The sequence below is a fragment of the Oryx dammah genome, unplaced genomic scaffold, assembly GCF_014754425.2.
Source record: "Oryx dammah isolate SB20612 unplaced genomic scaffold, SCBI_Odam_1.1 HiC_scaffold_3, whole genome shotgun sequence".
Lineage (NCBI taxonomy): Eukaryota > Metazoa > Chordata > Mammalia > Artiodactyla > Bovidae > Oryx > Oryx dammah.
Window position 1 is genome coordinate 8,604,791 of NW_024070187.1, and position 72,089 is coordinate 8,676,879.

The following is a 72,089-nucleotide window of genomic DNA, read 5'->3' on the forward strand; positions in this document are numbered from 1 at the left end:
TGCCTCTACCCAACACAACAGGAGGCCAGAGCACTTCACAATGCATTCATCCCTACACATCCAAAGGTGGGAGGACTGAAACCCATAGACGAGCTGGAACCAAGGGAACACCAGAGTCAGTGTTGTGGAGACCCAGCCCTCTGATTGTGGCAGCTGAGTCCACAGCCTCAGAGTGTTACAACCTCACCAGAGCCATGACAGGCTCACAGAGGTGCACTAGGCCAAAAATAATCCCTGAGTCATGCTTCCGGGGCTTCAGAGAGATGATAACTCTGGCCAATCAGAAGGATGATAAGTGGCCAATCAGTAAATACCAGGAAACCCCTGCAGCCAATCAACCCTTGCCAACTCCCTGTCTTTGTTCTAAACTTATAAATACTGCTAAAAATCTGGGCTCGGGGCTCTTGTTCTACTCCACTGTGTTGGATGTGACAGGAGCCCTGGCTCGAGCTAGCAATAAACCCCTTTATGCTTTTGCATTGCTGTGGATGTCTTATTCTCTCAGTTTTGGGGACTCAGACTCTGGGCAAAACACAGAGAACCAGGAGCAACAGGGCAGGTGGCACACACGGCTCCAGCATCCATTCCACAGCCACACCCTGGCCACAGGCAATGGGGCAGTGGGGCCTGGATCCAGTCCCTCCATGCCGAGATGCGCGTGACTCTAGCCCCTGCCCCTCCACTTGTGATGGCAGACCCTGTGCCATCACACCAGACACAGAGAGGAGGCAGCTGTACAATCAGGATTCCCCCCGGCCACCCTCCTCCTGTTTCAGTAGCCAAGCCTGTGACTTAGGGGATCCTGGACATGAGGCAAGAGCCCACCATCCCAGTGACAACAGCAGCTATGGCAGAAGCAAGGCAGCAATGACCCCAGATGCAAAAGAAGCTGCAAGGAAGGCCCAGAGCCACAGTTCTTATCGAGACTGTGGAGGCTGGAACATGCGAGCTCTCAAATATAACCAGAGGCACTCAGTAAGAGAAAACAAAAATCTGTGTTATAGTGCCACCTACCCAAAAAAAGAAAAGAAAGAACTGTAACATCTAACATTTCATTTCAAATGCAGAGACAGGACAATTCATTAACTATCATGAGGAAGCAGTCACACTGTACCACAGAAAATAAATGACAATTCTCCAGAAACCAACAAAGCTGACAGAGAATTCAAAATAGCTGTCAGGAAGAAACTCAGGGAGCAACAAGAAAAACTCAGAAAGGCAGTTTAAAGAGGTTGGGAATAAAAATAATAAACAGAGGAACACTTTACCAAAGAGACTGAAACTCTAAAAAAATAACCAAACAGAAATTCAAAACCAAAAAGTTCTTCAGGAGCTGAAGAACTCAAGAAATAAGATGAAAAATATTTTAGAAAGCAGTGGAAATTAAGAAGACCACACTGAAGAGAGAATCTGCAAGCTCTAAGACAAAAAATCTCCCTGGTTTCTCAGATGGCAAATCTGAATTGGCTTGCAATGCAGGAGACCTGGGTTCAATCCCTGGGTTAGGAAGATCCCCTGGAGGAGGGCATGGCAACCCTCCCCAGTATTCTTGCCTGGAGAATCCCATGGACAGATGAGCCTGGCAGGCTACAGACCATGGGACTGCAAAGAGTTGGGAACAACTGAGTGACTAACACTTTCACAAGACAGAAATCTAGAAATGATACAAGTTAGAAGAGGAAAGAGAAATAAGACATAGAAAACAAAATTCTATGAGAGCTATCTGACTCTCAGGAAGGGCTATATTAGGGTAATGGATAAACCAAAAGAAGAGAAAAAGAAGGAAGCAGAGAGTTTAAAGAAATGAAACCTGCGAAATGGGGAAGGAACTGGATGTACAAATCTATGAAGATGAGTGAACATCTAATTATCACTTTGTCAACAAAGGTCTGTCTAGTCAAGGCTATGGTTTTTCTTGGACTATAAAGAGAGCTGAATGCTGAAGAACTGATGCTTTTGCACTGTGGTGTTGGAGAAGACTCTTGAGAGTCGCTTGGACTGCAAGGAGATCCAACCAGTTCATCCTAAAGGAGATCAGTCCTGGGTGTTCATTGGAAGGACTGATGCTGAAGCTGAAACTCCAATACTTTGGCCACCTCATGCAAAGAGTTGACTCATTGGAAAAGACTTTGATGCTGGGAGGGATTGGGTGCAGGAGGAGAAGGGGACGACCGAGGAGGAGATGGCTGGATGGCATCACCGACTCGATGAATAAGAGTTTGGGTGAACTCCAGAAGTTGGCAATGGACAGGGAGGCCTAGCATGCTGTGATTCAAGGGGTCGCAAAGAGTTGGACATGGCTGAGCAACTGAACTGAACTGAATTACCTCAATGCAAAAATACCCTCTCCAAAAACCTTTATATTAATACTGTCGAAAGTCAATAACAAAGAAAAAAGTATAAAGCCCTCCAGGGAAAAGAAGGACAATAACCTACAAAGGAACCCCCATTAGGCTCTCAACAGATTTCTTATCAGAAAGCCTACAGACCAGGAGAGAATGGGATGACATTCTAGAAATTATAAAAGATAAAATCTGTTACCAGAGAATACTCTACCCTGGAAAGTTGTCATTTAGATAAGAAGGAGAAACAAAGACTTTGCCAGACAAACAAAAGCTGAGGGGATTTATCAATACTAGGCTTCCCTTACAAGAAATGTTGAAAATAATTCTTCTATCTGAAACAAAAAAAAGTGCATAAAACTTTGAGTAAAGTGATAAACAGAACCAAAAAAACTGTAACTCTTTATAAGAAGAGCTTTTCAAACATGTTATTATACCATAAAGGTTAAAGAGACAAATAAAGCGGAAAAGTAACTATAGCCACCTCAATTTGTTAATAAACTCACAATATAAAAAAGAAAAATTGGAGACAACAAAAAGATAAAATTGGAAGAGGAAAAGGGAAAAGGGTACACTGAGGGTCAACAGCCCCAGCACCCCAGTTCTAACAATTTCACACAGAGCGTCAGCACAGTTAAGTGGGCGTCAGTGCCCTTTACAATATTCCGATCAGCCAGAATCAACGAACAATAAAACCCTGAACATCAGCTGTACAACCAGGCAATCAGACAGAAAAATGAAGCACTGCAGCTATTTCCACGGAACAGGGCTAAAACTCTGTATTTTTTTTAAAGTAAAATGTATTAAATGCAGATGTGTAAAGAAACAGTTCATTTTGGAATTTGAGTAATTAATTTAGGGAAGAGCATATGTATCATGGAGATATCTCCAATTAATATTCTTTACAAAGAATCAAGCTGAGCTGAGCAGACATCAAATCAGTCATTTTTATAAGAAACAGTAACAGGGTTACTGTGAAAACATAAATCTAAAATAAACCATTTTCTGTCTACCAAGGAAATTTTCATATTTAGTTTTCCTAAGTCAGATCCAAATCAATCAGCAGAAGATATTTTAATTTATTTAGTCCTGGACTAAATCTACAGGATTTGCCTGGAAAATATAACTTGTCCATTTTGGACTTACTAAAATTCCTCAAAAAAACACTATATAAAATAAATAAACCATGCTACAGCATAGTAATTGTAGTTAATAATACTGAATTATATATTTAAATCACTAAGTGAGTAGCTCTTAAAACAAAAATTCTCACTGCAAAAAAAGAAAATTCTAACTGTGTGTGGTGATGGATGTTAACTAAACTTTTTCTGGTGATAATTTCACAATATATTATATAAGGAATCATTACATTTGGACACCTGAAGCTAATATAATGTTATGTGTCAGTTATATTCCAACAAAAAAAAAATCATTTCAAAAAGGAATATTATAAAAGGCATCTTCAACATGGCTTCTCTAGTGGCTCAGCAGTGACAAATCTGCCTGCCGATGTAGGAGAGGTGAGTTTGATCCCTGGAGAAGGAAATGGCAACCCACTCCTTGCCTGGGAAATCCCATGGACAGAGAAGTCTGGCAGGCTAGAGTCCACGAGCAAATAAACAACCACCTTCAAAATAATGCATTTTCCACTCTGCTTTTCCTTCTACATCAGATGCTATAGGTACCACAGTGCAGTGAAAAAATATAGCCTGTGAAATTGAAAAATGGTAGCTCATTTGTAGATTCCACAACTCTTGTTTCTTCAGGTCTCTTTCATATCTCCTTGTGTTTTAGTCACTACCTCTGTCCCTCAGGGTGAGAGGGTATTACCTGGTAGAGGGGACAATGAATTTACTGATTGACCAAACCATTAAGATGACCTCTGTTGGGGGCCAGCGTGAGGAACTCCGCCCATGGCAAGGGTCATGAGGAAGGAAGCTTGGCATATGCAAAGGCGTGATCAAGCCTCAGGAAACCCCCTGTTCCCGAGCATCTACCCCCAAAACCAGAGTCTGTTTTATGCTCTCACCTACACCTCTGACTTTACGGGGGGCTCTCCCCCATCACCATTTCTCTTGGAGAAGGAGTAAGCATGCAGCTCCAAGGCAATAAAAATTCCTGGGCGTGACAAGAGTGTTTCAGCTTACGGACTCCTCTGAAGGTTATCTAGCCCGCCTGTCTAGGTTCGTCCAGCCACATGCGATTGTTTACAGCCTCCCAACCTGAGAGGCACGAGATGTTTTAGACTTACTAAAGGCAAATTCTTTTGGGGAGTTAGAAATTATTAGTATAGTGGGTTGGTTAGGAATTATATTGATGAGGGGTTTTTCATTTGTTGTGCCAACAATTGCTGCTAATTCCCTACCCTGGGTGTGACAAGGGTGTTTCAGGTCAGACCTCTCTGCTGACAGACTAGCTTGTGTGACAGGATTATCCACACTCCTGCCACTACACACATGATTGTTTACTACCTCTCAACCATAAACAGCACAGAGAGTTTTGGAGTATTTTGAAAGTCTTAAGTAGCATAGGGCTTTTCTCATTGTTGAGTCAGTGATTGCTGCCAGGCCTCCATATCCTTAGGCACCTGGGAATATATTAATCAATGTATTTGGAATATAGAAAAGGAAATATAGTAGTTTTTGATGTTAGCAATACTAGACTTTTTGAGTTAATGGATTTTCTCTTTTGTAATAGATCACTGTGCTTTGTTATAAATCACTGTGTCCTTGTTATGTAAAAATGTAACTTTATCACTATCTTAAGACTAAATAGATCTTAAGGGGAGCATTGGTGAAAGGATTTTCATTTGTTGGGCTGATGTTTGCTGCTAAATCTCCATGTTCCCTGCCCTTATAATGAATATAACTAACATATAGGAGAAATAAGTATTAACCTTTAAGCATAGAAGAGAAATAAGTATTAACCTTTAAGATTAATCATGTTAACCTTGGGTTAAATAAATTCCTTTCTTGATTGTAACTCACTATACTTTCACTCTATAGGAATGCAACTTTATTTGGACGGTGGTGCCTGGTTTAAGAAAAAACACCCTTGGAAGAAATAAGTTTTTTTGGTTATCAGAAAGAAAGGATCATAAAATGTTAGCAGGTCTCACTCATGGCCAGAAGATGATGTAATATCCCTGAGACCTTTTTTTTTTTAATACATTTATGTGAAGCACCTGATTTTGATAAAGGTCAGGACTGCTGACCCCCGCGTGACTCTGTATTCATCCCTATATGTAACAAAAGGTATATAAGCAAACCGAAAAATAAAGAAATCGGATCAGTTTCCAGAAAGACTGATTCCATGTCGCTTCTTTCTTGCTCCCCGTTTCTCTGGCTGAATTCAGCCTCTTTTCTCCACTAATTCTCCTACTACACTATCCGTTTCTAATCTTTCTATATATCTGTAATTAAATATGTATTTTTCCAAAGATGCTGACGCCGTCCCCCCACCTTCGAATCACCCTGGATCCAACGGGGCTGGACCCTGGCAGACCTCAATGATATAATCAATGAAACTCACTCTCACATTCCTGGGTCTTACCTGTGTTTATTTTACAGCTCAGAAAAGCCACCCATTATGAAATGGCAAGTCCAAGGAAAATGCAAAAGAGTGTCTACAGTATCTTTGCAAAGCGCAATCCAGAAAGGGCTTTAGTTTTTGCTACCTTTGAGAGATAAAGGAAGAAGGGTCTAGTAAGTATGTGTTTTGCAGATGTGCTTGATCATGTTTAAAGACATGGTAACAGGAGGGTAGTGTTTAATTTCCTCCTAAATGAATATCTCTTTATTGATCCATGCTATTTTCCTGTTGCTAGACATTTTTTTTTTTTTTAGTTTCTTCAGAACACCAACAGATAGCATGAAAATGGGTTACCTCCCTATTTTTCTTACAAATAGCTGTGAAAAGAAGTGAAAAGCAAAGGAGAAAAGGAAAGATATACCCTTTTGAATGCAGGGTTCAAAGAATAGCAAGCAGAGATAAGAAAGCCTTTCTCAGCGATCAGTGCAAAGAAATAGAGGAAAATAACAGAATGGGAAAGACTAGAGAATCTCTTCAAGAAAATTAGAGATACCAAGGGAACATTTCATGTAACAATGGGCTCAATAAAGGACAGAAATGGTATGGACCTAACAGAAGCAGAAGATATTAAGAAGAGGTGGCAAGAATACACAGAAACTGTACAAAAAAGATCTTCATGACCCAGTTAACTATGATGGTGTGATCACTCACCTAGAGCCAGACACCCTGGAATGTGAAGTCAAGGGGGCCTTAGGAAGCATCACTATGAACAAAGCTAGTGGAGGTGATGCTGAGCTATTTCAAATCCTAAACGATGATGCTGTGAATGAGCTGCACTCAATAAGTCAGCAAATTTGGAAAACTCAGCAGTGGCCACAGGACTGGAAAAGGTCAGTTTTCATTCCAATCCCAAAGAAAGGCAATGACAAAGAATGCTCAAACTACCACACAATTGCACTCATCTCACATGCTACTAAAGTAATGCTCAAAATTCTCCAAGCCAGGCTTCAGCAATACGTGAACCATGAACTTCCAGATGTTCAAGCTGGTTTTAGAAAAGGCAGAGGAACCAGAGATCAAATTGCCAACATCTGCTGGATCATGGAAAAGGAAGAGAGTTCCATAAAAACATTTCTGCTTTATTGACGATGCCAAAGCCTTTGACTGTGTGGATCACAATAAACTGTGGAAAGTTCTGAAAGAGATGGGAATACCAGCCCACCTGACCTACCTCTTGAGAAAACTGTATGCAGGTCAGGAAGCAACAGCTAGAACTGGACATGGAACAACAGACTGGTTCCAAATAGGAAAAGGAGCATGTCAAGGCTGTATATTGTCACCCTGCTTATTTAACTTCTTTGCAGAGTACATCATGAGAAATGCTGGGATGGAGGAAGCACAAGCTGGAATCAAGATTGCCGGGAAAAATAACAATAACCTCAGATATACAGATGACACCACCCTTATGGCAGAAAGTGAAGAAAAACTAAAGAGCCTCTTGATGAAAGTGAAAGAGGAGAGTGAAAATGTTGGCTTAAAGCTCAACATTAAGAAAACTAAGATCATGGCATCTGGTCCCATCATTTCATGGCAAGTAGATGGGGAAATAGTGGAAACAGTGGTTGACTTTATATTTCTGGGCTCCCAAATCACTGCAGATGGTGACTGCAGCCATGAAATTAAAAGATGCTTATTCCTTGGAAGGAAAGTTATGACGAACCTAAACAGTATATTAAAAAGGAGAGACATTACTTTGCCAACAAAGGTCCATCTAGTCAAGGCTACGGTTTCTCCAGTAGTTATGTATGGATGTGAGAGTTGGAGTATAAAGAAAGCTGAGTGCAGAAGAATTGATGCTTTTGAACTGTGGTGTTGGAGAAGACTCTTGAGAGTCGCTTGGACTGCAAGGAGATCCAACCAGTTCATCCTAAAGAGATCAGTGCTGGGTGTTCATTGGAAGGTATGATGCTTAAGCTGAAACTCCAATACTTTGGCCACCTGATGTGAAGAGTTGACTCATTTGAAAAGACCCTGATGCTGGGAAAGATTGAGGCAGGAGAAGAAGGGGATGACAGAGGATGAGATGGTTGGATGGTATCACTGACTCAATGGACATGAGTCTGGGTATGCTCTGGGAGTTGGTGATGGACAGGGAGGCCTGGCGTGCTGTGATTCATAGGGTTGCACAGAGTAGGACATGACTGAAGTGACCTAGCAGTAGCAGTAGCAGTAAAGGGTGCTGAACTGATCAACTGTAAATAGGCAGAAATTTCAGCATGGAGGTCCCATAGTAACCAGGTGCCATAATCCTTTTTTATCTGCTTTTGCCCTTCCCTGCATTGAGTACGATTAATGTCAGCTAATTCATGAACATGCACCCTCCCTGATGTTCAATGTCTGGTCAACTAAACTTTCATCTTTTCCTGCATCTTTCCTCCAACCTCTCCTTCATTCATTTTTGCAGTTGTCCTAGCCTAGCCTAAATTTTATTTATCAAGACACAGATCTTATATGTGTGTCTGTTTTTAGGGGAAGAAGTGATTGGGACATCTTTTTCCCTTTCCAGAATATCACAGTTAAATTTGAGGTGAAAAATCCATGTATTTGCATCATACAGGAGTTAAATTATGTCTGTCCTCCTTTATGCTCCATAGCTGTCTTATTTGACTTCCTTTTATCTGATTTTGGCACTGTTTTTAATTCATCAGAATTGACTACAATCTTTACAAGCGCCCATTGCTTATTAATTTATACATGGATGATAAAATGAAGCTGGAATTTTACTATTCATGGCTGAATTATCCTAGTTATCTTTTGGTCCCTTCATTCCCCTATTTTCCCCAAACTTGTCAGAAGTAGAGGAAGAGAGAAGGGGTAGAACTCAAATTCCTCAATTTTAAATGATCTCATCTGAGTTATTAAAAGACTATGTTTTTGATATAATTATGAATTATCACTTACTAATATTACACAGTTATTTTTATGACATATCTCATCAGTATTTCCTACTCAGACATGATATAAAAATTACCACTGATTTGTTGCAAGCATTATGCTAACACTTTAAGATTATCTCATTTAATTCTTATATATAACTCCAGGTAGTAAGTCACTATTAGCCCCATTTTACAGATGAGTCAAAGAGAGCAGAACTTCCACAAGTCAACAGAGCTTATGGGGAAGAACTCAAATTCAAATCAAGTTTGCATAACTCTAAGTGAAAGTGAGAGTGAAAGTCGCTCATGTCAGACTCTTTGCGACCCCATGGACTGTAAAATCCATGGAATTCTCCAGACCAGAATACTGGAGTGGGTAGCCTTTTGCTTCTCCAGAGGATCTTCCCAACCCAAGGATCGAACCCAGGTCTCCTGCATTGCAGGCAAATTCTTTACCAGCTGAGCCACAAGGGAAGCTCCAAGACTATTGGAGTGGGTAGCCTATCCCTCCTCCAGTGGATCTTCTCAACCCAGGAATCAACCCGGGGTCTTCTCCATTGCAGGCGGATTCTTTACCAATTGAGCTACAAGGGAAGCATAACTCTAAACTTGTGTACTTAATATGACACAGACTTTAGAAATGTTTGCATTTTAAATTAATTATAATTTTATTTAAATTTCAATTACTTCACAACTCTACTTAGAATTTACAAGTACTATTGATTCTCAGTGGCTTAGGAAAAAGCATAAACCTAAAAGTAAAACACAGATAAGAGGATAGTGAAAGTGACTGACAGAAAGTTTTCATTTTTGCAACATGTCTGATAACCCTGAGGAGTCCATATCCCGCACCTTCATCTTGAATGAGCATATTGCCAGTGTATGAAATGGCTACTAATAAACAACTAGATACGGAGCCAGGCCAGCCAGTCCATGAAGTTCCCATTTTAGAAAGCCCTGAGTAACTTAGACACCTGCTTGAGAACCCCCTTTCTCATTCCTGTGCCCTAATTTCTGCTCTTATATTTTACATTTATTTAAAATTTGCCAATAAAGAGTGAATTCACAAAACCCTAGGCACCCCACCTTTGACCCCAGTCAAGGCAGAACCCCAGGTCTATGTTCCCTGTCTATCTACTCGAACCTTAACTATGCAGCTCTTCATGTGCCAGGTATGCCCTCTGGGACTGGTAACAGATGTTTTCTCAAAGCTCTCTGAAGGCTGTTGCTGACATGCATCTTGCAATCAGTATAAGAACCACATGGGCTGGTCTAGCCACAAAACTGACTCTAAAAGGGGAAGTATCTATGGAGACTTGCCACAGGTAGTAGAGACACATGAGTGCCACAGGTATTCGGAGCTGATTTTAGTACTGTCACACATACAAAAGCCACTTATTTATATATAAATGAATGGCGTGTGTGTGTGTGTGTGTGTGTGTGTATAAGTTTTCCAGTTATCTACTACTGTCCTAAAACATAGTGGCTTATACAACAACAACCATTTTCTTAAATTTCAAGGTTCTGTGGGTTAGGAACTCATGTAAAGCTTGGGTAAGAAATTCTTCTGTGGTGTGAAACATGAGCAGGGTTTTCTGTGGTGTTCTGCTGGTAGAAGGGAAAATCTGGAAGATCCAAGACTGATGCTAACAGGATTGTCTTGATGGAAATGAATAAAATCCCAGGCTCAGCTGAGACAGTGGACCATGAAAGCTACACTTAACCTTTCCAGCATCACAGACTCAAGGGTAGTCAGAAGATTTACATGTCAACACAGAGTTCACAGTCACAGCACAATGAGAGACGGGATGAAACTACCTGTGCTGGGTAAAGAATCATTCCTGTTAGCAAAAGCCATAATGAAGCCCATCAAGACTCAAGAAGACATATCAGGACCCCATCTCTTCATGAGGTACCTGCCACAGCCAGTGCCAAGAGACGAACCAAGCTCTCAGCTAAGTACCATGCACAAATCACCACCTTCAATTCATTCATAAAGTCCATTTTATAGATCAAAAATGAAGGCACAGAGATCAAATAAATTGAGTGAGACTTCAAAACTGGGATATTGCACTGAAAAAACAAAAACCAGGGAATCAGGGGTATACTTTCAGAAGAGAAATACATGCTCTGACAAATCCACAAATAAAGAAATAAATCAATTTACATGTATTAACAGCAGTATTAATCTATTATACAATGTATTGAGAGGAAAAAAAAAAAAAAACCCTTCAGAGACAAAATGATAACATGTAAACAGCCATGTACAACAAAAATTCCAGTTTATTTAAAGTACTAATGAAGCAATGGTATGGAGCTAAGGGTGGAAAAATAACCATGCCGTAAAATGTCATAAAAATGCACCATATTTGTAACAGAGAGTGTGAGTGAATGTGTGTGTGTGTGGGGGGTGGGGTGGGTGTACACAGGTTGTTTGCTAGATACAAAGATACAGAGCAGAAGGACAAAGAAAACATGAAACTCTCAACCAGGGAAAACTAATAAATATACATGACTGTCGACAGCTTTCTGAAGACAGGTACACTGTGCTGCACATGATTTATATGCTTAGTTCCGGGCTTGAAAACGGAAATCAGCACTGGCTCCACAAAAGCTGCTGAACTTTTCTGACCTCCAGCACTACAGGAAACTGCTCAGTGGCAAGTTTATTCTCAAGAGCTAATTGACTGCTTGTAATTTTATGCATATTTCTACCTGGTAATTTCAGTCTTGGGGCAGGGCAGGGGCAGAGAAGAAAGCTTTCCCTTCCTGGAATGTATAGTTCATGGTTAATAATTACAACAAGCACTATAAGTAAAGAAACAGTTATAGCTTAAGGATAACATAGCCAAAGAAGCATTAATTTTCCTCATTAAATGTACTTAATTAGCACAGCTCTCCTCTGGGGGCCAGGAAATAATGAGACTGTGACAGCCCCTGACTAAGAACATGCTAAATCTGTTTGTTTTTCCAAAAAAAAAAAAAAAAACCTACAATGATAAAAAAAAAAAATCCCCACCTATTACACTTGCAGAACCATTTAGAAATAATAAGGAAAGTAATTTATGTCAGTAAAAGTCAACAGTACATTTCTATAACTCTGTGATCATATAGCCAAAAATATATATACACTCACTACTTAAGCTATAAACCTCCTTTTCAAAATAGGTTAAATTTTTTGAGCACACAATTAATTGATGAAGAGTATATCTGTAGTTGGTGCACACAGTTAAACAGAAATTTGTAAACACCCAAAACACCTGAGATGTAGCACATGTTGCAGGACAGATAATAAAACAGTCACGTGACAACATGCCTCATTCAGCACCTTTGGGTATTATGAGGTAGATGTCATCATGTCCATTTTATATATGTCAAGACTATGGCTCCGAAGGTTATGAAACTGGCAAAGGTTTTATCCTAGAGAGTATCCAAAATTTCGGCATTGATCTGCTCAAATCCCAAATCCATTCTTTCCATCTAGGTTTTTGTAGGAGGAAACAGACAATTTCTGAATTCTACATGCATAATCAAGGTGTATCTTGACCCCTGACCATCGACCTTTGATCAGTTTTTCAAAGTCAGTACCTGGAGGTGGGAAGTGGGGCAGGCAGCAAAGCTAGCTCTCCACTTAAATGTCTTCCTTAGAACAAAATGATTCAGGGCCCCAGTGGCTAGTCTACCAGGTGGTGCTAAGAATGATACGCTAGTCACCACATTAAATGATTAATTCAACAGGGTATTTAAAATGATCACTTTTGATTATATTATACCATGACAGGGGCAGCAACATACCAAAAAAAAAAAAAAAAGAAAAATACACCTCTTTATATGAGCCACAGAAACCTACAATCTAATTTGAAGGCATTAAATGAAATATTAAAAGAAGGACAGTTTGTGGTATTGAACTTCAAATGAGATTGTTCCATGAGTTAATTTAGGAATTAGAGGTTTCCCCTAAAAATTAGTGAGGTATACAATTATTTCTGACTCCCTGCTACTTCTGTGTCATCTGAGAACACATGAGCAATGACCTTAATCGTGAAGTGCTTCTGACCTCATTCTTCTTCTACTTTGCTGTATCATTTTCCCTTTAATAATAGTCAGTTCACACCATTGCTTCCCAGATGGCTCTGTGGTAAAGAATGTGCCTGCCAATCCAGAAAACACAGGTTCAATCCCTGGAATGGGAAGATCCCCTGGAGGAGGAAAACGGCAACCCACTGCAGTATTCTTGCCTGGGAAATGCCATGGACAGAGGAGCCAGGAAGGCTACAGGCCATGGGATGGCAAAGAGTTGAACACGACTGAGTACACACACACAAACACCACACGTTCGTTCTTTGATCCTTAGAGTAAACGTGTGAGATTTCATCCCACCCTAGAGCTTTAAGTGCCATCAGTACTGTAGGGTAAGGGAGTTAAGAGAAGGCGAGGTTCGGAAAAAGATCGAGACCGGCACTTTACAGGAACAGATCACTTTTAACGAGGCGAGAAGGGGCAGCAGTCAGATTAGGGAGCTGCTGCACTAACCCAAGAAAAGAGTAAGTATATATAGGCATGTATGTGGAAATCTACTGTCTTAAGGGGGCCTGTTCTTCTCCAGTGTTGTTCAGAGTAGTTATCTCTTAAACAGCTGGGGCAAGGAATTCTGGAGATCGGCCAGAGGCTGAGACCAGCTGAGAGCTGCGTGTGATCAACATTAATGTCCATTTTTTTTCCTCAGGTGAGAGAGTTCTTTGTTTTGCATAGAATGGTGGAGAGGACCTGGAGGGGAGTTTTAACTTTCCTTCAAGTATGCTGACAAATGATCAGTTGATATCATGAACACTGGGTGTTCCTGATCTCTGAGCTCATTTACTCAACATATCTTTACCTGTATGTTGAAAATCCATTTCAACATGTGAAATATGACTCAATCCTTCACCCTTAATACCTGGCACATACATATATTTGATATATTAGATTTTTAATCCTTAGAACAAAATTAGGAGATAGTTTCCATTAAAGTTCTCTTTTCAAACATGAGGAAACTGAGGCACTCAGGTTATAGTACATGCTCATAGCTAGTAAGTGGATACAAACCCAGTCTGTCTTTGGAGTCCATACAATCAACCATGACCCTCTATTGCTACATCTGTTCAGACCTACCTCCAACATATATCTCACACTGAATCACTTTGCATCTTCACTACAACCATCCTGTAATATACACAAGCATATGCTCAGAGGTCCAACAGGTATCTCAAACTATACATGTCAGAACTTTTGGGTTTTTTTTTGGCTCTCTTTTCTCTGATAGAGCTCATCATGTGTCAAGCACTGTTCTAAATAATTTTAATGCAGCACCTCCTTCAATCCTTAGGGCAAGTGATGAGTTAGGTATTGTAATTCTCATGTCATTCATGAGGAAACTAAGGCACAGAATTTAAGAAACTTGCCCATGTGATGAAGTCATAAAGATGGAAACAAACAAACACTTTCTGTCTCACATCCATTGCAGGACATAACTCTTCTCTGGGTTTTTCTGCCAAATGAATGCATTTCTAGCCCCTGACAGCAAAAATCCCTGGGATTTATCCCTGATTACCCAGTTTTACTACTTAATTCTTCCCAACATACAATCATTAAGCAGATCCCCTCAGCACTATCTCTCCCATATATCTCAAACCTGGCTACTTCTCCCCATCTTCACAGCTATTAATCTCTTGCAGTCAAGTGACTACAATCCACTGTCTCCCCAGTTCTTGTTTGTGCAAAGAACTTTAGTCTCTGAGGCTCCCCCAGAGTTCCAAAGAGCAGACTCAAACAGGTAATGATTAGAGAAGTAGAAAATTCAGTAACAAAGGAAAGCAGGTAATAACAGCTTGAACAACAGTCACAGGACTCCTACCTCCTCCTGAAAGGGATATAGCTAACAATCTAATACATATCTTGGAGTGGTTCTGCAGAAACGAAGACTCCCACTGCTGGAGGATGTTGAATACCCAATGACCACAAACACATAGATCTTAGACTGGTTTGAACCAGAAGATTGATGATTAAGATTCCCCAAACCTCACGATTGTTATCTCATGACTAAGAAATAAGAAGAATGTCCATGAGCTAATCAGAAACCCTACAACCGTCACCTATACTGTTGGCTTTAAAAACTATGGTCTAAAAGCCATCGGGGAGGTCGAGTCTTCTCAGCATGTTCATTCTCCTTGCTTCATGCCCTGCAGGAAGTGCTGTACTTTCTTTTACCACAACCCAATGTCAGTAGATAGGCTTTGTTGTGGGTTGGATAAATGGATCTGAGTTCAGAACAGTAAGAGTTTCTCTCACTCAAAATCTCAAGTCCTTTCAAACATTTCCAGTTAGGAATCTGACAAGGTAAACATTTTTTTTAAGGGTTAAGAAAAATTTTTCAGTATGACAATGTGAAAGAAGAAAATAGCTGTAGTCTACAAAGATACACACAGAAATGTGTCCTATTTCGTTAAGGGTGAGAGGTGGGTAAGATTATGTTTACCAGAAGTTTTTGGAAATTCTTACAACAGATGACAGAGAGTAATTATATAAATATCTTCAAATATTTTAAAGGTCTAATAGTGTGCCCTAAAGAATGAAAGACAGAGCCACAGTGAAAACAATGCCCAGTTGTGGATGTGACTGGTGATAGGAGTAAAGTCTGATGCTATAAAAAGCAATATTGCATAGGAACCTGGAATGATGGGTCCATGAATCAAGGTAAATTAGAAGTGGTGACAGGAGATGGCAAGAGTGAACATCGACATTTTAGAAATCAATGAACTAAAATGGACTGGAATGGGTGAATTTAACTCAGATGACCATTATGTCTATTACTGTGGGCAAGAATCCCTTAGAAGAAATGGAGTAGCCATCATAGTCAACAGAAGAGTCCAAAATGCAATATTTGGATGCAATCTTAAAAACGACAGAATGATCTCTGTCATTTCCAAGGCAAACAATTCAGTAATCCACATCTATGTCCCAACCAGTAGTGCTGAAGAAGCCGAAATTGAATGGTTCTATGAAGACCTGCAAGACCTTCTAGAACTGATACTCAAAAAAAGATGTCCTTGTCATCATAGGAGACAGGAATGCAAAAGTAGAAAGTCAAGAGATACCTTGAGTAACAGGCAAATTTGGCCTTGGAGTACAAAATGAAGCAGGGCAAAGGTTAATAGAGTTTTGCCAAGAGACTGCACTGGTCATAGCAAACACACCCTCTTCCAACAACACAAAAGACGACCCTACATCTGGACATCAACAGTCAATACCCAAACCCAAACCAGATTCTATGGTTTGCATAGAATATGCAATGGTTTGCATAGAATATGGTTTGCAGATCGTACGGTTTGCATAGATTCTATGCAGACAAAGATGGCGAAGTTCTATACAGTCAGCAAAAGCAAGATCGGGAGCTGACTGGCTCAGATCATGAATATCAGATCATTATTGCCAAATTCAGACTTAAATTGAAGAAAGTAGGGAAAACCACTAAACCATTCAGGTATGACCTAAATCAAATCCCTTACAATTATACAGTGCAAGTGACAAATAGATTCAAGGGATTAGATCTGATAGACAATGTCTGAGAACTATGGATGGAGGTTTATGACATTGTACAGGAGGCAATGATCAAGACAATCCACAAGAAAAAGAAATGCAAAAAGGCAAAGTGGTTGTCTGAGGAGGTTTTACAAACAGCTGAGAAAAAGAAATGATGCAAAAGGCAGAGGAGAAAAGGAAAGATATACCCATTTGAAGGCAGCATTCCAAAGAATAACAAGGGGAGATAAGGAAACCTTTCTCAGTGATCAGTGCAAAGGAATAGAGGGAAAAAAAGAATGGGGAAGACTAGAGATCTCTTCAAGGAAATTAGAGATACCAAGGGAACATTTCGTGCAAAGATAGGCTCAATAAAAGACAAAAATGGTATGAACCAAACAGAAGCAGAAGATAGTAAGAAGAGGTGGCAAAAATACACAGAACTACTAAAGAAAAAAGATCTTCATGACACAGATAACCACAATGGTGTGATCACTTACCTCGAGCCAGACATCCTGGGATGAGAAGTCAAGTGGGCCTTAGGAAGCATCATTACAAACAAAGCTAACGGAGGTGACAGAATTCCAGTTGAGCTACTTCAAATCCTAAAAGCTGATGCTGTGAATGTGCTGCACTCAATATGCCAGCAAATTTGGAAAACTCTGCAGTGGCCACAGGACTGGAAAAGGTCAATTTTCATTCCAATCTCAAAGAGGGGCAATGCCAAAGAATGCTCAAATAAGTAAGTTAGTTGCTCAGTTGTTTCCACCTCTTTGCAACCCCATGGACTGTAGCCTGCCAGGCTGCTCCATCCATGGAATTTTCCAGGTGAGAATACCAGAGTGGGTTGCCATTTCCTTCTCCAGGGGATCATACTGACCCAGGGACTAAACCCAGGCCTCCAGCATTTCAGGCAGACTCTTTACTATCTGAGGCACCAGGGAAGCCCAAAGAATGTTCAAACTACTGCACGATTGCACTCATCTCACACTCTAGCAAAGTAATGCTCAAAATTCTCCAAGCCAGGCTTCAACAGTACGTGAATGATGAACTTCCAGATGTTCAAGCTGGATTTAGAAAAGGGAGAGGAACCAGAGATCAAGTTGCCAACATCCACTGGATCACAGAAAAAGCAGGAGAGTTCCAGAAAAACATCTACTACTGCTTTATTGATTATACCAAAGCCTTTGACTGGGAGATCACAACAAACTGTGGAAAATTCTTGAAGAAATGGGAATACCAAACCACCTTATCTGCCTCCTAAAAAACCTGTATGCAAGTCAAGAAGCCACAGTTAGTACCAGACCTAGAATAATAGACTGGTTCCAAATAGGAAAAGAGTATGTAAAGGCTGTATATTGTCATCCTGATTATTTAACTCATATGCAGTGTACATTATGGGAAATGCCAGGGTAGATGAAGCACAAACAAGCTGGAATCAAGATTGCCAGGAAAAATATCAATAACCTCGGATAGGCAGATGACACCACCCTTAGAGCAGAAAGTGAAGAGGAACTAAAGAGTGTCTTAATGAAAGCGAAAGAGGAGAGTGAAAAAGCTGACTTAGAACTCAATATTCAGAAAACTAAGATCATGGCATTTGGTCCCATTACTCCACGGCCAACAGATGGAGAAACAATGGAAACAGTGAGAGACTTTATTTTCTTGGGCTCCAAAATCACTGCAGATGGTGACTGCAGCCATGAAATTAAAAGATGCTTGCTCCTTGGAAGACAAGTTATGACCAACCTAGACAGCATATTAAAAAGCAGAGACATTATTTGTCAACAAAGGTCTACCTAGTCAATGGTATGGTTTTTCCAGTAGTCACATATGGATGTGAGAGTTGAACTATAAAAAATCTGAGCACCAAACAATTGATACTTTTGAACTGTGGTGTTGGAGGAGACTCTTGAGAGTCTCTTGGGCTGCAAGGAGATCCAACCAGTCAATCCTCAAGGAAATCAGTCCTGAATATTCATTGGAAGGACTGATGCTAAAGCTGAAACTCCAATACTTTGGCCACCTGATGCAAAGAACTGACTCATTTGAAAAGACCCTGATGCTGGGAAAGACTGAAGGAAGGAGGAGAAGGGGATGACAGAGGATGAGATGGTTGGATGGCATCACTTACTCAATTGGCACGAGTCTGAGCAAGCTCCAGAAGTTGGTGATGAACAGGGAATCCTGGCATACTGCTGTCCATGGAATCGCAAACAGTCAGACAAGAATGAGCAACTGAACTGAACTGATTGTGTGTTTTGTTCTAAGTTGTTCCAGCCGTGTCTGACTCTTTGCATTCCTATGGAGTACAGCCTACCAGCCTTCTCTGTTGATAGGATTCTCCAGGTAAGAATACTGGAGTGGTTTGACATGGCCTCCTTCAGGGGATCTTCCAGACCCAGGGATCCAACCCTTGTCTACTATGTCTCCTGCACTGGCAGGCAGTTCTTTACCACCAGGGCCACCTGGTGAGCCCAAAGGTCTTAATACTGACAGATAATAAGTTATTCGGAGAAAACAGAGTCTTACTATTATGTCCACTGCATAATGAAGAGGCTGAAATTGAGAAGGCCAACCATTATTGTCACAAAATGTCCTTTGTTTAGGCAAAGCTTACCATGGAGCTTTGCGGTAGATAATTATATTACCACATAGATAATGGGGATTCTAACTCTCAGAGAAGGTGTTCTGGCTCACCCAAATTTACCATCCAATTACTGAGTTCAAATGAATGTGTGCTGGGTTGCCTTAGTAACAGTTTAGAGAATTTCACATAGTGTAAACTGGTAAAAACTTTAGAAATTATTAAATAGAATTGTTCACATCTTGTAAACAAAGGAATTGAAAATGACATGAATGATGACCTTTAGTTTATAAAGTGCTTTCCCAACCATGGGCTCATTACATTCTTATGAGCTAGGTGAAGTACAGTAGTTCCTAAGTAATCATGAAGGATTGGTTTCAAAAGTCTCCAAGGGTAGAAAAACCCACACATGCTCAAGTCTCAAATGTTGCAATGTTTGCAAATAACCTACACATATCCTCCCATATATTTAAATCTCTCTAGATTATAACCTAATACAATATGCATGCTGTGTCAATAGTTGTAAATACAAAATAAATAGTTACCTGTGTGTGACAAATTTGTTTTGCCTTTTGGAACTTTGCTGGAATTTTTTTCAAATATTTTCCATACGCTGCAGATGGGATACCATGGATACAAAGGGCAGATTGGAGGAGGTAAGACTATTTACATTTCCATTTTCACAAAGGGATCAGACCCAGCACTATAACTGTCTGAAAAATCACAGGACCATTAAACTGCTATCATAGAGGTGCTGCAAACAGGAACTCACGTGGAAAAGGAACATAAGATCTGAGACCTTGCATTTCTAAAATAGGTTGCCTAAGCCTTTCTCTGTAACATCAGTGAGATTTCTTTACATCTAGCTTGTTTTGCATAATGTGCAGTTTTACATGGGGGCTTCCCTGCTGGCTGAGATGGTAAAGAATCTACCTGCAATGCAGGAGATCTGTGTTCAATCCCTGGGTTAGAAGATCCTCTGGAGAAGGAAATGGCAACCCACTCGAGTACTCTTGCCTGGAGAATTCTAGGACAGAGAAGCTACAGTCCATGGGATCACAGTCAGGTTGCCTAAGCCTTTCTCTAAAACATCAGTGAGATGTCCTTACATCTATTTTGTTTTATAAAATATGCAGATTTACATAGTTCTCTGAAGGCACAGGCATTAGAGCTTCATTTATTAGCTGAAAATCATACCATTCTATTTATGGTATAACACATAAAAAAGAAACACTAATTATTAACAGCAGAGATCTGAATTCATAAGAATTATTTACTTGTAAGAATGAAGAAAAATACTAGGAAAAGTAAGCAACTACTATTATTTCAATTATTTTTTTTTCCTCATGAATAGATTAACAAACTAATAAAAAAAGGAAAAACCCAAATAGAAAAATGGACAATTAAGAGTTCAAAAAATAAAAAGGTAACAAATATATTTTGGTTTTTTGAGAAACAAATGGAATACATTAAACATAAATAGGGAAGAGGAATCTAAGCAGAAAGGGAAGAACTGCTATCAGAATTAAAACACCTAGGAGTGAAAGAAGGAGCTAAAAAGAAAACACAGAGAAAGAGCAGAATTCCACTGGTGTTTTAAAATTGGCATAATTGATGTAAAAGTTACAAGATGATTACACCAGTTTAAAAAAGATGGATGGGCAGAGAGAGCTAAATTGAGATGGATAGATATACCGAAGTTCAGGAAGGTCAGAAAACATTTCATTATGTGCCTCACTTAAACCAACAGAATCTTTTCCTGTTAATTTGTATATACAGTGAGCTATTTCAGTACATGTATTTTTAATTTCAGGCACACAAAAAAGTATCATCCTGATTGTTTTCATTAGAAAAGTAACTTTTGATAATAAAAACAGGTTCTTCATCCTAATTTATTGTTTAAGAAGTATATATGTACACAGTAAGAGTATATTTACACATTATTTACAAAAATGTCTCTTAAAGACATTTTTTGGGGTGAGATGAAGTGAAGGGTCAAACATTACCTAAGGCATAATGAATGAACTTGGTATAGGACCATGACAGTGTCACATATTCCTTAGGAATAAAAGATTTATTTCAGATTCACTCTCTTATAAAATTCTTTCTCTCTGTGTTGATATGTGTGTTTTTAAACAAGGCAAAATAATTATTCAAAACTAATCTTCCTTGATATCCAGAAATATCTTGTTCTGTCATGATGTAAAATATTTCTCAAGTCTTAGTGGGTTTTGGAAAATGCAGGCACGTTTCTAACAAGCTAGTCAGAAATCATATCCCAGAAGATTCTCATGGGTTCTGAGAAATTAAAAACAATAAGAAAGGATTACAGCTCCAGGTCTTTTATTGCGATATTTTGCTCCAGTACCCTTTGACATAAATTGATGATGTTAGATGAAATAATTCCTAAGAGTTTTCTGGTTCTAAAATCTTATAATATCCCTCTAAAAAACTATTAGTGAAGAATATTGTGGTGGATTAAAGACAGTCACAGATACTTTGCTATTTTCCCCATCAAAAGATGGTGATGATTTCTCCTCTCTGGAGTTGGGGCTGGCCCTGTAATTGCTTAGCTGATTGAGGTGGCAAAAGTTATGCTGTGCAGATCCAGGTCTAAGGCTTAAGAATGCCTGCCAGTTCCCATTTCTGTAGCTTCTTGATTATCCTGAGTAAGAAATGTGGCTACTCTGTCAGGGGTAACACAGGGAAACACAGGACAGAGAGAAAGGGCCCATGGGCTACTTAGAGAGAAAAAGGGACACACTGTCATTATAACCTGCTGGCTGTCCTCAGATGCCTCCAGCCCCAGCTGCCATCTGATTATAACCATATGAGACCCCAAGGGAGGGCAGCAGCAGAACTGCCCAGCTGAGCCCAGCCAAGCCACTGAACCAGGACATACTGAAAGCTACTAAGGTTTTCATTTACTTTTAATTAAATTTGAGCTACCAAATTCTAGGATTGTTTGATATACAATGCTAACTAAAACAGGTATTATATTTCAGCATTACAGTGAGTATAATTACATTATTCATTCCACAAATTATATATTTCAGATCACATAAAGTACCTGTGTAAACACATACAGTCAGTTCTGCCAGAATCTGACATATGCAATGCTAAAAAAAAAAAAAAAATCACCAAACCACAAAATCTTGCAATATACACTACAAGGCCTATGGGAAACATGGAGTTTGGCAAACATCACTCAGAAACTTTGTTAGTGACACATAAAAAGTAAAGTTAGGAACCAAATATAGCATCACATTAAATAATTAAACACATTAATTAACTGACACATACAAATACTGCAACAAAAACAGCAATTTACCTTGAGAAAGACCTGAAGTTTGTTTGTAGAGTGGGTGTCAGAAGAATTGCAGCTGTAAGTTATTGGTCTTTAGCACCAAAGGTCTGTTAAGGCACAGTGCAACTGCAAGAAAGTTATAAAATCAAACAATCCCCTAATTAAAAAAAAAAAAATTTACAATTTCCCCAAAATGACATCAACCATTGGATATTTCAATTCTAATTCATCATAAACTTCATCTGTATGACGTGTGGTCCAGGAAAAAAAATTAAAACACTTTCCCAACTATCATTAAAAATCACTTTTTATTTTATCAAAATTACTCTGGTATTTGCTATAGTTCTCAGAAATACTACTTCCCACTACCAGGAAATATCTAAAAGAAAATGCAGTATTGTAAATCAGCAAAATTAAATAATAACCAATCTCTTCACAAAACACAAGTGCTCTCCTAAGATATTTTATTATTTTAAGATTCCTTCTTTTTAAAGATACCAAATAAAAGTTTTAAGTACTTTTTGAGTTCTGAGTCAAGATTTTACATACTTGAGAAGATAGCCTATTCTTTTTTGTTATTGTTAAATGTTTTTAAGACAAATAATAAGCATATCATGGGGAAGATAGGTACTGTGGGAATATGGAAATAAAAGAGATTTCTGGTAGAGAAGCCTCTTGGCATAATCTCATTTTTAAGGATATCTATTTCATATTTGAAGTCCAGGAAAGGTGAACATGCGTGTTTTATGTAGACTTTTGGGAAATCCTCTTAAAAAGTATTCTGTTATAGTATGGTTTGCTTAGGGCAAAGAAAGAATGTTTGTGATCAGTTTCATTTGTCTCAATATTTAAGTATTAGCATTTTAACATAGGTATTTCCAATTTTTAAAAGTACTTTCTTCAAAATCCTTCCAGACTGCATATGTTGCTATATTACAATTGCTTATAAAAAGAGAAGTAAAAGTTCAGTCCTAACTAAATTTCAGATTCAAATGAATTCCCTGTAAGAGGAACTACTTGAAAAAGATATTAAAATGCAGTGTCTTATTAGAGAAATGCAAATCAAAACCACAATGAGGTACCACTTCACACCAGTCAGAATGTCTGCGATCCAAAAATCTGCAAGCAATAAATGCTGGAGAGGATGTGGAGAGAAGGGAACCCTCCTACACTGTTGGTGGGAATGCAAACTAGTACAGCCACTATGGAGAACAGTGTGGAGATTCCTTAAAAAATTGCAAATAGAAATGCCTTATGACCCAGCAATCCCACTGTTGGGCATACACACAGAGGAAACCAGAATTGAAAGAGACACATGTACTCCAATGTTCATTGCAGCACTGTTTATAATAGCCAGGACATGGAAACAACCTAGATGTCCATCAGTAGATGAATGGATAAGAAAGCTGTGGTACATATACACAATGGAGTATTACTCAGCCATTAAAAAGAATACATTTGAATCAGTTCTGATGAGATGGATGAAACTGGAGCCGATTATACAGAGTGAAGTGAGCCAGAAAGAAAAACACCAATACAGTATACTAACACATATATATGGAATTTAGGAAGATGGCAATGATGACCCTGTATGCAGGACAGCAAAAAAGACACAGATGTGTATAGCGGACTTTTGGACTCAGAGGGAGAGGGAGAGGGTGTGATGATTTGGGAGAATGGCATTGAAACATGTATAATATCATGTAAGAATCGAAATGCCAGTCTGTCTGATGCAGGATATGACACGCTTGGGGCTGACGCGCGGGGATGACCCAGAGAGATGTTGTGGGGAGGGGGGTGGGAGGGGGTTCATGTTTGGGAACGCATGTACACCTGTGGTGGATTCATGTCAATCTATGCCAAAACCAATACAGAATTGTAAAGTAAAAATTAAAAATAAATAAATTAAAAAAAATAAATAAATAAAAGTGAAAGTGAAGTTAAAAAAAAAAAAATGCAGTGTCAAGCAGGAATCCTTGGTATCTGTTACACAGCTCGAGACCCTCAAGTGTAAGAGGACTTAGTTTAACAAACCTATTAAGGGATAATTACAAGTTTTTGACGAAGCTCTTAATTAATAGGGGGTGCTCCCTCTTCACAAGGCTGGAATGGTGCAAAAAGGGAAACTTACAGATAACTCACTGTGATAAGAGGTGTTTGTTTTATTTTGTTTTATGTAATTTAAACTATTTTAACTAAGAGAACAGGATTAGCTATTTGGTTAACTTGGAAATTGTCTCAGTAACTAAACAAGAGAAACAAAGGTACTCCACTTCTTTCAAAAGTTAACATGCTTACTCGTCATTACTATTGGAAAGTAATAAATGGGCACACTTAGGACCTACGAGATTCGGATGTGATTCCTTGGGTCGGTAAGATGTCCTAGAGAAGAGAATGGCAACCCACTCCATAATTTTTGCCTGGAGAATCCTATGGACAGAGGCATCTGGCAGGCTACAATCCATGAGATTGCAAAGATTCGGATAGCACTGTAGCGACTTAACACGCAAGTGAAGCTAAACTTCACGCAGCTGATACTGGCACTTTAGTAAATTGTAAGCCATGCAAAACAGAGCAGACAGCTGTACTATCCGCCCCCACCGGCCTAGGCCCTTTGGAAACAAAATTCACAAGCAGCTCCACGGGACCCCAGAACCTCGAGGTAACACGTTACTAAAATCAGCCACACGAGGTCTTAGGACCTGGTGAGACTCAGGGCGCAGAAACCTAACAAGCAAAACCCTTCCGTGAAGGACTCGCTTTGATCCCACGCCTGGAAAGAGAAAGCCTAACTTGCTAACAAGATGCCCAAGCGCCACAGTGGTCCTGTAATGTGCCTTTAATATCTTCCGGGTTTCTAATTACATAGAAAGTTAACAAATATACATACACAACCTCAACAAACAAAAACTTTCAGGACAATGTTTTCAACCCAAAATACTTCAAGGAACCATTTCCTCTTGGTCTAAACAGAGTTACTTAAACAAGAGAGGAAAAGCTAATTTAATGAGACTCAGTCTCAGGACCCCTTTTAAACCACGAGAAATTTGTCCTGACCGTGCGCGCCGCCTCTGGAGTCCGCGTTCCAAGTCTCCGGGCGCGGGTGTCTGGGAGAAGACCGCCGGTCCCTGGCGATTCCCTCGGGCTGCGGGCGTCCGCGGGATCCTGCTTCCCGGGTCCTCGGCCTCCGTGGCTCCTCGCGGTAGCCCCGTATGGGCGGCGCTCGGGGGCCACGCGGGGCCGGGATCCGGGCTGGGGCGACGCGCGGGCGGCCCTTCCCCTCGCGCGTCCGGCCCTTCCCCTCGCGCGTCCGGGTCCTCGCGGCCGCGAGCGGCGAGCGCCTCGCGGGTCCGGGAGCGCGGGCGTTGCCGGGAGAGAGCGGCCGCGGGGCGAGCGCGGCGGGCGCGCTCCGCGGCCCCAGGACCCGGCCGGCGGCGACGCCGCCGCTCTCACACCGCCTCCCCGCTCCCGACCCGCGCGCGCCCGCCCGCCGGGGGAAGGGGAAGAGGCTCCATCCTCCCAAGCCTCCCACCCGGGTTGGCCCCACCGGTCCGCCTGTCTCCAGCCTGGGTGTGAGGTCGCGGGCGTCCCACTCTGGCCTGCGGGATCCGAGCAGACTGCACGCATTTTGGTGGTGGCCGCGAAGTAAAAGCGAAGTAAAAGTGGGTGAGAGTCTGAGACGACCGAGGGCGGCTTTTCGGACCGCTCCAAAGTTGGTTATAGTCACATACAAGGATATCTACCCCCACCCAGCTTCTCAGCACAGTGGTTGGGAATAGTCACAATTACTCCTATGCTTCATGTAATGTAACAATTATCAACACAGTATAGAGATTCTGTCACTTGGCCTCGGCATAATTTATCCTGAATTACTGCCACCTGTCTGCTTTCACTTCCTTTCTGGAGCTTTTCTTTCCTAGTGCACAACTTCTGGACAGGCTGAAAGCTCCACCAGGATTGGGACTGAGGTGAGTTTAGATGTACCAATTGAGCTCTGCACCGCCATTCTATAGTAGGCTCAGAGCTGATGGTTTCCTTGAATTAATAAACCACTGGTGAGCTCTTCCCTCTGTTCTACAGTCTCCTGAAGGTGTTCCAGGCTCTAGAAGATAAGTGGAAGGACTGCAACTGAAAGAACATATTTGGATCTAAAACATGAGGTTTGCTGCCCCACATTTGTCCTTCATTAGGCATCTTTCTTTTTTTAATTCTCATTTTGATTCCAAATAACTCCGAAGGTATAAATATTTAATAAATAGTAATCAACCTACAGTAAGGTTTTCTTTTGATATTTGTAGTTTGCTGCTTAGCACTAACCTTTTAGACAAACAATAACTGGATTTTCCTTGGAAATAAGGATTCATCCCCCTGTCTCTGCATATGCTCTTCAAGTGATGCTAACTCCTGCTCTGATTCCAGTGCACATGGAGTCATGGAACATGTTCAGTGGAAGTACCTAGTTTTCCTGGTAATGGGGATTATTTCAGAGATATTTATATCTTCCAAGTCTGGGCAATTAAATACAAACATTGAGTTTGGAACTCTGTAAACCCTATAAATTAAAGTCACACGAGTTCAGTTCAGTCGCTCAGTCGTGTCCGACTCTTTGCAACCCCATGAATTGCAGCACACCAGGCCTTCCTGTCCATCATCAACTCTCAGAGTTTACCCAAACTCATGTCCATCGAGTCAGTGATGCCATCCAGCCATCTCATCCTCTGTCGTCCCCTTCTCCTCCCACCATCAATCCCTCCCAGCATCAGGGCCTTTTCCAATGAGTCAACTCTTCCCATGTGGTGGCCAAAGTATTGGAGTTTCAGCTTCAACACCAGTCCTTCCAATGAACACCAAGGACTGATCTCCTTTAGGATGGACTGGTGGGATTCCCTTGCAGTCCAAGGGACTCGTAAGAATCTTCTACAGCACAACACTTCAAAAGCATCAATTCTTTGGTGCTCAGCTTTCTTCACAGTCCAACTCTCACATACATTTATGACCACTGGAAAAACCATAGCCTTGCCTAGATGGACCTTTGTTAGCAAAGTAATGTCTCTGCTTTTCAATATGCTATCTAGTTTGGTCATAACTTTCCTTCCAAGGAGTAAGCGTCTTTTAATTTCATGGCTGCAGTCACCATCTGCAGTGATTTTGGAGGCCCAAAAATAAAGTCTGACACTGTTTCCACTGTTTCCCCATCTATTTCCCATGAAGTGATGGGACTAGATGCCATGATCTTTGTTTTCTGAATGTTGATCTTTAGGCCAACTTTGTCACTCTCCTCTTTCACTTTCATCAAGAGGCTTTTTAGTTCCTCTTCACTTTCTGCCATAAGGGTGGTGTCATCTGCATATCTGAGGTTATTGATATTTCTCCTGGCAATCTGGATTCTAGCTTGTGCTTCTTCCAGCCCAGGTTTCTCATGATGTACTCTGCATATAAGTTAAATAAGCAGGGTGACAATATACAGCCTTGACTTACTCCTTTTCCTATTTGGAAACAGTCTGTTGTTCCATGTCCAGTTCTAACTGTTGCTTCCTGACCTGCATATAGGTTTCTCAAGAGGCAGGTCAGGTGGTCTGGTATTCCCATCTCTTTCAGAATTTTCCACAGTTTATTGTGATCCACACAGTCAAAGGCTTTGGCATAGTCAATAAAGCAGAAATAGATGTTTTCCTGGAACTTTCTTGCTTTTGGATGATCCAGCAGATGTTGGCAATTTGATCTCTGGTTCCTCTGCCTTTTCTAAAACCAGCTTGAACATCTGGAAGTTCACAGTTCATGTATTGCTGAAGCCTGACTTGGAGAATTTTGAGCATTATGTTACTAGCATGTGAGATGAGTGCAATTGTGCAGTAGTTTGAGCATTCTTTGGCATTGCCTTTCCTTGGGATTAGAATGAAAACTGACCTTTTCCACTCCTGTGGCCATTGAGTACAGCACTTTCACAGCATCATCTTTCAGGATTTGAAATAGCTCAACTGGAATTCCATCACCTCCACTAGCTTTGTTCGTAGTGATGCTAAGGTCCACTTGACTTCACATTTCAGGATATCTGGCTCTAGGTGACTGATTACACCATCATGACTATCTGCGTCATGAAGATCTTTTTTGTACAGTTCTTCTGTGTATTCTTGCCACCTCTTCTTAATATCTTCTGCTTCTGTTAGGTCCATACCATTTTTGTCCTTTATCGATCTCATCGTTGCATGAAATGTTCCCTTGGTATCTCTAATTTTCTTGAAGAGATCTCTAGTCTTCATTCTGTTGTTTTCCCCTATTTCTTTGCATTGATAGCTGAGGAAGGCTTTCTTATCTCTTCTTGCTATTCTTTGGAACTCTGCATTCACATGCTTATATCTTTCCCTTTTTCCTTTGCTTTTCACTTCTCTTCTTTTCACAGCTATTTGTAAGGCCTCCTCAGACAACCATTTTGCTTTTTTGCATTTCTTTACCATGGGGATGGTCTGATTCCTGTCTCCTGTACAGTGTCACCAACCTCCATCCATAGTTCATCAGGCTCTCTGTCTATCAGATCTAGTCCCTTAAATCTATTTCTCACTTCGACTATATAATCATAAGGGATTTGATTTAGGTCATACCTGAATGGTCTAGTGGTTTTCCCTACTTACTTCAATTTAAGTCTGAATTTGGTAATAAGGAGTTCATGATCTGAGCCATAGTCAGTTCCCGGTTTTGTTTTTGCTGACTGTATAGAGCTTCTCCATCTTTGGCTGCAAAGAACATAAACAGTCTGATTTCTGTATTGACCATCTGATGATGCCCATGTGTAGAGTCTTCTCTTTTGTTGTTGGAAGAGGGTGTTTGCTATGACCTGTGCGTTCTCTTGGCAGAACTCTATTAGCCTTTGCCCTGCTTCATTCCATATTCCAAGGCCAAATTTGCCTGTTATTCCAGGTGTTTCTTGACTCCCTACTTTTGCATTCCAGTCCCCTATAATGGAAAGGACATCTTTTTTGGATATTAGTTCTAAAAAGTCATGTAGGTCTTCATAGAACCATTCAACGTCAGCTTCTTCAGCATTACTGGTTGGGGCATAGGCTTGGGTTACCGTGATATTGAATCGTTTGCCTTGTAAACAAACATAGATTATTCTGTCGTGGTTGAGATTGCATCCAAGTACTGCATTTTGGACTCTTTTGTTGACCATGATGGCTACGCCATTTCTTCTAAGGGATTCCTGCCCACAGTAGTAGATATAATGGTCATCTGAGTTAAATTCAACCATTCCAGTGCATTTTAGTTCTCTGATTCCTATAATGTCGATGTTCACTCTTGCCATCTCCTGTTTGATCACTTCCAATTTGCCCTGATTCATGTACCTATCATTCCAGGTTCCTATGCAATATTGCTTTTTACAGCATCAAACCTTGCTTCTATCACCAGTCACATCCACAGTTGGGTGTTGTTTCACTTTGGCTCCATCCCTTCATTCTTTCTGGAGTTATTTCTCCACTGATCTCCAGTAGCATATTGGGCATTTACCGATCTGGGGGGTGCCTCTTTCAGTATCCTATCATTTTGCCTTTTCATACTGTTCATGGGGTTCTCAAGGCAACAATACTGAAGTGACACAGAGATGTTTAACTCTTAGCCACTGCAAGTCTGTTATGCTAATGTTAAGGCACCAGGAGTGGAAAAAAATTGGGGACCCTCAAATATAGATGCTGAATTGTAGATGGTTGCTCCTGAGGACATTGGCTTTGTAAACCACCTGGACCCTCAGATCTTACAAAGTTGCTCACCACCATATGTAAAAAGTGAAAGTTGCTCAATCCTGTCTGACTCTTTGTGACCCCATGAACTATATAGTCCATGGAAATCTCTAGGCCAGAATACTGAAGTGGGTAGTCTTTCCCTTCTCCAGGGGATCTTCCCAATTCAGAGATTGAACCCAAATCTCCCTCATTGCAGGTAGATTCTTTACCAGCTGAACCACAAGGGAAACCCAAGAATACTGGAGTGTGTAGCCTATCGGTTCTCTGACATATCATCCTGACCCAAGAATCCAACTATGATTTCTTGCATTGCAGGTGAATTCTTTACCAACTGAGCTATGTGGAAAGTCCTCCTTTTCCAAATAAGAGATAGTACTTCACCTCTACTAGAAAATGTTGCAGAGTTTCTCCTCCACAAGTGAATGTGTATCCCTTTAGAAGTTTCACTCACCTACTGTTTTGGTTGTAAAGGCGCTTGGTTTGGTGGTTTTAGTCACTAAGTCATGTTTGACTCTTGTGACCCCATGGACTACAACCTACCAGGCTCCTCTGTCCATGGGATTCTCTGGGCAAGAATACTGGAGTGGGTTGCCATTTGCTTCTCCAAGGGATCTTCTTGACCCAGGGATCGAACCCGGGTCTCCTGTGTTGCAGGCAGATTCTTTACCAACTGAGCTACAGGGAAGCCCTTATCTCGGAATAAATCCTACCATAATCTGAAAGAGGCATGTTGCACCTGGTTTGAAAGGCTAGAGGAATTGAAAGAATCAGCATCAACAGGCAGAAGCCAAATGAGTTCACCCAGGTGCTTGATCAGGCTAGCCAAAACGTCTAAGACCGAATAAGAGTTCATTGACTTGGAGGCAGTTTCTTGGGACATATGATTTACCATCCTCGGAAGAACACAAGGGGAGAGGCGAACTCATTGCTAGCATGGCTCTTAGAAAGTGATGACTAAAGCTGAGCACCAAAGAATTGATGCTTTTGAACTGTGGTGTTGGAGAAGACTCTTGAGAGTCCCTTGGACTGCAAGGAGATCAAATCAGTCAATCCTCAAGGAAATCAGTCCTAAATATTCATCGGAAGGACTGATGCTAAAGCTGAAACTCCAATACTTTGGCCACCTGATTCGAAGAACTGACTCATTGGAAGAGACCCTGATGCTGGGAAAGATTGAAGGTGGGAGGAGAAAGGGATGACAGAGGATGAGATGGTTGGATGGCATCACTGACTTGATGGACATGAGTTTGAGCAAGCTCCAGGAGTTGGTGATGAACAGGGAAGCCTGGCATGCTGCTGTCCATGGGGTCGCAAAGAGTCAGACACAATGGAAAGACTAAATTAAACTGGACTGAAAGCTCAGTCAAGTGGGAATACGTAGGTTTCTCTGGCAGATTCAGAGAAGGGATTAAAGAGGCTGCAGAGATGGGATTGCTGTGCTGGGGTGAATCTGAGGCCAGAACACCCACCAGTGGATTGTGTTCCATCCAAGGGCCAGACAAAGTGCTAGTCAATGAAGGCCATCAGGAATGTACAGTGAGAGGGACACTAGCATCACTGAGATGTTTACTGGATCCTCTACAGACATGGGTTAGTAGTAGAAGAGGTGAACACAGAGCTGGGCTTATAGATATCTGAGGATGGTGGCCTAGCCAGGAGGTCAGGAGGTGGTACTTAATCACCAGAAGGCAGGAAGCTACAGTTACTATAAAGACCCACAAAATCAGAGGAGCAGTCAACAGAGGGTGACACACAGGGAGTTAAAACTGTGAACAGAACATGGTTGTTAAGAACAGAAAAGATCAACAGCCAATATGGTACTACGTAACATCTACAACCAAAAGAAAAACATAATAATGAAAAAACAGGAAATTGAAAGAAGTCACTTAGATAAAAGGGCATGATCCCAAATCTATTTCCCCTGGAAGCTAACAGCTCAGGAATACTATCACAGGTTTTCCTCTGATGCTCCGAGCCATGTGTCTGGACTCCCCACAGATGAGGAGGCCTGAACTTGGTGGGAGGGGTACATAATAGAAGGGTGTACAGGAACACGGCATTCTTCTAAACCACTGTAGCCAGCATAGCCTCTAGTTCAATTGGAAACAGAGAAGCTCCATTAATTGAGCAGCACCCCCTTGCTTTGTTCATTTGTTCAGTTAGCTCATTAATTAGAATATCACCATCCCTTGGTCAGACTTATCTTACAAACTCTTAAACTCTGGTTGACTGGAAAATACGAGATATGAAAATGTGGCCTCTGCTACTACTAGAAGATCATCCATGATGATCAAAATTTCAAAAGTGGAAACAAATTCCAATTTTGTCAAAGTTTTAGAAAAAAAATGCTTTCTGGTTTTGAAATTTCTGAGAAGATGCACAAAATTCCTTGGAAAAATTAATTTGTGCCATTTTTCATCGCCTCTAACCTCATCTCAACAGCATACATGTCAAACAAAAACTTATCTTCCTGTGACATGATGACTATTGCAAGTTTTTTAATAACAGAAGAGATAGTAGAATGAGAGTAGAAAGAAAAATCTGTTCAAAAATAGATGGTGTAGGCAAGATGATGTCCTAAATGTACAGCATCCTAGAAGTTCAGTTCACATTTTGTCTGCTGCTAAGTCGTTTTAGTCGTGTCCGACTCTGTTCGACCCCATAGAAGGCAGACCACCAGGCTCCCCCATCCCTGGGATTCTCCAGGCAAGAACACTGGAGCGGGTTGCCATTTTCTTCTCCAATGCATGAAAGTGAAAAGTGAAAGTGAAGTTGCTCAGTCGTGTCCGACTCTTGGCGACCCCATGGACTGCAGCCCAACAGGCTCCTCCGTCCATGGGATTTTCCAGGCAAGAGTACTGGAGTGGGGTGCCATTGCTTTCTCCACGCTTTTTGTCTAACTTCCCTAAATTTTGCAAGTTTAGATAATTATAAACACCCCAAATACTACATATTATATTGTTTCATTCATGTGGCATTTTGGAAAAGGCAGAATTGCAGGAAAAAGAAATATATAAGGGGTTTCCAAGGGGTCGGAGAAAGTGATTATATCTATGTAAGGTGGGCTTGAATTGAAATTTGTAGGGTTTGGGGACTATCCATTATATTACTCTATGGATGTATGATGGTTGTTCAGTCAAAACCCATAGAACTGTACACTACAAACAGTGACTTTTTTTTTTTTTCCATTGGGTGTGCAGGCTTTTCTCCAGTTACAGAGAGCAGGGGCTACTCTAGTTGTGATGTGTGGGCTTCTCATTGTGGTGGCTTCTCTCATCACAGAGCACAGGGTCTAGGGCATGGGCTTCAGGAGGTGTGGCACTTGGGGCATGTGGGCTCAGTAGTTGTGGTTCCTAGGTTCTGGAACACAGGCTTAGTAGTTATGGCACATGGGCCTAGTTGTTCCAGGGCATGTGGGATCTTCCTGAATCAGGGATCGAAATCCTGTCTCTGGTATTGGCAGGCAAATTCTTTACCACTGAGCTACCAGGGAAGCCCTGCATGCTGAGGTGCTCAGTCATGTCCAAATCTTTGTGACCCCATTGACCATAGCCCACCAGGCTCCTCTGTCCATGGGATTTTACAGGCAAGAATGCTAGAGTGGGTTGCCATTTCCTTTGGCAGGGGATTTTCCCGACCCAGAGACCGAACCTGTGTTTCTTGTGTTTCTCTTGCATTGCAGGTGGATTCTTTACCTGTTGAGTCATCAGGGGAACCTTAAAGAGTGGCGTTTACAGTATATAAAATGAAAAAAAAAAATCAGGATGTAGGGAAGGCAGGATGGAATGCAGATTGTTACAAATAAATTTAACCCTATTGCAAATATACAACATAACCTCACAGAAGTGGATGGAGAATAAATAAGCTACACAACTCTGGAAAAGTTTTCTCAGATATTATAAGGCTAAAAACATAAAGCACTATGAACAAAATTTGTACTCTAGTTGGGAAAGTTATTCATCACAGGGCTACCATTTAGCAATTCTGATTCTACTTTATATGTATAATATGGTTCAAATAATATTAAAAAAATATTTCAGATGACAGCCAGATTTCTTTTTTTACAATAAAGTACCATAAAATGCTAGAATATACATGAATGTTCAGCATTAGAATCAGACATGTCAATACCAATGTATGCTTATTTTTAACAGATACAGAGATATAGATACATTTAAATAAGTGTGTATACATTTATTAGTATACATACATATACTGGTATGTATACCACCTGACACTCCTGGACACACAGGCAAGTCTGGCTCTGTCTCTTGTGGGGTCACTGCTCCTTTCTTCTAGCTCCTGGTGCACACAATGTTTTGTTTGTGCCCTGCAAAAGTCTGTTTCCCCAGTCCTGTGGAAGTTCTGTAATCAAATCCCACTGGTCTCCAAAGAAAAAGAGGCCAGGACTATAAAGAAAGCTGAGTGCAGAAGAATTGATGCTTTTGAACTGTGGTGTTGGAGAAGACTCTTGAGAGTCCCTTGGACTGTAAGGAGATCCAACCAGTCCATCCTAAAGGAGACCAGTCCTGGGTGTTCGTTGGAAGGAGTGATGTCGAAGCTGAAACTCCAATACTTTGGCCACCAAATGTGACGAGCTGACTCATTGGAAAAGACCCTGATGTTAGGAAAGATGGAAGACAGGAGGAGAAGGGGACGACAGAGGATGAGATGGTTGGATGGCATCACTAACTTGATGGACATGAGTTTGAGCAATCTCTGGGGGGTTGGTGATGGACAGGGAAGCCTGGCATGCTGCAGTCCATGCGGTCACAGAGTCAGACACCACTGAGTGACTGAACCGAAATGAAACTGGAGTTATGTACAGTAATAGTCTGTTTATGGAAAGGATATGTAGCCACCATACATTATATGTATATTTAATTGCACCATTGTTGACACAACATTTCAGAATAATTTAGTGCTGTGTGACTTTTCTTGCTCCTGGCTTTTAAACATGCTGTCAACAATAGCTTCCCATAAAAGTATGTTGTACTTACTATCTAGCCTTTGAAAAAGATGTATGATGAAGATAAAGGATATGTTCTCACAAATTAACTTACAGATTTAAAAATACTATAATAATTATAGAATAAGGTTTTCTTTAACAAAATTTTGGTACAGAAGAAAAGCACTTTATTTCCTGATTTTGAATATAGGTAAAAATTATTTCCATCAACTGATAAAATTATTTTAATAAGAAAGATAAAATTCTAAAATAAGAAAGTTTTAAAATCTGAATACAGAAGATTCCTTACAATATCCAAGTATAATTTTCACTAATTAAATATTGGCTTATTAAACACTTATCAAACATATTTAAGAATATAAATAATTCTAGAATGACTATAGTACCAATAGTCAAAAATAAACAGATAGGGGGAATAATTATTTTTTAGAAGAATCATGGAAGTATTTATACAAATAATGCCAAGTATTTGTAAATATGCAGGACAGATTAAATAATCAACATACTTAAGGTAAATTTTCCAAATGCCCTTTTTAAAGTGCTAATCAATCTACATGACTTCTTTATCAGACATAGGATACTTTTTACAGTGAATCTGTTTCTATTCAATAGTTATCATTACAGCTTTAAAACAAATCTCCAGTGAGTATGTTAACCAAAAGAAAGAAGTATAATTAAAGAAAAATAAAAGAGGAAAGCAAACCTAATTTATAATTCCAAATAAATTATCATGGAATCTATTAATTTTTAATCTTTGATTGCATATATAATTCAGAGAATATAATTTACACTTTTCCCCCAGAGAAAATAAATGAATTTCTCAATGCTATTACATTATCTGATGAGAATATTACTCTTGGAACATTTAGAACAGCTAGAATATGAAACAATTTTCTTTTACTATATTTACTCAGCCACATTGTAAGCAATATTAGGCATTTACTTTGAGTAAATTTTTAATGTTATTTTCTATCTTATTGATTTTTCTAATTCCAATAACCATTTGGAGTTTGCATTTGTTAATAGTTTATTATAAGTCAATACTCTGCCTTTGTCAAATAAATATTCCCTTTCATAATTTAATTACTGTAATACTTACTTTGGTTGACATAAACACTGTCCAAGTTACTTCTATCCTAGGAGATATAATAAAAATGAAACAGTCAAAAAGAGATTTATGCACTCTTGAGTATGCCCCTTACCTTACTAGATGAAGAAGGATTACAGTGTTCTGTCAGTGACACATTCATCACCCTAAAATCAGTCTTTGTTGATCCCTAGGGATCACCACTGAAAATCTGTTTTAACATGTTGTCATTGTTTTTCAATGGACCGATATCTGAAATATAATTCATGATCTCAGTGGCCCTGGGGAAACTTCAGGAGGATTTGATTGTCAATAGAATTCAGTAACTCTAGGTTTTAACCTTCCGTTTATATTACTTATTCATCAGTTCAGTTCAATTCGTTCACTCAGTCGTGTCCAACTCTGTGACACCATGGACTGCAGCATGCCAGGCCTCCCTGTCCATCACCAACTTCCTGAGTTTCCTCAAACTCATGTCCATTGAGTCACTGATGCCATCCAACCATCTCATCCTCTGATGTCCCCTTCTTCCCCTGCCTTCAATCTTTCCCAGCATCAGTCTTTTCCAATGAGTCAGTTCTTCACATCAGGTGGCCAAAGTATTGGAGTTTCAGCTTCAACATCACTCCTTCCAATGAACACTCAGGGCTGATCTCCTTTAGGATGGACTGGTTGGATCTCCTTGCAGTCCAAGGGGCTCTCAAGAGTCTTCTCCAACACCACAGCTCAAAAGCATCAGTTCTTCAGTACTCAGCTTTCTTTATACTCCAACTCTCAGATCCATGATGACTACTGGAAAAACCATAGCCTTGAGTAGATGGACCTTTGTTGGCAAAGTAATATCTCTGCTTTTTAATATGCTGTCTTGGTTGGTCATAACTTTCCTTCCAAGGAGTAAGCATCCTTTAATTTCATGGCTGCTGTCACCATCTGCAGTGATTTGGAGCCTAAAAAAATAAAGCCTGCCACTGTTTCCACTGTTTCCCCATCTATTTGCCATAAAGTGATGGGCCCAGATGCCATGATCTTCGTTTTCTGAATGTTGAGCTTTAAGCCAACTTTTTCACTTGTCTCTTTCACTTTCATCAAGAGGCTCTTTAGTTCTTGTTTGCTTTCTGCCATAAACGTGGTGTCATCTACATATCTGAGGTTATTGATATTTCTCCCGGATATCTTGATTCCAGCTTGTGCTTCATCCAGCCCAGCATTTCTCATGATGTACTCTGCAGATGAGTTAAATAAGCAGGGTGACAATATATAGCCTTGACGTACTCCTTTTCCTATTTGGAACCAGTCTGTTGTTCCATGTCCAGTTCTAACTTTACTTCCTGACTTGCATACAGATTTCTCAAGAGGCAGGTTTAGGTAGTCTGAACTACTACTACTAAACTACTACTTCCCATCTCTTTCATAATTTTCCATAGTTTATTGTGATCCACACAGTCAAGGGCTTTGTCATTGTCAATAATACAGAAGTAGATTTTTTTTTTTTTCTGGAACTCTCTTGCTTTCTTGATGATCCAGCAAATGTTGGCAATTTGATCTCTGGTTTATATTACTTATTCATATGTTGAATCTGTATACAGCTTCCAATGGCATATCTCATTTTCAAGTTTATGCTATATGTGCCTGACCTTAGCCAAGTGTATATTTCTCCTTGAGTATAAAATTCTATATGACAGATAATGAATGTATTAATGAACTTTGTGTTAAGCACTTTAGAAATGAGAATAGCTTTACAGAATCAGTGGTGCAGGAGACCTGGGTTTGATCCCTCAGTTGGGAAGAGTCCCTGGAGAAGAGAATGGCAACCCATTCCAGTATTCTTACCTGGAGAATTCCATGGACAGAGAAGCTTTGTGGAAACAGTCCATAGAGTCTCAAAGAGTCAGACACGAGTGAGGAACTAACGTACACAATAATAATAATCAATAGAACAGAATAAAAAATAAACAGAATGCTTGTCATATAACTTCAAAAAGACTTACTCTCTTGCAGTTGAAGTAAGAATCATAGCTTACTATTTTATCAAAAAAATGATAAAGAAAAATTAAACATTTCTAAGAAGCAAAAGAAAGATTGGATATCACCCTTTAGTCTCCAAGAAAACTTGAGGGTAAAATCTGTTTCCTGATGCTTTGAAGTTTAAGGTTATGAATGTCCTTTGAATTTCTCCTCTGTTCATGTTGAAGGTCACATTTAATGAATGTTTAATAATGTGAATGCTTAAAGACTTACTTATTCCAAAATTTAAATAATAGTTATTTCATTTGTAGAAAAGTATTTACATCAAAAATTATCTTTGGACAAGAAAACATAAAACTGTATTATAAATACAGAAGACTGTAATAGTGTATGCTGTTGTTTGTTGTTTTAGTCACTAAATCATGTCCGACTCTTTTGCAAACCCATGAACTGTAGCCCTGCCAGGTTACTCTGTCCATGGGATTTTTCCAGACAAGAATACTGCAAGGTGTTGCCCTTTCCTTCTCCAGAGAATCTTCCCAACACATGGACCAAACCCATGTCTCCTGCATTGGCTGGTGGATTCTTTACCACTGAGCCACCAGGAAAGCCCTTGATAATGAATGCTTAATTTATTTTATTTAAATAATTTTATATACCATTAACACGATTTTGGCACTAAGCACGGGCGGCTGCGACCAGTGCACTAAGCACGGCTGAGAGGAGCTACCCCACACCAAGGTCAAGGACAGAAGCCAAGAGTGCCAGGCTGCAACGGCACAGGAACAGCCGAGAGGAGCTACCCAAGTCCGAGGTCGGGGAGGTGGCCAGGAGGAGCTACTCTGCATCCAAGGCCAAGGGCAGCGGCTGGGAGGAGCAACCCCCATGTCCAAGGAGTGGTGGCTGCGAGGGTGCAGGGGGGCCTAGAGGAGCTATCCCACGTTGAAGGTCAGGAAGGATGGTGGTGAGGAGATACCCTTCATCCAAGGTAAGGAGCAGCAGCTGCACTTTGCTGGAGCAGCCGTGAGGAGATACCCCACGCCCAAGGTAGGAGAAACCCAAGTAAGATGGTAGGTGTTGCAAGAGGGCATCAGAGGGCAGACACACTGAAACCATACTCACAGAAAACTAGTCAGTCTAATCACACTAGGACCACAGCCTTGTCTAACTCAATGAAACTAAGCCATGCCTGCAGGGCAACCCAAGAAGGGCAGGTCATGGTGGAGAAGTCTGACAGAATGTGGTCCATTGGAGAAGGGAATGGCAAACCACTCAGTATTCTTGCCTTGAGAACCCCATGAACAGTATGAAAAGGCAAAATGATAGGATACTGAAAGAGGAACTCCCTAGGTCAGTACGTGCCCAACATTCTACTGGAGATCAGTGAAGAAATAACTCCAGAAAGAATGAAGGGATGGAGCCAAAGCAAAAACAATACCCAGCTGTGGATGTGACTGGTGATAGAAGCAAACTCTGATGCTGTAAAGAGCACTATTGCATAGCAACCTGGAATGATAGGTCCATGAATCAAGGCAAATTGGAAGTGGTCAAACAAGAGATGGCAAGAGTGTATGTTGACATTCTAGGAATCAGTGAACTAAAATGGACTGGAATGGGTGAATTTAACTCAGATAACCATTATATCTACTACTGCGGACAGGAATCTCTCAGAAGAAGTGGAATAGCCATCATGGTCAACAAAAGAGTCTGAAATGCAGTACTTGGATGCAATCTCAAAAATGACAGAATGATCTCTGTTCGTTTCCAAGGCAAATTATTCATATCACTATAATCCAAGTCTATGCCCCAACCAGTAAGGCTGAAGAAGCTGAAGCTGAATGGTTCTATGAAGACCTACAAGACCTTTTAGAACTAACACCCAAAAAAGATGTCCTTTTCATTATAGGGGACTGGAATGCAAAAGTAGGAAGTCAAGAAATACCTGGAGCAGCTGGCAAATTTGGTCTTGGAATGTGGAATGAAGCAGGGAAAAGACTAATAGAGTTTTGTCAAGAAAATGCACTGGTCATAGCAAACACCCTCTTCCAACAACCCAAGAGAAGACTCTACACATGGACATCACCAGATGGTCAACACCGAAATCAGATTGATTTTATTCTTTGCAGCCAAAGATGGAGAAGCTCTATACAGTCAACCAAAACAAGACCAGGAGCTGACTGTGGCTCAGATCATGAACTCCTTATTGCCAAATTCAGACTCAAATTGAAGAAAGTAGGGAAAACCGCTAGACCATTCAGGTATGACCTAAATCAAATCCCTTATGATTATACACTAGAAGTGAGAAATAGATTTAAGGGCCTAGATCTGATAGATAGAGTGCCTGATGAACTATGGAATGAGGTTGGTGACATTGTACAGGAGATAGGGATCAAGACCATCCCCATGGAAAAGAAATGCAAAAAAGCAAAATGGCTGTCTGAGGAGGCCTTATAAATAGCTGTGAAAATAAGAGAGGCAAAAAACAAAGAAGAAAAGGAAAGATATAAGCATGTGAATGCAGAGTTCCAAAGAATAGAAAGACGAGATAAGAAAGCCTTCTTCAGCGATCAATGCAAAGAAATAGAGGACAAGAACCGAATGGGAAAGACTAGAGATCTCTTCAAGAAAATTAGAGATACCAAGGGAACATTTCATGCAAAGATGGGCTCAATAAAGGACAGAAATGGTATGGAACTAACAGAACCAGAAGATATTAAGAAGAGGTGGCAAGAATGCAGAGAACTGTACAAAAAAGATCTTCACAAGCTGGATAATCACTATGGTGTGATCACTCATCTAGAGCCAGACATCTTGGAATGTGAAGTCAAGTGGGCCTTAGAAATCATCACTAGGAACAAAGCTAGTGGAGGTGATGGAATTTCAGTTGAACTATTTCAAATCCTCAAAGATGATGCTGTGAAAGTGCTGCACTCAATATGCCAGCAAATTTGGAAAACTCAGCAGTGGCCACAGAACTGGAAAAGGTCAGTTTTCCTTCCAATTCCAAAGAAAAACAATGCCAAAGAATGCTAAAAGTACCGCACAATTGCACTCATCTCACATGCTAGTAAAGTAATGCTCAAAATTCTCCAAGCCAGGCTTCAGAAATATGTGAACCATGAACTTCCAGATGTTCAAGCTGGTTTTAGAAAAGGCAGAGAAACCAGAAATCAAATTGCAAACATCCACTGGTTCATGGAAAAAGCAAGAGAGTTCCAGAAAAACATCTATTTCTGCTTTATGGACTATGCTAAAGCCTTTGACTGTGTGGATCACAAGAAACTGTGGAAAATTCTGAAAGAGATGGGAATTCCAGACCACCTGACCTGCCTCTTGAAAAATCTGTATGAAGGCCAGGAAGCAACAGTTAGAACTGGACATGAAACAACAAATTGGTTTCAAATAGGAGAGGGAGTACGTCAAGGCTGTCTATTGTCACCCTGCTTACTTAGCTTATATGCAGAATACATCATGAGAAACCCTGGGCTGGAAGAAACACAAACTAGAATCAAGATTGCCGGGAAAAATCTCAATAACCTCAGATATGCAGATGACACCAACCTTATGGCAAAAAGTGAAGAGGAACTAAAAAGCCTCTTAATGAAAGTGAAAGTGGAGAGTGAAAAAGTTGGCTTAAAGCTCAACATTCAGAAAATGAAGATCATGGCATCTGGTCCCATCACTTCATGGGAAATAGATGGGGAAACAGTGGAAACAGTGTCAGACTTTATTTTCTTGGGCTCCAAAATCACTGTAGATGGTGATTGCAGCCATGAAATTAAAAGACGCTTACTCCTTGGAAGAAAAGTTATGACCAACCTTGATAGCATATTCAAAAGCAGAGACATTACTTTGCCGACTAAAGTCAGTCTAGTCAAGGCTACGGTTTTTCCTGTGGTCATGTATGGATGTGTAATTGGACTGTGAAGAATGCTGAGCACCGAAGAATTGATGCTTTTGAATTGTGGTGTTGAAGGAGACTCTTGAGAGTCCCTTGGACTGCAAGGAGATCCAGCCAATCCATTCTGAAGGAGATCAACCCTGGGATTTCTTTGGAAGGAATGATGCTAAAGCTGAAACTCCAGTACTCTGGCCACCTCATGCGAAGAGTTGACTCATTGGAAAAGACTCTGATGCTGGAAGGGATTGGGGGCAGGAGTAGAAGGGGACGATGGAGGATGAGATGGCTGGATGGCATCACTGACTCAATGGACATGAGTCTGAGTGAACTCCGGAAGTTGTTGATGGACAGGGAGGCCTGGAGTGCTGGATTCATGGGGTCGCAAAGAGTCAGACACTACTGAGTGACTGAACTGATCTGAACTGAACATGATTTGATAAATGCACAGGTAAAAAATGGTATAGGCCAAAATATATACTTTTGGAATTTTTCCTGCCTCAATAGATTTAGTGTATTTTTTACCAGCTGCGTAAAGAAGGAAATGATTAATTACCCATAGGCCACTTAGTTAATTATTGTCCTCATTCAAAACACAGTGAAACAGAAGAATACCTAAATTAACAAACTTACTAAATATATGGTTATATAAATTACAACATTGAAATTATTCTAAATTAAAGAAGACATTGTGAAAATAAATTATAAATAATATAAAATGTAAAGATACTTTTTAATAGAAAAAATCTAACTACAATTCTTTTTTATTCTGTAAATTTGGCTTTCTCATTGTTTAGAACAAACAGGAGATCAATTTTTGTATTTAATTATGTACCTTTTCTAAAATGAATAAATAAAACATACCTGTTTAAATTTTATTTCAAGTTTAAGTAACTTTTATTGTTTTTTATGAGATAAAACTAATTCATAATCTTAATAGAAATATTGAATTATATAATACCATAATATATGACAGCTATAGACCTCTATTTGCAATATTTTTAATTATATTAGAAATAGTGCCCCTTCCATTATAAGAGTTATATAAACATTTTGATGTAATTCATTCATATATTTTCCTATTTGAACATATTTTTTTAATATAATTGAATTGTGCTATACTAGAATATTTTTGTCATTTCCAATATTTTGCCATCATAAACTAATAAGCAAAATGTCATACCTGTGTATATAGTGTTTTTCATATTTCTAATTACTTCCTTTGAATAGATTCCTAGGCCTAGAACAGTGGCATTAAATGGTATGGATATTTTAAATGTTTACTCAACAAATTAAAACTTATTTTTGAAGTTAGTTCAATCAATTAATATTCAGCGAATGTTCATTTTATTTGTTCATACCATCTAGGAATGTGATGCTTTTAATCTTAGAATATGTTATGTATTTTTTTATTAATGATTAAAAATAATTAGTTTGTGCTTTGTTTTCTATGGATTTTGCTTGTACAATAGTTTCTTTTATTCTTTTTGAAAATTTTCTTACAAATTTCACAAGTATTCTACATATTTTAATTATTAACTAATATTTTGTTATATTTTACTCCTGATTTTATTTTAATATGGTGACTATGAGTTTTCTTATGTGCATTTTAATAAAGTGACAGTTTTCCCTTTTTAAAACTTTTATGTAATTCATTGAGGTTATTATTTGTAATCAATCCAAATGTTGTCCTAAAATGTATACTGTGCACATGTGCTAAGTCAGTTCAGTCATGTTTGACTCTTGGTGACACTTTGGACTATAGCCTGCCAGGCTCCTCTGTCCATGGGATTCTCCAGGCAAGAATACTGGAGTGAGTTGCCATGCCCTCCTCCAGGGGGTCTTCCTAACCCAGGGATTCCACTGCATCTTCTGTGGTTCCTGCAGAGCAGGCAGATTCTTTACTGATGAGACACTGGAAGCCCAAATTTTGGAAGCCTTTACATTTTGGAAGCCCAAAATGTACACTAGTACTCCTTATCTTTTTTTCATGTTGTTTTTATCTATTTTGAAGTAATTTTGATAGGTGATTGGGGATGAGATACTTTTCTGTTTTTATATCTGACCTCCAAATGCCAATGAGCACATATAATTTATTGAAAATGCCACTCCTTCCTAGTGGCTTGTTATATTTCCTTTATTATATGTGAAATAATTACTCATATTAGGGTCTGCTTCTGATTTGTCTGATATGCCTGTCTTTTCTTGCATCGCTGCAGCATTGTTTCATTTACCATGTTTTACATGTAGTAAAAAAAAAACTTTCCTATTTCATTTTTTTTAAACAAATTTAATTTACTTTGCCTATTATTTTTCCTCAGGAATGCTCAAATATTTCATAATTATTCAAGCTCTAAAATGACCACAGTAATTTCTATTAATATTCAATTACATCTACATATTATTTAGATATTTTAAATTTATATACATGCAACATTGGAGTACCTCAATATAAAAGGCAAATGATAACAAGCATAGAAAGAGACATTGACAGTAACACGATAATATTAATAGTGGCAGACCAGCACCAAATTTACATCAGTGGACAGATCATCTATACAGAAAAGGATCAAAAGAGAATACACCAGGCAGCTGCATGACAATAAAATAGACAACCTAGAAGAAATGGACGAATACTTAGAAAGGTATGATCTCACAAAACTATACCAAGAAGGGCCACTCTCCCCTTCAGAGATGACCCACACTCTGTCTAAGGAGTGTGCTTCTCTCTAAAAGAAAATCCACTTCTTACCTATCAAAAAAAAAAAAAAGAGAGAGAGAGAAAGAAACAAAAACCCTGAATCAGGAAGAAATAGGAAATATGAGCCAACCAATTAGAAATACTGAAATTGGAACTAGGACTGAAAAACAAACAGAAGTCCAAGACCAGATGGTTTCACAGGCAAACTTTATCAAACATTTAGAGAAAAGTTAAACCTATCCTCCTGAAACTATCCCAAAAATTGCAGAGGAAGAACCATTTCCAAATTGATTCTATGAGGCCACCATTACCTGATACTAAAACCAAGCAAAAATACCACAGAAAAGAAAATTACAGGTCAATATAACTGGTTGAACATAAATGGAAAAATCTTTAACAAAATACTAGCAAATTGAATCAAAAAATATTTTTAAAGGATTATACATAATGATCAAGTGGAATTTACCCCAGGTATACAAAGATTTTTCATTATCCACAAATCAATCAGTATGATACACCATACTAACAAATTGAAGAATAAAAAACCACATGGTCATCCCAACAGATGCACAAAGTGTTTAAAAACATTCAATATCCATTTATGATAAAAACTCTCCATAAAAGGACATAGAGGGAACCTACCTCAACATAATAAGACCATATATGATAAAACCACAGCTAATATCATAATCAATGGTGAAAAGCTGAAAGCATTTCCTCCAAGATGAGAAACAAAACAAGGATATCCATTGTTGCCACTTTTATACTACATAATTTTAGAAGTCCTAGCCATAGCAATCATAGAAAAAAAAAAAATATATATATATATATAAGGAAACCATGTTGGAAAAGATGTAAAACTTTCATTGTGTATAGATACTGTGATACTATAAATAGAAATTTCTAAAGAGGCTACCAGAAAACTACTAGAGCTCATTAATGAATTCAGTAAAGTTGCAGGATACAAAATGAATACACAGAAATCTGTTACATTTCTATACAGTAACAATGAAATTTAGACTGCATTGAAGGTGGCTCAGTGGTAAAGAATACACCTTCAATGCAGGAGCTGCAGGAGATACAGGTTCAATCCCTGGGTGGGGAAGATCCCCTGAAAGAGGGCATGGCAACCCACTCCAGTATTCTTGTCTGGAGAATCCCATGGACAGAGGAGACTGGCAGGCTACCATCCATGGGGTCACAAAGAGTTGGACATGACTGAAGCAACTTAGCATGCACATATGCAAGGAGGCAAAAGACCTGTACTCTGAAAACTCTTAAATGCTGATGAAAGAAATTGAAGGTAACAGAAGCAGATGAAGAGATATGCCATGTCTTAGACTGGGTGAATCAATAATGTCAAAATGACTATACTACCCAAGCAATCTACAGATTCAATGCAATGTTTATCAAATTACCAATGGTGTTTTTCATAGAACTAGACAAAAATATTAAAAAATTTCATAGAAACACAAAAACTCTTACTATCCAAAACAATTTTTAGAAAGAAAAACAAAACATGAGGCATAAGCCTCCCTGACTTCAGATTATACCATAAAGGTAAAACAGTATGGTACAGGCACAAAAAGCAGTCATAGAGATCAATGGAACAGAATGCCACAAAATAAAACCATGCACTGATTGCCAATTAATCTACAACAAAGGAGGCAAGAATATACAATGGAGAAGACAGTCTTGTCAATAATTGGCACTGGGAAAACTGGACAGCTCCATGTAAAAGAATGAAATTAGAACATTCTCTAATACCATAAACAAAAATAAACTCAAAGTGATTTGCTGCTGCTGCTGCTGCTGACTAGCTTCATTCGTGTCCGACTCTGTGCGACCCCAGAGATGGCAGCCCACCAGGCTCCCCCGTCCCTGGGATTCTCCAGGCAAGAACTTAAATGCCTAAATATAAAACCAGACAGTCTAAAACTCCTAGAAGAAAACATACTCAGAACACACTTTGACATAAATCACAGCAGTAACTTTTTAGATCTTTTTTCCAGAGTAATGGAAACTAAAACAAAAATAAACAAATGGGACCTAATTAAATTTAAAAGCTTTTGCACAGCAAAGGAAACCATAAAGAGAACAAAAAGACAATCTACAGAATGGGAAATAGTATTTGCAAATGATGTGACTGACAAGGTATTTATTTCTAAAATATACAAACCACTCATATAGCTCAGTACAAAAAAAAAAAAAAAAACAACCAATCAAAAAGTAGCAGAAGATTTAAATAGACATTTCTCCAAGAATACATACAAATGGGCAAAGACACATGAAAAGATGCTCACCATCACTAATTGTTAGAGAAATGCAAAACAAAACTAAATGCCTCACTCAGGTCAGAATGGCTGTCATCAAAAAATCTAAAAATAATAAATCCTGGAGTTGGTGTGGAGAGAAAGGAACCCTTCTACACTGTTGTTGGAAATGTAAATTGGTAAGCCACTATGGAACAGTATGGAGTTTCCTTAAAAAACTAAAAATAGAGCTAACATATGATCCTGAAATTCCACTCTTGGGCATACATCCAGAGAAAACCTAATTTGCAAAGATACATGCATTGCAATATTCATTGCAGAACTACAATAGCCAAGACATGGAAGAAACCTAAATGTCCATTGACTGATGAATAAAGAAAGAAAATGTGGTATATTTATACCACAGATTATTCCTCAGCCGTAAAAAGAATGAAATGATGTCTTTTGTAGAAACATGGATAAACTACAGGTTATCTTACTAAGTGAAGTAAGTCACACTAAGACAAATAATATATCAGTTATAAGTGGAGTCTAAACAAATACAAATTATTTACAAAACAGAAGGAGAATGGCAGACACAGGAACCAAACATTTTACTAAAGGGGAAAGGTGAGAGGAGGGATAAACAAGGAGTTTGGGATTGACACAATATACACACTGCTGCTGCTGCTGTTGCTGTTAAGTCGCTTCAGTCGTGTCCAACTCTGTGTGACCCCATAGATGCCAGCCCACCAGGCTCCTCCATCCCTGGGATTCTTCAGGCAAGAATACTGGAGTGGGTTGCCATTTCCTTCTCCAATGCATGAAAGTTTAAAGTCAAAGTGAGGTCGCTCAGTCGTGTCCAACTCTTAGCGACCTCATGGACTGCAGCCTATCAGGCTCCTCCATCCATGGGATTTTCCAGGCAAGAGTACTGGAGTGGGGTGCCATTGCCTTCTCCAATATACACTACTATATATAAAATAGATTAGCAAAAAGGACCTACCGTATAGCACAGTATTTTATAATTATCTATAGTAGAATGGGAAAGACTAGACATCTTTTCAAGAAAATTAAAGATACGAAGGGAACATTTCATGCTAAGATGAGCTTGATAAAGGACAGAAATGGAATGGACCTAACAGAAGCAGAAGATATTAAGAAGAGGTGGCAAGAATACAGAGAAGAACTGTACAAAAAAAGATCTTCACAACGCAGATAATCACGATGGTGTGATCACTCACCTAGAACCAGACATCCTGGAATGTGAAGTCAAGTGGACCTTAGAAAGCATCACTGCGAACAAAGCTAGTGGAGGTGATGGAATTCCAGTTGAGCTATTTCAAATCCTCAAAGATGATGCTGTGAAAGTGTTGCACTTAATATGCTAGCACATTTGGAAAACTCAGCAGTTGCCACAGCACTGGAAAAGGTCAGTTTTCATTCCAATCCCAAAGAAAGGCAATGCCAAAGAATGCTCAAATTACTACACAATAGCACTCATCTCACATGCTAGTAAAGTAATGGTCAAAATTCTCCAAGCCAGGGCTCAGCAATACATGAACCTTGAACTTCCTGATGTTCAAGCTGGTTTTAGAAAAGGCAGAGGAACCAGAGATCAAATTGCCAACATCCACTGGATCATCAAAGAAGCAAGAGAGTTCCAGAAAAACATCTATTTCTGTTTTATTGACAATGCCAAAGCCTTTGACTGTGTGGATCACAATAAACCTTGGAAAATTCTGAAAGAGATGGGAATACCAGACCACTTGACCTGCCTCTTGAGAAACCTGTATGCAGGTCAGGAAGCAAGTTAGAACTGGACATGGAACAGACTGGTTCCAAATAGGAAAAGGAGTATGTCAAGACTGTATATTGTCACCCTGCTTATTTAACTTCTATGCAGAGTACATCATGAGAAATGCTGGGCTGGAAGAAGCACAAGCTAGAATCAAGATTGCCTGGAGAAATATCAATAACCTCAGCTATACAGATGACACTACCCTTATTGCAGAAAGTGAAGAGGAACTAAAAAGCCTCTTGATGAAAGTGAAAGTGGAGAGTGAAAAAGATGGCTTAAAGCTCAACATTCAGAAACTGAAGATCTGGCATCCAGTCCCATCAATTCATGGGAAATAGATGGAGAAACAGTGGAAACAGTGTCAGACTTTATTTTTGGGGGCTCCAGAATCACTGCAGATGGTGATTGCAGCCATGAAATTAAAAGACGCTTACTCCTTGGAAGAAAAATTATGACCAACCTAGATAGCATGTTCAAAAGCAGAGACATTACTTTGCCGACTAAGGTCCATCTAGTCAAGGCTATGGTTTTTCCAGTGGTCGTGTATGGATGTGAGAGTTGGACTGTGAAGAAAGCTGAGCACTGAAGAATTGATGCTTTTGAACTGTGGTGTTGGAGAAGACTCTTGAGAGTCCCTTTGACTGCAAGGAGATCCAACCAGTCCATTCTGAAGGAGATCAACCCTGGGATTTCTTTGGAAGGAATGATGCTAAAGCTGAAACTCCAATACTTTGGCCACCTCATGAGAGGAGTTGATTCATTGGAAAAGACTCTGATGCTGGGAGGGATTGGGGGCAGGAGGAGAAGGGGACAACAGAGGATGAGATGGCTGGATGGCATCACTGACTCAATGGACATGAGTCTGATTGAACTCTGGGAGTTGTTGATGGACAAGGAGTCCTGGCGTGCTGCGATTTATGGGGTCGCAGAGAGTCGGACATGACTGAGCGATTGAACTGAACTGAACTGAACTGATAGCAGAAAAGAATCTGAAAGAGCATAAATAAATATATTCAATGTTATGGGCTTCCCTGGGGGCTCAGATGGTAAAGAATCTGCCTGCAATATGGGAGACCCAGGTTCAGTCCCTTCATTGGGAAGATCCCCTGGAGAAAGGAATGGCTACTGACTCCAGTATTCTTGTCTGGAGAATTCCATGGACAGAGGAACCTCAGTAGATGGGATCGCAAAGAGTCAGAAACAACTGAGCGACTAACACACATACCCACACATTTAATTATATAACTGAATCACTGTGCTGTACACCTAAAACTAACACAATATTGTAAATTAACTATACTTCAGTAAAAACAAAGAGCTATGCCTCTAGATTTTAAAGTAAACTTTTCTTTGATATTGGAATCTTTCTTTTCTTTCTTTCTTTCTTTTTTTTTTTTTTTTTTTTGGTGAGCACAATTCCAGTTTTATTTCTTTGTAGCTACATATATATAAGTACATAAACAGTTATTTTCTTTTTATAAGTAAGATCTTTTCTCTATTGTTCTGTGACTTGCTTTTTCAATTCACAACATTATCATAGAGCTAGTCTCATTAGCACTACGTTGTTTTCTTTAACATTCTTTAATATTCTACAGAAAAGATTATGGCAGGATTTTAAAATATTTCCTCTATTGGTAGACATTTAAATTTGTTTCTACTTTTTTCTATAACAATGTTACAGCATCTACATTTTTTTTTGAAACATATGAAAAGTTCTGTATGGTAGGTTCAAGTTAAATTTCAAGTTCACTTAGTAGATACGTTCAAAAGTTTGAGAGATGTAGTCAAACTGTCTTGAATTTATGTCCTTTCTAACAGTATATTGGAGTGTCTGTTTACCTTTATTCTTGTCAAATTTAATATTGTTGTTCAGTCGCTCAGTCATGTCTGACTCTGCTACCCCATGGGCTGCAGCATGCCAGGCTTCCCTGTCCATCCTCATCTCCCGCAGTTGGCTCAAATTCATGTTCATTAATTTGGTGATGCCATCCAACCATCGTGTCTTCTGTTGCTCCTTCTCATTTTGCCTTCAGTCTTTCCCAGCATCAGGGTCCCTTCCAGTGAGTTGGCTCTTCATATCAGGTGGCCAAAATATTGGAGCTTCAGCTTCAGTATCAGTCCTTTGATATTGGAATATTTCTTAAAAAATACTACAAATCACTTTTTCATGTTTTATAATCTGAATGCATCACCCCTCCTAATTCATATGTTACACCCTAATCCCCAAGGGCAGTAGTATTAGGAGGTGGGACCCTTGTGAGGTGATTGATGGGATTAGTGTTCTTATGAAAAAGACTTCAATGAGATTCCTCATCCCTTCAACCATGGAAGGATACAAGAAGTCTGTAACCTGAAAGAAGTCCCTCACTCAACCATGCTGGAACTAACCCTGATCTAGGACTTTCAGCTTCCATAAAACTAAGAAATACATTTCTGTTGTTTATAAGCTACATACCCAGTCTGGGTATTTTGTTGTAAAAGACCAAACATACTCTAACAGCCATCATATCTGGCTTTTGATCTTTGTTTCTAGATTAAATGTTTTTATTTGGAATATTGGAAATTAAGAAATAAGGTTTATGAAGTGAGGGTAAGTTCTAAGAAGCTAAGATCACAGAGCAGAGTAGCCACAGAAATGCAATGGTACTCAAAGCTTCTGGATTTCACTTCTATACATATAATTGTCTATTAATTAAGAATTCTTTATTAAGCCAAGTTTAAAGACCAAGTGAAGTTATAATTTTTATATGAATATTTTAATAAGAAACCTTTTAATATCCCTTAACATTTAGGTATACAGAAAAAAATTACTGTTTTTTCTTTGAATAAATACTAATTTTACTACTGGGCTTCTAAAACTACCTTTTAAACACAATCTTCTAAAGCCCACTTTCTTCTGAAAGATCCAACAACAGAAAAAGTGTGATTCGTTCTGCCAATATTAAAGCAAATGGTTTTTTTTTTAATTAAAATTATAATCAAAATGGAATTTAATTTTGCTCAATTGATTTGTATTTTGCATGGAAATGTGGAAACCTTGCCGTCGTTCAGTACTCCAATAGCATTGGCATTTGAGGCATAATTTATTTAAAGAGAGCTTTTTGTGCTGACTTGCTCATTTTTCAAATGTCTCCTCCAAGCAGTGGGATTTCAATATGTTGACCTCCGTGTCTCTTGAAGTTCTCAGAATAATAATGATTTGCAATATCATTTATATTTTAAATTTTCTTATGAATAATTGGTCACATTCTTCATACTAATCCCAAGACACCACTTGCATTCTAAATTCCTTCACAGTGTTGTTTTCTCTTTTAATTTCTCACTCCCTTTTCTCATTAACACACTGCCACTAACTTTGCCAACCAACTCAATGGCACTTTAATTTACAATAAGATTTCACATTTGACACACAACTATCATAAATGAAGTATGCTAAAAAAGGAAATATATCACCTCTGTGTATCCTGTCTATTCACTCATCTTTCTTTCAGCCTTTCCCTTCCTCAATCTAGTCTGCTTTCTTATTTTCAATAATCAAAGCATTGCTTTGATCAACTCATTCTTCTACTAAAAAAATATTCTGATGATCTTAATTAGCTAAAGTGCTTTACATAAATCCTTTACCCTTGTAGTCTTTAGAATAGTTTGTTCACTGTCTCTCAAACCTTATTGTCCAAGCCACTGGTTTGGGTATTAGTTTCCCCAACATAGACTTCCCAGCACATCCTTTTCTCACAAGTGGCAGGATAATTTGTTGAGACATTGTTTACATTTTGCTATTTTCCCCTCAATATTCCAAGTTGATTCTTAAGAATATAGAACCTTGATTAAGGGAAAATTTATTTTTCCAGAGGTAAAGGAGAAAGTTGTCATAGAACAGGTTTTGCTATCTTTGTTTTTCCAGAAGTCCAAACACCTTGAAGGTTTTCTACTTATTAAAGGAAGTGAAGGGAAAATAAAGTGGGTAGAAAGAGAAAAAGAGAGAAAGGAAGTCCATGTCTCAGAGGGAAAGGAGATTAGCAGGTAACAAGAATATAGGTGAGCACTACTCACTGCCTAACCTTCTAGATGTGGCACAGATGGTAAAGAATCTGATAGTGCTAGAAATAAAGAACCCCCACCTGCCAATCCAGGAGACATGAGATGAGGCTTCTATCCCTGGGTCAGGAAGATCCCCTGGAGGAGGACTTGGCAACCCGCTCAAATATTGTTGCCTGGAGAATCCCATGGACAGAGGAAACTGGAGGTCTACAGTTCATGGAGTCACAAAGAGTCAGACATGACTAAAGAGACTTAGTGCACACACACTATGGCCTAGTGGTGCCCAGGACAGGTGGTCACACAGCAGACAGTAATGAATTGATTTCTGGGAACCTCAAAGAGGAGATAACTTAGGTACCAATTCCACCAGAAGCAAAGATCTTTGGTGCAAAGTTGACATAGAAGCAATAATGGGCTGCAATTAATGGGCTACATTTGATTTGAATAAAATAATCATACATTTTTTTGCACATGTAATGTGTAAAGTAAGATACCATTTACAACCATCCATCTTCTGAGACTTAATTCAAATTCTACATTGTCATATTTTTTTCCTGAAATAACTCACAATTCAAATAATTTCTTTACTTCTGAATTGACTGTTCCTTTTGTTCATAATTTATCATTGTCTGCCCATTTTATGTCTTTTATTTCATATACAAATAACATAATTTCTAGCATGTATAGTTATTTTTAATTTGATGTTTTTATAGCCTGTCTCTACTAGAAAAAATATAAACTGCTTCTAAAGCATGTACTATGCCTTTTAGTCCTGTGCTTAGTTGCTCAGTCATGTCTGACTTTTTGTGACCCCCTGTACTGTAGCTCACCAAGCTCCTCTGTCTATGAGGATTCTCCAGGCAATAATACTGGAGTGGGTTGCCATGCCCCCCTCCAGGGGATCTTCCCAACCCAGGGATCAAACCCAGGTTTCCCGCATTGCAGGCAGATTCTTTACCATTTGAGCCACCAGGGAAACCCAAGAATACTAGATTGAGCAGCCTATCCCTCCTCCAGAAGAACTTCTAGACCCAGGAATCGAACCAGAGTCACCTGCATTGCAGGAAGCTTCTTTACCAGCTGAGCTACCCAGGATGCCCCATTTATAGTCCTAGTAGCCTTCAAAATTCCTGTTGCTGTTCCTTGCATCTAGATAATACAATCAATATTGATTCAGTTTTAGTTATTCCTGTTTAAGTTTTTGGCCTTGATGGCTGTACATTTCCCCATTTCTTCTTTAACATTTAAAACATATATGCATATTTCAGAAAAGATTTTGTCTAGTTCCTTTCCAATGCAATCAAATTACTTGAGTTTTATGTTTTATAAAAGAGCGTTCAGCCTTCAAATAGTAATTATGACTTCAACAAACCAAATAATATTTCAGTGTCTTTCTGAGATAAATGACAAATGAAAAAAGTAGGGTTTGTTTTCCAATTCCTCAGTTCTCAGGTGTACCAAGATTGCTTCCTTGTGTTTAGCAGTGCTGCTAAGCTAACCTTGGTAGTTTCTGACTTCTACAATTTAGTCTGTTCTATCAGGAGTGAGCTCTGAGTCAGGGTGGGATGTGTTACCATCTGACACACACACGAATCCCCTGGGACTCAGAGGATGTTCTTACAGGGAGGTTCTGTTCCACGTGATACAGTCTCCTTGGTGTTCAAAATTATTATTTTATTGGAACTGAAAATAAGTACAGGCTTAGGAAAAATTAGGTAACATAAATTTTTCTGTCAGTTTTCAAAGAAAACTCAATTAGTTTTCCATGTGGGGACCAAGGAGCATGCTGTTTCTTGTCTGAGTTGAAATATTGACCGACTTAAGCAAAAATGAAACTCCTAATATTAATGAAACTTTTCTTCAGTTTACTGCATCCTTTGATCAGAAGAGCATAGAACAACTCCCACAAATTCTCTGAAGACTTATTCTTTGGGAAAACTAACAGACTTCAGATCTTTTACGGTCTTTGACTTGAGATGGATATTTCCTGTTTAAATCAGTGAAAGTAAAGATCTACAATTAAATAATTTTTTTCTAACTATACTGACAAAATAGAACTTTGAAAACAGAACTTTATGAATCAGTAATAAAAATAAGGACCCTTATATATCCTTGTCATATTGTATGTTTACTCTTAAAAACAAGTGAGTGTTTTTTCCAGATCCTAATGTAGAATCCAATTACAAACATGAATCAATTGCTACATGTTCAGTTGATGTTTGTGATTTACAGACTTCCTTTAATCTCTCCTTCTGGATGTTCACCCTATATAGATGGGTCCTTCAGATCTATATGATTAGGTTGGTCATTTCCCCAGGCTCTGCAATAAATCAGAGACTTACTTCAGTACTCAGGTGTTTTCTCTGCCAGTCTTACTGTGTCCCACAACAGGGCATAAAGCTTTTGTCTTGTTTCTAAGAATAGCTGTCTTTGAATGCCATTATTATAATGAGTGCTTTCTGTCTTCATAATTTGCCTAGCCCATTAGTTTTTTTTTTTTTTTCATTTTCTGTAATGTCAAACATTGATCATTGAGCTCCACTCATGCTCACTGGACTTCCCTTCTCCCCAGACCTCTGCCTTCTGGACACATGGATATCAGGCCACCTACCTACTGCCCCCTGCTTCTTGCATATTTCCTTCACAACAACTTTTTTAAAACTCATACCTCTTATTTTCAGTCACAAAGTTAAGCCTATGGTCCAGCTAAACTTGGAGAGGAGACAAGAGTAAGGAAAACTAAAGAAAGGTAATAAGTAAAAGTGAAAGTGACTGAGGATGAGAACAGAACAAAGGCAGCAAGAGCTATTCCCAGACACAGATGTCATGGGTGGGCACAGTAGAGTTGAAGTAATGGTAACCTTCTGGAGGTGCTGGCATTTTGGGCACCATTGCTCTCCTGGCTTCCACATAAAGCTTCTGTCACTTGGCCAGAGACTGCATGAGCCCTGTACAGCCATCTTTAACACAACAGGTGAAAAGACTAGATCATATGAAAGGGCCAAACACCTATCAGAAACAAGATAACATGACCAGTGTGATTCTCCATGAAGTTCTCCTCTGGATTTGTTTTTTTTATTTTTTTTTTCCCCCTGGTAGATGAGCCTTCACTACTGTCATTATGGCATGTGAAATCGCCACCCTGGCATGAAAACACAGGAATCTTTCTGTAAATTTAGGACTCATCATATTATACTACTTTCTGTCTGGTATTTAGAGCCCAGTCATTTATGGTATCTTTGGAAATGTGTATGTGTCTGTGTGTGTCTGTGTGTGCTAAGTCACTTCACTGTGTCTGGCTGTTTGCAACCTTATGATCTTAGTCTGCCAGGTTGCTCTGTCCGTGAGATTCTCCAGGCAAGAATACTGGAGTGGGTTGCCATGCCCTCCTCCACGGAATCTTCCCAATCCAGGGATAGAACTTGTGTCTCTTATGTCTCCTGCATTGGCAGTTGGGTTCTTTACTACTAGTGCACCTGGGGAAACTCCTTTGAAACTAAGAAAGTGAGAGTCATTCGGTTGCGACTCTTTGTGACCCCATGGACTATACAGTCCATGGAATTCTCCAGGCCAGACTACTGGAGTGGGTAGCCTTTCCCTTCTCAAGGGGATCTTCCCAACCCAGGGATTGAACCCAGGTCTCACACATTGCAGGGAGATTCTTTACCAGTTGAGCCACAAGGCAACCCCCCTTTGAAAGATAATTCAAAGCAAACACTTTAAGGTTGAAGCATGCAAGAGACAGTTGGCCAGAAATGGAATCAGTTCAGAAGCCCAATATAATAGCTCAAGAATTACCATGGGCAATGTGCCCTAAAGATTTATTTAGGCCCCCACCAAAGGCAATCATCTTTGGATAATGTGCTATCCCTAAAAGGCTGAGTCAGCATCCTAAGCATTGTGGCTTCCTCGGGAGGGGGGATGGTCCCAGTGTCCTCAGGCCTGGTTGGTGAACTACTATGTCACCTATGCAGCTGGGTCATAGGATTGAATAACTTTACATATCATTGATCGAGCATCTTAGTTTTTTAGTTAAATAAAATGAAGTGTGGGATGAATCACTATTGACTGTGGAAAATGGCTGTTTGAAGGGTGGATGGTATTATTGCAAAAATCTGGGAGTAGAGGAAAAAGGACTCTACTTACTTTTGTTGGGTTGGAAAGCATGTTTGTTGTAAATGGAAATGATGAACTTTAAGGTCTGAAGACCTCTCTTAGGTTCATTGACTCAAGTCCTGTCCAACAAGGTTCTAGGATAGGATACTCTGCACCAGGACTTCCTTGTCTCCCCTTGATGAGTGAGGAGGTATTCTTCATTTACTTTACCAATTTTATCCAGTTTTATTGATAATGTTGGTTTATAACACTATGTTAATTTCACATGTGCATTACATTTCTACTTCTGAATATCCTACAGTGTACTCACCACCAAAAACCTAGTTTCCATCCATCACCCTATAGTTAATACACTTTACCCATTTGCCTGGGCTTCCCTGGTGGCTCAGTGATAAAGAATATGCCTGCCATTTCAGAAGACACAGGAGATATGGGTTTGATCCCTGGGTCAGGAAGATCCCTTGGAGAAGGGGTTGGCAACCCACCCCGGTATTCTTGCCTGTAAAATCCCATGGACAAAGGAGCCTGGTGGCTACAGTTCAGGGGGTGTCACAAAGAATTGGACATGGCTGAGCATGCATGCAAGACTTATAAATAAATACCAGCTTTTGTTTTCACAGACCCTCTACTTGAAGATGGGATTTTGATTCTGTCACAGGAAGCAGTACAAGGGGAGTTGCAGAAGTTTTCAGTCTGTACTTAATTAAGCACTGCTATTGCCTGTGGGTGGCTTTTGACAACCACAGAGCTACTGCAAAACTTAAGTTTTATCATATATACCATTGTGTCTCTGAATGCACTTTTGTAGATTTATGACAGTTTTGAGCAAGCAGGTTACTACATAATGACTTGTAAATCTGGGATCATACTTCAGGGAAAGGGATAATTTTGGCAGATAACAAACTTTTACAGTTCCTGTTAATGATATGTTTAGCAGAAAAACAATTTATTTCTCACTCTAGTTTCTTTAATCCCAGGCCACATAAAATGTAACTAAGTCAGTCAGCTATGGATACAAAAAGTTTTCTTCCTGCATTATCATTATTGTTTTACTTTCTTGGGCAAATTGCAGACTATTGGCATAGGCACCACTTCTACCTATCTTAACATGGTGTTTTTCATAGCCCTATTTGATATATTTCAGTCAGTCTGTCACTCAGTCATGTCTGACTCTTTTGACCCCATGGACTGCAGCAATCTAGACTTCCCAGTCAATCACTAATACCAGGAGCTTACTAAAACTCATGTCCATTGAGTCGTGATGCCATCCAACTATCTCATCCTCTGTCATCACTTCTCTTCCCACCTTCAATCTTTCCCAGAATCAGGATCTTTTCCAATGTGTCAGTTCTTCACATCAGGTGGCCAAAATACTGGAATTTCAGCTTCAGCATCAGTCTTTCCAATGAATATTCAGGACTGATTTCTTTTAGGATGGACTGGTTGGATCTTTTTGCAGTCCAAGGGACTCTCAAGAGTCTTCTCCAACACCACAGCTCAAAAGCACCAATACTATGGCACTCAGCTTTCTTTATAGTCCATCTCTCACATCCAAGCATGACTACTGGAAAAACGTAGCTTTGACTAGACGGACCTTTTTTGGCAAAGTAATGTCTCTGCTTTTTAATATGCTGTCTAGGATAGTCATAACTTCTCTTCCAAGAACTAATCATCTTTTAATTTCATGCTGCAGTCACCATCTGTTGGGATTTTGGAACACGCAAAAAAATAAAGTTTGCCACTGTTTCCATTGTTTCCCCATTTATTTGCCATGAAATGATGGGACCAGATCCCATGATCTTAGTTTTCTGAATTTTGAGTTTTAAACGAAGTTTTTCACTCTCTTCTTTCATTTTCATCAAGAGGCTCTTTAGTCCTTCCTTGCTTTCTACCATAAGGGTAGTGTCATCTGCATATATGACATTATTGGTATTTCTCCCGAAAATCTTGATTCCAGCCTGTGGTTCATCCTGTCCAGCATTTTTCATGATGTACTTTGCATATAAGTTAAGTAATCATGGTGACAATATACAGCCTTGATGTACCCGTTTCCCAATTTGGAACCAGTCTGTTGTTTGATGCCAAGTTTTAACTGTTGCTTCTTGACCTGCATACAGATTTCTCAAGAGGCAGGTCATGTGGTCTGGTATTCCCGTCACTTTAGAATTTCCACAGTTTATTGTGATCCACACAGTCAAAGGCTTTGGCATAGTCAATAAGGCAGAAATAGATGTTTTTCTGGAACTCTTTTGCTTTTTTCATGATCCAGCAGATTTTGGCAATTTGATCTCTGGTTCCTCTGCCTTTTCTAAAACCACCTGGAACATCTGGAAGTCCACGGTTCACGTATTGTTGAAGCCTGGCTTGGAGAATTTTGAGCATTACTTTGTTAGTGAATTAAACGAGTGCAATTGTGTGGTAGTTTGAGCATTCTTTGGCATTGCCTTTCTTTGGGATTAGAATGAAAATTGATCTTTTCCAGCCCTATGGCCACTGCTGAGTTTTCCAAATTTGCTGGCATATTACGTGCAGCACTTTCACAGCATCATCTTTCAGGATTTGAAATAGCTCCACTGGAATTCCATCACCTCCGCTAGCTTTGTTAGTAGTGATGCTTCCTAAGGCCCACTTGACTGCATGCTAGGATGTCTGTCTCTAGGTGAGTGTGAGTGATCACATTTTCATGATTATCTGGGTTGTGAAGATCTTTTTTGTGCAGTTCTTCTGTGTATTCTTGCCACCTCTTCTTAATATCTTCTGCTTCTGTTAGGTCCATACCATTTCTGTCCTTTATTGAGCCCATCTTTGCATGAAATGTTCCTTTGGTATCTCTAATTTTCTTGAAGAGATCTCTAGTCTTTCCCATTCTATTGTTTTCCTCTATTTCTTTTTATTGATCACTGAGGAAGGCTTTCTTATCTCTCCTAGCTCTTCTTAGGAACTCTGCATTCAAATGGGTATATCTTTCCTTTTCTCTTTTGCCGTTTGCTTCTCTTCTTTTCTCAGCTATTTTAAGGCCTCCTCAGACAACCACGTTGCCTGTTTACATTTCTTTCTCTTGGGGATGGCCTTGATCATTGCCTCCTGTACAATGTCATGAACTTCCATCCATGGTTCTTCAGGCACTCTCTCTAGATGCAGAGAAAGCCTTTGACAAAATTCAACATTCATTTATCATAAAAACTCTTCAGAAAGCAGGAATAGAAGGAACATACCTCAACATAATAAAAGCTATATATGAGAAACCCACAGCAAACATTATCCTCAATGGTGAAATATTGAAAGCATTTCTCCTAAAGTCAGGAACAAGACAAGGGTGCCCACTTTCGCCACTACTATTCAACATAGTTTTGGAAGTTTTAGCCACAGCAATCAGAGGAGAAAAAGAAATAAACAGAATCCAAATTGGAAAAGAAGTAAAACTCTCACTGTTTGCATATGATATGATCCTCTACATAGAAAGCCCTAAAGACTCCATCAGAAAATTACTAGAAATAATTAATGAACATAGTAAAGCTGCAGGATATGAAATCAACACACAGAAATCCCTTGCATTCCTATACACTAATAATGAGAAAAAAGAGAAATTAAGGAAACAATTCCATTCACCATTGCAACGAAAAGAATAAAATACTTAGGAATATGTCTACCTAAAGAAACTTATGACCTATATATCAAAAACTATAAAACACTGGTGAAAGAAATCAAAGAGAACATTAATAGATGGAGAAATATACCATGTTCACGGATTGGAAGAATCAATATCATGAAAATGAGTATACTACCCAAAGCAATCTATAGATTCGATACAATCCTTATCAAGCAACCAATGGTATTTTTCACAGAGCTAGAACAAATAATTTCAAGATTTGTATGGAAATACAAGAAACCTAGAATAGACAAAGCAATCTTGAGAAAGAAGAATGGAACTGGAGGAATCAACCTGCCCGACTTCAAGCTCTAAAACAAAGCTACAGCCATCAAGACAGTATGGTACTGGCACAAAGACAGAAATATGGATCAATGGAACAAATTAGAAAGCCCAGAGATAAACCCACACACCTATGGCAACTTATCTTTGACAAAAGAGGCAAGAATATACAATGGAGAAAAGACAATCTCTTTAACAAGTGGTACTGGGAAAACTGGTCAACCACTTGTAAAAGAATGAAACTAGAACACTTTGTAACACCATACACAAAAATAAACTCAAAATGGATTAAAGATCTAAATGTAAGACCAGAAACTATGAAACTCTTAGAGGAGAACATAGGCAAAACACTCTCCAACATAAATCACAGCAGGATCCTCTATGATCCACCTCCCAGAATATTGGAAATAAAAGCAAAAATAAACAAATGGGACCTAATTAAAATTAAAAGCTTATGCACAACAAAAGAAACTATAAGCAAGGTGAAAAGAGAGCCTTCAGAATGGGAGAAAATAATAGCAAATGAAGCAACTGACAAACAACTAATCTTAAAAATATACAACCAACTCCTGAAGCTCAATTCCAGAAAAATAAATGACCCAATCAAAAATGGGCCACAGAACTAAATAGACATTTCTCCAAAGAAGATATACATATGGCTAATGAACACATGAAAAGATGCTCAACATCACTCATTATCAGAGAAATGCAAATCAAAACCACAATGAGGTACCATTTCACACCAGTCAGAATGGCTGTGATCCAAAAGTCTACAAGCAATAAATGCTAGAGAGGGTGTGGAGAAAAGGGAACCCTCTTACACTGTTGGTGGGAATGCAAACTAGTACAGCCCCTATGGAGAACAGTGTGGAGATTCCTTAAAAAACTGGAAATAGAACTGCCTTATGACCCAGCAATCCCACTGCTGGGCATACACACCGAGGAAACCAGAATTGAAAGAGACATGTGTACCCCAATGTTCATCGCAGCACTGTTAATAATAGCCAGGACGTGGAAGCAACCTAGATGTCCATCAGCAGATGAATGGATAAGAAAGCTGGGGTACATATACACAATGGAGTATTACTCAGCCATTAAAAATAATACATTTGAATCAGTTTTAATGAGGTGGATGGAACTGGAGCCTGTTATACAGAGTGAAATAAGACAGAAAGAAAAACACCAATACAGTATACTAACACATATATATGGAATTTAGAAAAATGGTAATGATAACCCTGTATGCGAGATAGCAAAAGAGACACAGATGTATAGAACAGTCTTTTGGACTCTGTGGGAGAGGGAGAGGGTGGGATAATTTGGGAGAATGGCACTGAAACATGTATAATATCATATAAGAACCTAATTGCCAATCTAAGTTTGATGCAGGATACAGGATGCTTGGGGCTGGTACACTGGGATGACCCAGAAGGATGGTATGGGGAGGGAGGTGGGAGGGGGTTTCAGGATTGGAAACATGTGTAGACCTGTGGTGGATTCATGTTGATGTATGGCAAAACCAACACAATATTGTAAAGTAATTAGCCTCCAATAAAATAAATAAATTTAAATTAAAAAGTAATAAATGTAAATAAAAGTCATTTTTAGGGCAGTATGTAATTGTGCATGCTAAGTCACTTTAGTCATGTCTGACTCTTTGTAACATTATGGGCTGTAGCCCGCTTGGATCCTCTGTCCATGGGATTCTCCAGGCACGAATACTGGAGTGGGTTGTCATTTCCTCCTCCAGGGTATCTTCCTGACCCAGGGATTGAACTCACATCTCTTGTGTCTCCTGCATTTGCAGGCGGGTTCTTTACAACTACAGCCACCTGGGAAGTTCCTAATACATAGTTAGTAATACATGTATGAATTTTTGTTGTATACGATAAGATAAATGAGTATATAGTGACAATTTTTCACACTAAACTAAGAGTGGGTATCAATTAATTCTGTAAGTATATCAAATTCAGTGCAGTCACTTAATGCACTATTCTGCTTTCAATCACCAGCCCCATTCCAACTTTAATGTGTCTGCAGTACAGGAACATTATAAAGAAATGGCGCCACCTCTTAAGATAAACATACCCTAGTTTAATGTCTGGCTTAGTAAAACATCTCTTATAGTCTTAAGTGATAAGACTGTATACACACATACATATACCACACATACATGTCATATAGAGAAAGCTATATCATTTGGTTATGAAAATTAGGTCAGATAATATATTAAAGCATATTAAAGTATCTATTGCACAGAGCACATCGTAATTCTCATGTCTGATAGCTAATATTTTGAATATTATTTTATTTTATAAACTTATAAAGTAAAAAATATAACATTCTGGTAATTCTAGGTACTCAGAAGTTCACATAATTCTGTATTTATCAAGATCATTTGAAATATTAGTGAAAACCCTAAGTTTAATCAGTTTTATTTCCAATGCTCTAAATACTCTCCTGCTTATGCCCTCTTCTGTTATCCATTCTAAACCCACATTTTCCCAGCAGAGGGTGAGAACTGGAACACACACTTGTTCATATATGACATTAATCATGCAAGTATTTATTGAATAGCTCTGAAGATTACAATAAATAGATGTTGAGACCCTGAATAGGAATGGATAATCTGGGATTTTACTCTAATTCAAATGAAAGGAAACCTCATTTGTCTTAAGCACCTTTCATATGCTGGGCCTTTACATAGATGATCTAATTTACTTCTCTAATAGACAGTGAGAGAGGTTCTTTTATTCACTTTCCCAACTAGGAAACCAGCTAAGAGGTTAAGTTACTTGTTCAAGGTCCCACAAGCAGTGTGATTTAAGGGCTTGCTAATATTTGGAGGTATTACAATATTACAGATGATATAATTCTTACTATTGCTGCTCCGTTATCAAATGTTTTAATTGTATTCCTTTGAAGCTTAGAAGTTCTTGATGTATGCTCAACATAGATCTTTGCTTTACTTAGGGGCAAGGGTCTGACCTGCAGCTTAAACCCTGAAGAAGCATTTTCCTCCTTTCTATAGATTTAATAGTAATTTTCCCTTCACTAGATGTCCCTTTGTGTGATATACAGGCTCGGTATTTTCAGCAGATAACACAACACAAGATCAAAATGTGCGGAAAGGATATAAATGCCGCGTGAGCGTCATCCGTTGTCCGCAGGCAGCGCGTTGGCACCGATTCGTTTGCTTCACTGCGGGCTTGACAGGCATCCTGCTCCCTGACGGCGAAGCCAGCGCACCTCGGCAGCGGCTGCAGAAGCTGCTTCAGGTGATTAAATCCCAGGCTTCTGTCAGGAAACTGCCCGTGGTGTCTTTTCTCACAACTAATGTCTCATTACAAGCCTCCTTTCTTCTCTGCAGATTCGGCTCTGGTATCGCAAGGAAGAGTTCACATGCTTGCTTTCAGAATCCTTTCCTTTATGGATTAAAAATGCTGATATACGTATTCATGACCAAAAAAGCAGAAAATGTATTTCTGAAAACATTAACTATTGCACACGTCTTGTAATCTAAACATATACTCCTGTGTATTTTTTAAAAACATGAAATTGCACTACTCTGTTTTCACTATTTTCTAACAATTAATTTATTTCTAATAGCATCTTAGCATCCGTTCACTATGGATTGTGCAGTCTAAATAAAAGGGTGTAGAATTTCTTAAGTTTACAGTCTCGTTTATGCAGCATGGGCATGGAAAAATAAAGGGGTGCATTCAGATGGATAAATTGGTAATTAGCGTAGGTTTTTTGGATGAATTTGGTTTGTCAGGAAAGAAGTAAAGACTCCATAATACTCGGGTATGTTAGTTCAAGGAGGAAGGTATTTCAAGCCTGAGGCATCATGATTATAGACAAACAAGTGCAAATAATCAGAACTGGGTACATTAATATAAAAATAAAGAGAAGCACTAGGTCATATACATGCTTCTCCCACCTTCATTTGTTTTCACTCTGTTCCCTCATGGGCCTTATTTCCACTGAAGTGGGTGTATGCTTTTTCTCAAGTGAAGTACTCATTTGATGGAAACAATGTTGAGTTACTCTGGAAAAAGAAGCTAGTCCTTCTAACTAGAGTCTGTTAAAAAAAAATTAACATGTGCTCACAACTATACTCATTCCCATCAGAACCAATCCTAGAATAATTGTGGCTACTAATTGAAAATTTAACCAGAAAGGATGACACCTTTTCAAATACCTTACATGAAATCTTGGCATTTCAAACTACTTATTGTGAGCAAATATACTCATCATTTATAATGATGATATGCTGGGAGTAGGTTACAATTCATTTTATCACAATTTAGCACTGATCATATTTCAAATCCTAAAAAATGATGCTGTTAAAGTGCTGCACTCAATATGTTGGCAAATTTGGAAAACTCAGTGGTGACCACAGGATTGGTAAAGGTCAGTTTTTGTTCCAACCTCAAAGAAGGGCAATGCCAAACAATGTTCAAACTGCCACAAAATTGCACTCATTTCACATCCTAGAAAGGTGATGCTCAAAATCCTTCAACTTAGGGTTCAATAGTACGTGAACTGAGAACTTGCAGATGCACAAGCTGGATTTAGAAAAGACAGAGGAACAAGATATCAAATTGCCAACACACATTGAATCACAGAAAAGCCAAGAGAATTCTAGAAAAAAATCTACTTCTGCTTCATTGACTGCACTAAAGCTTTTGACTGTGTGGATCAAGACAAAATGTGGAAAATTCTTCAAGAAATGGGAATACCAGACAACCTTATCTGCTTCCTGAGAAATTTGTATACAGGTCAAGAAGCAACAGTTAGAACTGGACAAGAAACAACAAAGTGGTTGAAAATTGGGAAAGGGGTATGTCAAGGCTGTGTATTGTCACCTTGCTTATTTAACTTACATGTAGAATACATCATATGAACTACTGATGAATTCCAGCTTGGATGAATCACAAACTGGAATCAAGACTGGGAGAAATATCAATAACCTCAGATACACAGGTGATACCACCCTAATGGCAGAGAGCAAAGAGGAAGTAAAGAGCCTCTTGATGAAGGTGAAAGAGGAGAGTGAAAAAGCTGGCTTAAAACCCAACATTCAAAAAATGAAGATAATGGCATTTGGTCGCATGACTTCATAGCAAGTAGATGGGGACAAAAGTGGAAACAGTGACAGATTTTATTTTCTTTGGCTCCCAAATCACTGCAGATGGTGACTGCTGCCATGAAATTAAAAGATGTTTGTTCATTGGAAGAAAAGTTATGACAAACCTAGACAATGGCTTTAAAAGCCGAGATTTCACTTTGCCAACTAAGTCTGTATAGCCAAAGCTATGATTTTTCCAGTAGTCATGTACAGATGTGAGAGCTGGACAATAAAGGAGGCATCGGATAATTGATGCTTTCAAACTGTGGTGCTGGAGAAGACTCTTGAGAGTCCCTTGGACAGCAAGGAGATCAAACCAGTCAATCCTAAAGGAAATCAACCCTGAAGGGCTTTGGAAGCCCTTCACTGGAAGGGCTAATGCTGAAGCTCCAATACTTTGGTCACCTGATGTGAAGAGCCAACTCATTGGAAAAGACTCTGATGTTGGGCAAGACAGAGGGCAAGAGGAGAAGAAGGCCACAGAGGATGAGATAGTTGGATAGCATCATCGGCTCAACAGATATGAGTTTGAGCGAACTCTGGGAAAATAGTGAAGGACAGGGAAACGTGGCATGCTGCAGTTCATGCAGTTGCAAAGAGTTGGACATAACTGAGTGACTGAACACCAAAAACAGATGGTTATTTCCTTAAAGAGTTAGATAAATTCAATTGAGAGAAATGTGTTTTAGTTTTAAATTTAAAATGTTTTAGTTGAGCTTGGTATATATGGACTGCTGCTGCTGCTGCTAAGTTGCTTCAGTCATGTCCGACTCCATGCAACCCCATCGACGGCAACCCACCAGGCTCCTCCGTCCCTGGGATTGTTCAGGCAAGAACACTGGAGTGGGTTGCCAGTTCCTTCTCCAATGTGTGAAAGTGAAAAGTGAAAGTGAAGTCGCTCAGTCGTGTCTGACTCTTAGCGACCCCATGGACTGCAGCCCACCAGGCTCCTCCATCCATGGGATTTTCCAGGCAAGAGTACTGGAGTGGGGTGCCATTGGACAGTATATATGAAATTTACCATTTGAGAGTTTCAGAATAGTCCAAAAGCCGGATGAGAGTCCTGAGTACATGGCAGATGCATGATGAAAGGTGAACAGTAAAATAGTCCACCTTTATTGGTCTGAGTCGGTTGTCCAGTACATGGATATATGAATATACCTGAAAATTTATCATAAAGCCATAAAATAATCTTGAGGACAAAAGTACTTGGTGGGAATAAGACAGTAAAACAGGAAATTTGTGAAATGTGTATAAAGATTAAGACAGAAGGATATTATAAAAGTGCATAGGGAGCACTGTTAAAGTGAATCTCTAGGGAGAAGATATTTAGAATTGCTAACACTTTTTAGGTTACAGAAGTTCCTATCCCTAAATATCCCTCTCAAGACACTGTCAAAATATTTAGAACCCTGTTTTTAATTATTTTGAGGAACTGACTAAAGGAGTAGTCAGTAATTCAAGTTACAACCCAAACTTCACTTCAGCTAGTAGATTCAGTGACTTCAGTTTAGTTGTTCAGTCATGTCCAACTTGTTGTGACCCCATGAACCACAGCACGCCAGGCCTCCCCATCCATCACCAACTCCCAGAGTCCACCCAAACTCATGTCCATTGTGTCGGTGATGCCATCCAACCAGCTTATCTTCTGTCGTCCCCTTCTCCTCCTGCCTTCAATCTTTCTCAACATCAGGGTCTTTTCAAATGAGTCAGCTCTTTGCATCAGGTGGCTAAAGTATTGGAGTTTCAGCTTCAATATCAGGCCTTCCAATGTGAAAACTAGGACTGATCTCCTTTAGGATGGACTGGTTGGATCTCCTTGCAGTCCAAGGGACTCTCAAGAGTCTTCTCCAACTCCACAGTTCAAAAGCGGCAATTCTTCTGCACTCAGCTTTCTTTATAGTCTGACTCTCACATCCATATATGACCACTGGAAAAACCATAGCCTTGACTAGATGGACCTTTGTTGACAAAGTAATGTCTTTGCTTTTTAATATGCTGTCTCGGTTGGTCATAACTTTCCTTCCAAGGAGTAAGCATCTTTTAATTGCTAGTAAATTAGTATTCCCAAATTGTCCAAAAGCTTTGGTGACATAGGTCCATATTTTTCACTCTGTATTACTCATATTTTGAACAGCCTAATCTATTAAATTGTTGAAAAGTTCCTCTCAACTAGCTGAATATTCTTGTATACATGTCATGAAATATGCATCTTATAAATTCTTTTCTACTTAAATTTATAACCCATTTCTCTTATAAAAATGCAATACAAATGTAATTAGTCTATGTTAATTTTCATTAAAGTTGGCAATGCATGAAAAGTCTTGAATTTGTAAAGCGTCATAGAAAAGAACATTTTTGTTCTTATCTTCAGTGGGCAACTGAGAGGTCCTTGAGCTGAAAATATGAATTGACATAATCAAGATAAATTTAGAAAATCATATTTTACTATTTATTAACAGTTATTTTATAATTAGTAACTAGAGGGCTAATCTTAAAGCACAATTTGGTAGTAGTGAGAAGGGCATTACACTACAATTCAAAAGAAGTAAGTTCTAGTCCTATCTTTCTTCCTGTGTTACCAAGGGAAAGTTATTCTCTGAAACACATCTTTCTCACTTCTTTGAATAGTGATGTAAAGATTTGGTAAACTGGATATATGTAACCAAGACACTAAATAAGCATGATTCACAGTTCAGTTCAGTTCAGTCACTCAGTTATTTCCAGATTTTTGTGACCCCATGGACTGCAGCACACCAGGCTTCCTTGTTCATCACCAACTCCTGGAGCTTGCTCAGACTCATGTCCATCAAGTTGGTGATGCCACTGAACCATCTCATCCTCTATTGTCCCCTTCTCCTCCTGTCTTCAATCTTTCCCAGCATCAGGGTCTTTTCCCATGAATCAGTCCTTCACAGCAGGTGGTTAAAGTATTGGAGCTTCAGCATCAGTCCTTCAAATGAACATCCAGGACTGATTTCCTTCAGGATATGCAGTCAGATATGCAGATGATTCACAGAGTATGGCCAAAACAAAATTTGAAAATTGTTTTTCACTGTCCTAGGCAAATGCATTCAACAGAGGAAGGGCGTTTCCCACATCTGCAAGGGCTCCACCAACTCATGTTGGGTTTCTTCCCAGGTGGAAGCACCCACTCAGGCTCCAACACCTTGTTTCAGCCATCTTTCATAAAGATGAGGCCCATCATGCCTCACCTGGGCCTTAATATCTCCTGTTGGACAGCTTTCCCATATAAACACTTTCTAAAATACACACATGATTGACTACTTCTGTTACTCCTTACTAAATACATCTGCACCCTCATTACTCTGCTCAGGCTTGACTACTTTAACTGGTCCTCTCTCCCATGTTGATCCTTCCTCAGCTGGACCATGCTCCCACATCTCAAGCCATGTCACCACACAGGTTCTTCCCAGTTCTTCAGACTGGATCATTTTCATAGGTTTGCCTCGAATTTTAGCTTTTTTTCTTCTCTCTGTGATCTGTGATAAGACTATCTTGTAAACTCTGACTTTAATTATTGTAAATTTTGGTTCTAGAGTTCCATATATATGATTTCTATGTTTTATAGATTCCCCATTAAATCAATTTTATTATCATATTTATATATAAAGTCAACCTCAGGTTTGTAGTCTCTCAACTTCTTTTAAATATTGGTGACTTTTCCTTGTTCCTTGGGTCACGAAGAGTTGGACAGGACTAAGTGACTAAACACTATATAAAATACACTGTTCCTCTTAATTGTATTGAACTTTGTTTAGTAATTTAAAAACTTACTTGAACTCAAAAATCAAAACTGTCATTGTATTGTATCTCTCATTCTTTTAGGCTTCTACTGTGACTTTTTACTGAGAATCTTGAAATGTCCCTTATGTATGCACAGTTTAGGTATAATCTAAGGATTTGGGCAGGGCTTGAATGTATGTTTGGGGACTCCTTTGGCTACACCTCCTTCCTTTATGGGCTTTCTCTTCTCAACTTACTGCCACTCTGGTTGCCTTCTAAGTCTATCATCTTCTGATATCTCAAACCAAAGTTTGATGTTTTCTGTTTCAATTCTATGTGCATTGAGCAACATGGACTGTGAAGGTGCACTCAGAAGATTTTATATAGTAGATCTCACTCAGTGTAGTTACCTTTGGTCAAGGGTCAAACACCTTTAAATTTCTGTTTGTCACTTTCTAGAATGCTCAAACTACTGCACAATTGCACTCATCCCACACGCTAGTAAAGTAATGCTCAAAGTTCTCCAAGCCAGGCTTCAGCAATACGTGAACCGTGAACATCCAGGTGTTCAAGTTAGTTTTAGAAAAGGCACAGGAAGCAGAGATCAAATTGCCAACATCTCCTGAATCATTGAAAAAGCAAGAGAGTTCCAGAAAAAACATCTATTTCTGCTTTATTGACTATGCCAAAGCCTTTGACTGTGTGGATCACAATAAACTATGGAAAATTCTGAAAGAAATGGGAATACCAGACCACCTGACCTGCCTCTTGAGAAACCTATATGCAGGTCAGGAAGCAACATTTAGAATTGGACATGGAACAACAGACTGGTTCCAAATAGGAAAAGGAGTACATCAAGGCTGTATACTGTCACCCTGCTTATTTGACTTATATGCAGAGTGCATTATGAGAAAAGCTTGGCTGGAAGAAGCACAAGCTAGAATCAAGATTGCCGGGAGAAATATCAATAACCTTAGATATGCAGATGACACCACCCTTATGGCAGAAAGTGAAGAGGAACTAAAAAGCCTCTTGATGAGAGTGAAAGTGGAGAGTGAAAAAATTGGCTTAAAGCTCAACATTCAGTAAACGAAGATCATGGCATAAAGTCCCATCACTTCATGGGAAATAGATGGAGAAACAGTGGAAACAGTGTCAGACTTTATTTTGGGGGGCTCCAAAATCACTGCAAATGGTGATTGCAGCCATGAAATTAAAAGACTCTTACTCCTTGGAAGAAAAGTTATGACCAACCTAGTTAGCATATTCAAAAGCAGAGACATTACTTTGCCAACTAAGGTCCGTCTAGTCAAGGCTATGGTTTTTCCAGTGGCATGTATGGATGTGAGAGTTGGACTGTGAAGAAAGCTGAACGCCAAAGAATTGATGCTTTTGAACTGTGGTGTTGGAGAAGACTCTTGAGAGCCCCTTGGACTGAAAGGAGATCCAACCAGTCCATTTTGAAGGAGATCATCCCTGGGATTTTTTTGGAAGAAATGATGCTAAAGCTGAAACTCCAGTACTTTGGCCACCTCATGTGAAGAGTTGACTCATTGGAAAAGACTCTGATGCTGGGAGGGATTGGGGGCAGGAGGAGAAGGGGATGACAGAGGATGAGATGGCTGGATGGCATCACCGACTCGATGGATGTGAGTTTGAGTGAACTCCGGGAGTTGATGATGGACAGGGAGGCCTGGCGTGCTGCAATTCATGGGGTTACAAAGAGGCAGACATGACTGAGTGACTGAACTGAACTGAACTGAACTGAGTACCTTCAAATATTGCTTTTCAAGTATTGTTCAGAGTATATAATTGTTTCTTCTGCAAAGGCTGGTCTAATAGTAACCCTCTGCTATTATCAAAGATCCTTACATACTGTTTTTAACTTGGATAAACATTATGTATGTATGTATGTATGTATGTATGTATGTATGCTTGGTCATGTTCAACTCTACAACTTCATGGACTCCTCTGTCCATGGGATTCCCTAAGCAAGAATACTTGAGTGGCTTACCATTTCCTATTCCAAAAGATCTTCCCAACCCAGGGATAGAACCTACATCTCTTGAGTCTTCTGCATTGGTAGGTAGATTCTTCACCATTACAGCCATCTAGAAGCCCATTAATAATAATAATAATTACTAATACTACTTTATTTTTAGTTTTTATATAGTTATATAAGTATTTTGGATTCTTTCACATCTATTATGTCATATGGAGCTATGCATTGTCATAAATAAAGAAAATATCTGAAAGAGAAAAAATGTTTTTATATTTTATATCTTTACGGTATTAAAAGTGAGGCAAAGCAAAAATAACTTTTGTTTAACTTTGGATACTAAACCAGGGAGTGGCATACATAACAATAACAAAGAATGCAAAGAATGTGAATAATGGAAGAGAAATTTGGCATCTTGAGGCTGCTAGAACCCATGAAAACTCCATTGGGGA

The 72,089-nt window shown here is 39.2% G+C and overlaps 1 long non-coding RNA gene across 1 annotated transcript; it reads right to left on the reverse strand.

Moving 5' to 3' along the window:
- Positions 1-5,900: 5,900 nt before the first annotated feature.
- LOC120861695 lies at positions 5,901-25,367 on the reverse strand. The gene is made up of 3 exons (XR_005720585.1): positions 25,318-25,367; positions 22,285-22,386; positions 5,901-6,018 (listed from the first exon to the last, which is right to left on the reverse strand). It is a non-coding gene; the product is annotated as an uncharacterized LOC120861695 (long non-coding RNA).
- Positions 25,368-72,089: the final 46,722 nt, after the last annotated feature.